Below are 72,089 nucleotides of genomic sequence, written 5' to 3' on the forward strand. Positions count from 1 at the left end.
CCCTAGAGAAGAAGGAGTGGACCAAGGAACAAGTCCACCAATCCCTAGTCAACGATGAGGTATTGAAAATTTTTGAATTTTCTTTACCTAATGATGTTTTGTGTAGGATAGGTGGATATAACGATGCCAAGGAGTTGTGGAACAACTTGGCAAAGTTCCATGAGGAGAACTCCACTTCAAGTCATGAAGAGGAGTCAAGTGAGCCAAGTAGCTCACTTCATGGAGGAATGGATTTAGAAGTTGAGGGCCACTCAACATCTAAAGAAGAAGAGGAGGAGAGTTCTTCTTCAAGTTCGGAGCAAGAAGAAGAAGCTTCTACCTCCGGAAGGGATGAAGGAGAGAGCGTTCATCCATCCTCAACTCTAGGTAACTCAAGCCATTTAGTTTCTAGCAAATTACACATAATGTGCTTTGAGTGTAGGGAATTTGGACATTACAAGAGTAAATGTCCAAAGAGGGTTAGAAAGACTCCACCGGCGCCAAAGGTCAAGGAAGCCGGAGTCCCAACACGCAAGGGCAAGGAGCACGTGGTGTGCTTCCAATGCAAGCGAAGGGGGCACTATAGGAGTCAATGTCCGAGGGGGAGGCAACCTCACAAGGACAAGAGACCGAGCACGTCAATAGGGGGAGCGAAGGCAAACCCTAAGGTAACATTTAAGTCTCACTTCTGCAATAAGACACATGCTAGTAGTTTTGTTGCAATTGTTAATAATGATAAGCATGTTAACTTTAGGAACCAATATATGTGCTTAGGTGCTAAACATGTTAGCCTAGGTAAGGACAACACTAGAAATGTCAATCCTAGGATTAACTCATCTAAGGTTAGGGAGAACCTAGGTAGAAATCCCAAATCAACTAGACACATGCCTAGGAATACATCAAAGAAAAATGATAAATTAAAGCTTGAGGTATTAGAGAAAGAAAATCTAGTCTTGAGGTCAAGACTTGACTCTCTAGAAAAGACTCTTAAGGATTTGACTCTAGGGTCTAGGGGTCAAAAACCCAAGTCCAAGGACAAGAAAGGTTTGGGTCACAAACCTAAGTCCCAAGTAGTCAAGCCCAATTATCATAATGTTCCATTCGATTATGGAACAAGACCTAGGGCTAGAAAGACCATCACCAAGGTCACAAGGGGAGTCACCCCTAGAATTGATCTTGATGAGTCCTAAATGACCAAGGCTTTAAAGCCTAGGAGGGTCATTAGGAGGGTTGCTAGGGAAGTCATCCCTAGTGAATATTTAGTGAACCCAATGAGCTCCAATAGGTATTGGGTTCCTAAGAGCGTGATTCCATCACGCTAGATTAGTTAGGGTGTGCCAACCTTACTTGAATAGGTAGTTAACCTAATCATGGCAAAAGGTGACACTTTAGGATTTTTCAAGGTATAATCAAGCCTTGAAAATGAAATTAAGAATTATTCCTAAGGTGATTAGAATGTGCCAATCAAATTTGAGGAGTTGTCTAGAGTCAATCTAATTGGCACATAGTGATCTAAAAATCTTTGGTATAAGATGCTAGGTCTATTACACTTAGGAATATAGAATTTATGGCAAAATGATCGAAATTATCAAAAATGGCAACTAAGGCTAGAATTAGGTATTTTCTATACCTTTACATGTTATTTGCCATACATTGTTTGCCATATGCCATGTCATGACATCATATTTATTTTATGATCATTTAAAATGTCATGATAATGCTTAGGTTAGTTTAAATGTCATGCTTTATTTAAGTTTCACATTTTATGCCATGACATCATGACATTGGCACATGTTTCATTTATGATATCATTATATGCCATGTCATCATCTCTTCTCTTGCATTTAGGATCAATTAAATTGACTTAAGGATAAACCACACAATTTGATATGGAGATCAAGTTGTTGTTTTAGAAAATGCATGAGAACTTAGTCTAAGATGACCTAAACCCATATCTCACATCAAAATTGACTTGAATGTGTTTGATACACCTTAGATGTGTGTGAGATATTAGGATGATGAGTTAGGATCAAGGTGCATGGTTCTTGTACCTAGATGAACCTAATTCTAAATGGGGATCATAGGGAAAGCTTATGTACAAGTCATGTACATTTAGCCCAGAGATTGTGGTCCTAAATTAAATGGTTTAAAATCATTTCAAAATTGATTTGAAAAACCTTGATGAAGCTTTTCTAGTGATAGCATTCATCATTGAGCAAAGTGATACAAAGATGAGTTAACTTTGAGCTATTTCAAAGACTTTTGAACTTTGTATCAAGATTTGAAAATGGAACTTATTTTCATAGAAAACTATTTTTCCATGATAGTATATGTTATGAGGAGTGTATCCTCAAAATTTTACAATTTTTAGAATTTTATGTGATTTTCTAGAGGTTTCTGAATTTCGGGAGAAGAAATCAGAAATCAGAGGTCATGGACCGATCAGGAGGTTCCCTGATCGGTCCAGGTCTGTGTGGATCGGTCACTGGACCAATCCAGAGGGAGCCTGATCGGTCTGGTGACCGATCAGGGCGTGCCAAATTTCTGAAATTCGACTGGTTGTCTGAAATTTCAGCTCGGGAGTTGGTATTTTGAAGGTTTGAAACTCTCCAAGACATTGTTGGTGCAATGGTCAAGGGGGAGTTGACCTTTAGGGGGAATTTTACCTATTAGTCAAGGGGAGTTGATTTTTAGGGGGAGTTTTTACTCCTAAAGACTTGAGTGATATGGGATTATCACTAAGTTAATTGTTGGACCTTAGTATCAAGGGGGAAATTAAGAGTTTCAATGAAAGGTATGTGACTTTCATTAGGAAGAAACTCTTGACCCTGATTCACTCTTTTTGATGTGTGTCAAAAAGGGGGAGTGTCACGCCCCAGGTAGTCCCTGTCCGAAGAAATTTCGGCAGCATCTCCCCTGTACGGCGGACAATATGAATCTCAGTATACATATATCTATACCTCGGCCACACTCGGCCGGAACAATACAATACAAATAAGAAACAACCACGCAGTTTATATCAATATTCCACACAGCTCAACATATAATCAGTCCACGCAGTTTAATAAGGAAGAACGATATAAAACCAACGAAGATATACGTACACATCCTACTCCACTACAACGAAGAAAACAAATCCACGAAGTAGTGTGAAAATCTGCAGCGGAAAACAAAAGCAGCAAAACCGAAGACATAAAGTCCACAATACAAACCCACAATACAAGTATACGTATAAAAGCGAATACAAAACGATATCTAGAAATCCTCGCGACCGGGGCTGGAATCTCTCGGCCTCGACACGAAAAATAGTAACACGGGTGAGTCAAGAACTCGGCAGTAAACCAATAGTATACAAGATATATATCCACGAATAGCCTAAGGTACAGTCTCTAAACCATGGGATCAAGAGTGGGTTCTCAACCATACTGACCTACGGTGTAGTCTCTAAAATGAGATGTCATAGCTGAAATAAACGTAGTAACCGAATAGGCGTAAAGTCTATAGCAAGAATAACAAGAAAATGCATAACTGTAATAAATCTGACTCATGAGGCTTGTCGTAAACATACAGATAAAGATAGTCGAGCAAAAGACGTATAACTGTATGCGTATCGATCGTATGCGATCACCAAATGCATCAATCATAAATAATGCAATGCGTATGATGCAATGATACGTGTCACCCCTCTTGCCGTACTCTCACACACAGATGGTGAGACCGGTGGGTGTGACAACTGCCGTCACTACCCACGATGAGTGGAGTGGACGGGATCTTTGTCGAGTACACCTATCCTCCCGCCTCAAACATAGTGAGGGCGAACGCCTCGTCTCGATGCCTGATGACGGGAGGGACCTCGGTGTGCTACCACGCTCCTGTCACGCTACCCACGAGCGTCCCAACGGAGCACCGATCTACCCTACACACCCCGGTGTTGTGCCACTACCCACGCAGTGGTCAGCGGTCCATGTAGTTGGCCGACGAGCTCAACAATAATGGAGTCGTTAATCGCCGATGCAATCATGCGATATGGTGCGTGCGGCTATGATATACCTGAACATAGCCTCCTCCATATATGTGGGTGCCCACAAGGTAAACGCATATATATAACCATGATATAAACAGCATAAATCCAAAGACATCCCATATAACAATGATGTAAGTATCATGAATCCAAGAGCATGTATCACACATGTAAAGCAACTAATCCAGTAGAGTAGAGCACTATAGATATGTATCTCTATGAACATATTTACACATGGCAAGAGATAAAATATCCAATCCTGAAGTAAAGCAACTAGCAGATGAAGCATGTGATAGGTATCAACTAGCTAAGACCAAGGGGGAGAATAATCTACTATCTACCACTAGTAAATATATATAAGCTACACATATCATAAGACATTATCAAAAGATAAGTCAGAGGGTACCCGCCTCAAATAGATGGTACAATCCAAATCCGAAGTCGAGACGCCCGTCTCGAATCAGAGTCCTGTGTCAAACAACATATATATTTTATTTAGCTAAATTCAAATGAAATAGCTAAATAAAATTCCTAAAAACTAAATTAGGGCAAAACCCTAATCACCACAATCACAACTTACCAATTTAAATCTAATAGTCGATTAGGGTTAGTTACCTAATCCCTAATCACCAATTAGATTAGAAATCCAAAGGTTGATTAGGGTTAATTACCCTAACCCTAACCATTTCATTGGATTTATTCTACACAATTACATCTACGCAATTTAACAACTAATTACAACATGTATCAAAATCCCTCCACATAAATAACTAAGTAAAACCCTAATTCCAATCTAGAACAAGATCATCTAGAATTCAAATCACACCATGATCTACAACTAAGATCGAAAATCCTTACACCATACCTCAAGCTCACAGCCCCTGTTGATGTTGGATCAAGAACACCACAGCACCCAATTCTAAATCCACAGAAACAGGACAGCTCACAGCCTACTGATCCTCTCTGCTGGGTTCACTTCACAATCCAGAACTTCACCTCACTGGTAGATTCATTTGGATCAAATAGTAGATCAAACCATGGAAATCAAAGATCGCACACCCTAATCTTACCTTAATCGTGACCTTAATCAGCAGCAAGGAAGATAAGGTCCAAGATCCCTATCGCTCACCTCCAGAACACAACCTCCCTGCTGGATTTCTCCCCTACCATTCGGATCAAGGTGAGATCAAGATTGGAATCAATCAGATCAATAAAAATCGGTGATGCCTTACCTTCAAGATTACGGCTAGGGCACACCTTTGCCTTCGCGATGACTGATCGGAGCTGACAGAGGAGCTCTAGGGCACAATTATGCAAGGGATATGACTCAGGTGAAGCTAGCCCCTATCTTGAACCTTCGGTAGAAGCCCCTCGCCGACGATCGGGTTGGCACCGAGTCGATCCAGTGGCGTCGATCGGGGAAGAAAAGGATCGGCAGACTCGGCTGAGAAGAAAGAAATCGGAGATTGAAGGAAACCAGAGGAGGAGAGGATCGGAACCCTTATGCTCCGAGCTCCGATCTGCGCCGACGATGCCGAGAGAAGATCAGCGCTCTCACCTAGGGCTGGAGGATATCACCCATGTCCGGATCTGTACTGGCGACTGCTCCCCTGGGTCGAGATCGACGATCGCCGGAAGTCCATCTGGCGACTGCTCCACTGGGTCGAGGTCGACGATCGCCGGAAGTCCATCGGATTTGCTTCATCCGCGAGAGATGGAGAGAACAGAGAAAGGGAACGGGGAAGAAGGGAAGCTCGGGTTCGGCGATAGGTTTAGGGAAAAGAAATAAGAAAAGAAAAGTATTTATAATAAAACTTTTCCTCACTTAAACGGGTATTCCAAACAGGTTTTATCCGTACCCGTAATTGATCCCCTCAAAACCCATCGTACGAGCTCCGAAAAATTCCCAGAAAATTCCTAAAATTCCGGAAAAATTTTATAAGGCTATTTCCCAAATAACCCTATTATTTAAATTTTCCGAGATCTCACAGGGAGAGTAGAAAGGAGAATGGAGAATGTCTAGAGAATGTTCAGGGAAGAACATTGGAAAACCTAAGTTAGGTTATCGGGTTAACCTAACTTGATTATGGGTTTGATTATGGGTTTTGTCAAACATCAAAAAGGGAGAGATTGTTGGTGCAACCTTAGGTCAAGGTTGACCTGGTTGACCAGACTCGAGTTGACTTGACTCGAGTTGTGTTTTGATGTTTGACGAGTTATGTTTGACAATGTTTGACGTGAACAGAAAAGTTGTATCTTGATGTTTGACAAGGATACAAGCTTGGGAGATTGTGGGTGCAACCCGAGGTCAAGGTTGACCTGGTTGACCCGAGGTGAGTTGACCAGACATCTGGTGAAAAGTCCAAGCAGGGAGCTTGGCACGGGAGAAGTCCAAGTATGGAAGCTTGGCATGGGAAGTCAGAGAGGGCTCGGTAGCTCGGTAGCTCTGACTAGGTCAAAGAGGACTCGGTAGCTCGTTCTCTGGACCATATGAAGTCGGAGAGGGCTCGGCAGCTCGTTCTCCAGACTAGGTCAGAGAGGCTCGGTAGCTCGTTCTCTGGACCGGACGAAGTCGGAGAGGGCTCGGTAGCTCGTTCTCCGGACTAGGTCAGAGAGGGCTCGGTAGCTCGTTCTCTGGACCGGATGTGGAAAGTCCTGGTGAGTGAAGCCAGGCAGTTGTGAAAACCCTAGTAAGTGAAGCTAGGTGAAAGTCCTGGTGAGTGAAGCCAGGCAGTGGGAAAGTCCTGGTGAGTGAAGCCAGGCAGTGGGAAAGTCCTGGTGAGTGAAGTCAGGCAGTTGGAAAGTCCTGGTGAGTGAAGCCGGGCAGATTGGAAATCCTGGTGAGTGAAGCCAGGTGAAAACCCTAGTGAGTGAAGCTAGGTGAAAGTCCTGGTGAGTGAAACCGGGCAAGGGAAAATCCAGATGGATCAAGGGTGATCGGACATCTGGTGTTGAGAAGGTCAAGTAGGTCAAGGGAGTGACCGGATACTTGACACGAAGAGAAAAGTCCAAGTGGGTCAAAGGGATTGACCGGACACTTGGTGGGGAGTCTTAGTAGGTCAAGGGAGTGACCGGATGCTAAGCATGATGTACCAAGAGGTCAAGGTTGACCGGATATTGGTTTGGACTTGGTTTGGGCAAAAACCAAGACCTGGATCGATCCAGACCGATAAAGCGATCGATGTGCCTCAGAGCTTCGATCGGCGGGACCGATCAGAAGCGATCGGTCCCGGGATCGATCGAGTGCCAGAGTTGGGCAACTCTGCGGAAGCATTCGATCGGTGGGGACCGATCGGATAACTGATCGGTCCCCACGACCGATCAGATCAGCCCCAGACCGATCAGGGTGATGCCTGATCGGTCTGGCCCTAGCCGTTGAGAGACAACGGCTAGATTCTTCTGCTGTCTTTGGCCACTGTTCTTCTCGCAGGTGGATGCAGGCTATAAAAGGGCTGAGGGCTTCTACGGTGGAGTTTCTCTATTATTCTTCTTCTCTGACGCTTCTTCTTCTTCTCTGTTCCTTCTTGCTGCTACTAGTTCTCTAGAGCTTTGCTGAGCTCTCGTCTAAGCTTCGCGTGAGCTTCCTTTCGGCTGGGTTCCTGCTGTTGTAGGCGTCGCTTGAAGCTGCTGCTTCATCCAGTCGAAGAGAAGGCAAGTAAGCGAAGGTTTTACAGTTGTATTGTATTTTGCTTCTTGCTGTACTTGTACTCCTTCTTACTGTTGTAAGTTTTTGTGGCGAGGTTTCTCCACCCATAAGGAGTTTATATTAGCCGGTTTTTCGGGGTCTCATCCACCGACGGATTGATAGGCTTCGTCCACCTTACGGACACGCCGAGGAGTAGGAGTATATCTCCGAACCTCGTTACATCGACGCGTGTTGAGGTTTGATCTTCTTGTCTTTGTTTCTTTGTTTTATTTTCCGCTGCGCTAACGTCAACTTGTAGAAAGAAACGAAGATTTGGGGTCGGCTATTCACACACCCCCTCTCTAGCCGCGACCATCGATCCTAACACACACAACTTAATTTCATCAATAATAATTCATTCCACTAAAGAACTATTATTGAACTACCGCACCAATCCCAAATTACATTTTGGGCTCCTTCTTATTATGAGTGTGTTAGTCTCCCTGTGTTTAAGATGTCAAATGACCACTAATTAAATGAGTTACTTACAACTCACTTAATTAATATCTTAGTTCAAGAGTAGTAGCACTCAACCTTATCGTCATGTCGGACTAAGTCCACCTGCAGGGTTTAACATGACAATCCTTATGAGCTCCTCTTGGGGTCATTCTCAACCTAGATTAGTAGGACACAGTTTCCTTCTATAATCAACAACACGCACTATAAGTAATATTATTTCCCAAATTATCGGGCTTATTGATTTATCGAACTAAATATCACCCATTGATAAATTAAAGAAATAAATATCAAATATATGTGCTTGTTATTATATTAGGATTAAGAGCACACACTTCCATAATAACTTAGGTCTTTGTTCCTTTATAAATTCAGTATAAAAGGAAACGACCTCTAATGGTCCTACTCAATACACTCTAAGTGTACTAGTGTAATTATATAGTTAAGATAAACTAATACCTAATTACACTATGACCTTCCAATGGTTTGTTCCTTTCCATCTTGGTCGTGAGCTACTGTTTATAATTTATAAGGTACTGATAACATGATCCTCTGTGTGTGACTCTACACACCATGTTATCTACAATATAAATTAATTGAACAACTACATTTATCATAAATGTAGACATTTGACCAATGTGATTCTTATTTCTAGATAAATGTTTATACCAAAAGCTAGGCTTTTAGTATACACTCCAACACTTCTCAGGTACTTTAATATATGCTTTACCGCAGTTCAATGTTCTTGTCCAGGGTTACTCTGATATCTGCTAACTATGCCCACGGCAAAACAGATATCAGGTCTCGTACACAGCATTGCATACATAAAGCTTCCTACAGCCGAAGCATAAGGAACTGCCTTCATGTCCTCTATCTCCTTTGATGTATTCGGAGACATCTCTTTAGATAAGGTTACTCCATGCCTAAAAGGTAAGAAACATTTCTTGGAGTTTTGCATGCTAAAACGAGCAAGGATTATGTCTATATATAAAGCTTGGGATAGGCACAACATTCTTTTCTTGTGATCCCTTATAACTTTGATCCCAAGAATGTGTGCACATTCTCCTAAGTCCTTCATATCAAATTTTTTGGACAATTATACCCTTACGTCTGATAATACCTTGACATTGTTGCAAATTAACAAAATATCATCTATGTATAGTACAAGAAATACCACCACGTTTCTATTACACTTCTTGTATACACAAGACTCATTCGGACACTGAATAAATCCATATGATTGGATTACTTCATTAAACTAGATGTTCCAAGATCTTGAAGCTTGTTTCAGTCCATAAATGGACCGATTGAGCTTGCACACTAGATGCTCTTTGTCTTTTTCAATAAATCCCTCTGGTTGCTTCATATGGATATTTTCTTCAAGACTTCCATTAAGGAATGTTATCTTGACATCCATTTGCCAAATCTCATAATCCATATGAGCGGCAATGGATAAGAGTATCCGAATAGACTTAAGCATGGCTACCGGCGAAAAAGTCTCCTCATAGTCGATTCCTTCTTTCTGAGTATACCCTTTCGTAACAAGTCTTGCTTTGAAGGTTTCTTCCTTCCCATCTGTCCCTCTTTTCCTTTTGTAGATTGGTGTTGACCTTTTTGCATGTCACGAGGCGCTCCAAATTAATAAAGATTGAAACTCATTAAAATTAAACAACACGTGTAGTAAGGAGTCCCAAGTCGTATTTTTTTCCAAGGTTAACTAGTAAGTGTGTACACTCTAGATTCGATTCAAATTCTACTCTTATATCATCAAGGAGAATTCAATATCAATTTTACTGCAATTAAATTCGAATTCAATGCATCATTAAATCAAGAAAATCGTTCATCAACTCTTCAAATCACAACACAAATTTACTTAACAATTGAACTTATAGGCTCATACAAAATCATATTGAACAGAGATAACAATCAATATATCAAAATAAACATTCCAAATGTAAGCATGATCACAATCATAACATGTCAATGAACCGAACAAAAGCTTTGCAAACTAAATATCCTAAACTAGCAAACTTGTGTCAATCCTAACTTCTGATCCAAAACAAAAACTAAATTACAAACTAATCTAACCATTAAAAATGAGGATCTAATGGCAGAAGTTCTCAGAATCCAAGTAGTTAAACTAACTATTCTAATCAGAATTGCAAACTTCTTAAGTAACTAATCATGGGTTTTAATTGGTGAAATTTAACAAAATAAAAACTGCAAGTAAGAAATCAGAAACGGAATTACAAAACAAAGACATCAGATCATAGGATCTGAGCATGTTTGAATACAATTCAAAGACAAAATTAAAGAAAACAAAACCCTAACATTCCACAAACCCAAATCCGGAAATAAACTCCTCCAATCTGCTGTCAACAGATATGCCTTTGGAAACCTCCCCTCAAACATCCAACAGACAATCGACTAAGCTCTCAACTATCACTAGAAGATGCTCACAGCTGTTGGAAACCTCCCCTCAAGCTCACATCCATCTGATAATTCCACCAGCCGAAGAATAGAGCTCAAGTTTTGGAAATCGCAAACCAGATCGAACGGCCATATCGACCCAAGTTAGCTGCAGAATGGAGATCGGAAATGGATCAGAAACTCTCGGAAACCTCCCCTCAAGCTCTAGTGGATGCGAATTCACTGATCGGAAACCTCCCCTCACAGGAATGTGGCGATGGAACAGAATTGAAATCGCGGCTGAGAAACCTCCCTCGGCTGCTCTCTGTTCACCGGAAGATGGACGCCAGAAACTTAAGATCGCCGTCGTTGAAGAAATTTTAGTCTCAGATCTGGAATTTGGGAATGGATTCTCGGTGTCATGGAGAAGAAGAGAAGAAGACACTGTAGTCGCGAAACGCCGAGCCCAAGCACTGTAGCTTCTCACGCGGGTTTTAAATCCTCCCCTCTCTAATCGAACGGCTGAGATTTCTTGGAGCTTGATCAACGGTGGAAAATAGTCTAAAATCCGATCCAACAATACTGATCTTCATCTATGGTCCAGATCTACTCCTTATTAGGTTGGATGGGCCAGATCTTCAACGGATGGCCTAGATCTTCTTAATCTTCAATGGACGGTCCAAAACACTCCAAGGCTTGATCGAATTGATTAGCCCTTGATTTGAGCCCAAATGTGGCTTGATCTGATCGGGTCCACGACCCTTTTGATGCCTACAAAATAAGAATCAAATATTGGCACCAAATACCATGATAATAAGCTAATTTGCAATTAAGTTGAAAATCAAATGCAATTATGAAATATGATGTAAATGTGAGATTAAGTTATGAATGGACCATCAAAAATATACATTATGAATCAAAATAATATAGCAAAATCATGGTTATCAAATCCCCCACACTTAGTCTTGGACGTCCCGTTCAAGTCAAGAAAACTAAAAATCAATTCCACACAAATTCCCTAGCAATACCTAGAAGATAGTAAAAAGAATTTAACTAAGGTCATCTTAAAGATCACCAACAATCATGAAAACAATTCAAACAATAATCAGTAGGTATGGTGGTTTCAATTCAATTGAAAAATTAAGAAAGATACAATCTCACAAAGGGTTTACCTATTCTAGCTCTCACACTCAAAACATATATTAGTGGAGCTCACTCAATGTCACTCACAACATTTCACTACCATAAGCTTGCTTATTTTCTAATTCTCCACCACTATAAATATAGCATACATGAATCAAAAGGATTTAATCAACAAGAATTGAAATGGAAGCAAAAAGAACAATGAAAGTGAATGAAATGACAAAAGAAAAAGTATCAATGAAGAAAATGAGAGAATTAGAGTATTGGACGAATATACTTGCTGAGTTGACCAATTCGATGTGAAAAGAGATAAATATCATTTGTCTTTATTAATTCAAAATACCAAGCTAACCTCCCCTTCAATTTGATGGCTAACATAAAATCTTGATACTCTATCTCCACACTTGATACTCTTTTGTTTTGCCACTGTTTTTTCCTTTCTTCTTCCATCCTTTGAAACTAAAATAATCTCAATTCAACTTATGAGGAAGAATTCCCTCCCCCACACTTAAAATTTGGCCGTCTCGGACAATAGAAACACCATGCTTTCCAATGTATTAACACTCTAGATGACACTGATTTTCCTTTCTGCAGAATTCCTTTTTCTTCATTTCTCTGTTTAATGTGCTTAATTTCATGTTCCGAAATCTGTACAGAGAAATGACACTCCATAGGTTTAAATTTGGAGAAACAATTTCCTAAACCAATTCACAATAAAGTTGACACAAAGGTTCATAATTTCAATTCATTTCTACTGCTGTACATCAGTTTTCGAGATCAGCTCTTTTCTGAAAATTCTAGCCTTTCCCATTTTAGAATTCATCACATAGATATTTGAATCTTGAAATTTACATTCCCTTTGTATTGGTGAAGAAACATATCAATTTTCAAAGAATTTAGGCTGTACAGAATCTGATTTCATTAGTGTTCTGCATTCACAAATTTTAGAGCTCAAATTCAACATTTCCAGCAACAGATTTAACTAATCAAATTCCCTGCAGAACAGTTCCAAATACCAGCACTTCAATTCTGCAATTCTGAATTTCTGCACTCTGCTCTCACAATTATATCCATGCATTCTGTACAATTCAAGCTATTTCCAGTTTAATCTCACTTATCCCATTCTATTTCCTTAACACTTAATCTTCATGTAAAAAGGAATACATTTCAAGTATATTGTCCAGCTCTCAGCTTTTACAGATTTGCATAATTCCTGCATATCCTTTAACCAGACAATTCCAAATTGGCACATCTGAATCAAAAGCACTTCTGTCAAATGAGTTTCAGAAATTCTGAATTTTATACCAAGCAAAACAACACCTGATTATGCATTTCAGAAATGCCTTCTCTGATTCCAATTCTAGAACTGAATTCTGATTCATAAGTTCACAGTTTCAGACTTCTTCACAACAGCAAAGACAATTCAAATACTGCATTTTTAGAAATTAGTGCTCTTCAACATTCCCTTAGGTTGTTGAATTTTAATAACTTCATCTTATTTTAGCTTAATAACAACAATCAAAAGGATAAGTGCAATTTCATAATTCTAGATTTGTAGGAATTCATGGTTTGAACTCATTCCTCAAGCCCTTCATGAATAAAGTTTCAGAATCCTTAAATCCAGTAACATTTCTTAAAACTTCTAGTTTGATTTGAATTCTACTCATGACTTGTGATACAACTTTGATACAATGTAATCAGCTTCAGCATTCCATTTGTAATATCAACTTAGATTAGAGGCTCAAATATCTACAGCTTCAAGAGCAACAATTTGGAGTTCTGCACACATTGCATATTTTTCAGATTATTACTGCTTCTTCTGTGTTGATCTCCTCTATTCCTTCTGTGTTGCAACAAAACTCTAATGTCGCAGCAAGAACTGCAGCAGATCTTCAGCCTCCTGGAAATCCATTTTCAGGAACTCGAATCTGAGATTAGCCTTTTGAAAATTGCTGTTTCAGATTCCAATTTCAGAAATTATCAGATAACAACATTTCAACATCCATTTCCAAACTTATCACTAAAGAGCCCATTATTCCTTCATCTATTCAAATAGCTTCACCATTGACTTCAAATTCCATTTTGATTCCTGCATTTCAACAGTTTTTGTAACTTCCTTCTGAAACTAACTTCCAGTAATAACTTTTAAAATGTGTTTCTTCATCTTTGTATAATCGAAGAAGCAAAACAAAATTTGTGTCACAACTCAGCTCCAACTCAAGTATTTAACTACACAATTTCAGAATTACAGCAACAAGAATTGATGTACCTTCCTAGATTCAAGTTTCAGGTTTCGATAGTTAAGATAGTTTCAGCTTGTATCATGGAGATTCAGTTTAGCTATGGAACAACTACAATGTTGATCAAGAATAGCATCATAACAATCAAAGCCGACAGAGTAGATGGCTGGATTCAAAATTTCAGCAATCAGCAAGTCAAGTCTTCAGCAACAACATCTTTTGTACAAAATTTTTCCCACTGTTGCACACTTCAAATTCCAGCCATTTTGCAACACAGCAGTAAGCTTTTGCACATAAACTGATTAGCATTATAAACCAGGGAATTTTAGATTTAACATCTTGATATAATAGAAAATATTATCACACTCTCACTTAACCTCTACATTACAGATATGCAGAATTCACACTGGCACAACTTTTAGCAACAGATTCTTGTACCTTTCAATACTTGGCTGGCAAACCAGATTATCCTTAGTATCCAAGTGTAAACCAGAGTTGTCATGAGCTAAAGTGTATTCTAGTTATATGCAGGAACTGAAACTGTAACACTATTGACAGGTTGTGGGAATTAAACTGCACAATGCTACTGCATGGAAGTTGTAAGCACAGCATTGGCATTCTGCTTTCCAAATTCAGAATACATGGCTAGATTCTGGAAAGTCTCCAGATTTAAGAATTTGAATCAATTCAAGTTTAAATAATGATTCTAACTCAAGAAATAAATAAGCTTCCTGTGGTTTTGAAATTGCCAAAAGACTCCAGCAACAACTTATAACAATTGATTCATCACAACACAAACTTGCTATTGTTGACACCTCATTTTACAACTTCATTAGTCTTCTATTCAGAACAAGCAGGCTTCACTTCTGGATGCCCATCCCTTCTCTTTCCAGCAGCTACTAATTCTTGTTTCTCAGCATTATGTATTTATTGATTCTGCTTCTGCAGATTATACCACATTCTAGCAATTCCATCCTACATAATAGAATTCTGCAACTGCATTTTTTTTGGATTAATTTCAGCAGGATTGGTTTTAATATGGAGTTTCTTCATGTTCATGACTATCATAAATTGAATACTCTTCAAGACTTAATGATAGTAGAAAAGAAAATTCAACTTGAAATTGAATTCCTGCTAACTGTAATTTCAGTAATCAGAAAACAGCTTCAGAACAGCTCTGCAGTTCCCAATGTTCAGCTTGTGTTCTGTTTTCATATCCATTTCACAGTATATAAATCATGCAAGTTATACAGAAACAAGATCATCATTTAACCGTACTCAAACAACAGCTGGATTAAAATTTTTCAGTGATCCAATGGCTCTAAACACCATGTACCACAGAATTTGCAGGTTTCCAGACTTCTTATACAGCTTCCTGACTTTGTGCCAACTAGTCATCATTTAGCCACCAAAAATTCCAATTTCTTTTCACTTACCCTCTTCAGATCCTTATCAATTCATCCTCTAAAATTTCCAGGTTTTAGAAACTCTAGCTTGTTATAACTCATTTCTGAAGTGGGCACATCAAGTTACATCTTTCAAAAATTTCAGTGATTTACAATAGTTTCACAAGCAATTGCTACTAATCCAGTTAGTTTCTATTCAAGATCAGAATTCTTCTCTTCAAACTTACTAATTCTGGACCGTAAGGAATTATGGACTTATTTCAGAATTTAGATTATTGAACTTGTAGTTTTTACTTCTCTATTGCACAAACAATCTGAGATTGATACATTTAGTTTTAGAACTTCATAATCCATTCATTTCAAGTAAGTTCTGAAATCATTACATAATAGCAATAACCAGGCTCACCACAGTAGCTTTTTAGATCCTATTCTAATCCAATCTATAGTATCCAGACTTAGCAACCACTTCCAAATTCAGCATTACAATTCAAAGATTCGAATGGCATTTCTTAAATCCGTTGCTTGAGATTTCTTCACTGCAATTCAAACAGACAGTAGTAATCAACAGTAATTTAGGTATGTTACATGAAGAATTCTCTTCTCAAAATAGAGTACAACAATAACCCAACGAACCACCAATTGTTATAGATGATTAGACTTCAGTCCAGACTAGACTTCAGAATTTAATTCCAGAAACTGCAGGATCTAAATTCTGGTTTCTAGAACTATGTATTACTGATTTGGCTCTACAAAATAACTCCCTGGATTAAGTTCCAACACTTGAGAGATGAGGTTATTCTATCTTGAGTTATATAGATCTCCATTCATCATTGTTTCCCATTTAACACGGAATCAATAAGGAATTAAGACTCAAGGTATAGTTAAAAGCTTGGCACTTTGTTATTCGGTTTCCTGCAGAATCAGATTTCAGACCATAACCTATCGAAATGTTTCACTGAAATTCAAGGTTTTTCATTGATCACGAAGTTGCATAAAAAAACTTGGCACACAACTTATAACAACTGATACATCAATTGTAGATTCCACAAAACTGCAGATTTCACAAAGCTTGGTTAGTATTCCAGCACTCTAGCTTTTTTCTGTTCTACTTTTTTTTTCTCTGCCTTCTTGAAATTCCATTCATACAATTCAAGTTTATGTAACCTGGGAATTTGTAACTAAGTTTGGCACAAACATCTTCACATCACTAGCAATTTCTCTGCATCTTAGTTGACAATTGTAGAAATCAGAAATAGGCATGAACTTTCTGGATTACACAACCACTGAATTCCACTGATTCATTCTGCATTCTATTCATTTCTGTTTCTGAAATTCTTCTACTGCTTCTAAATTCCAGCTCCAACATTTCAATTCAGTTGTAGTTTTCAGATTTTCAGGATTTTGATTGATTCAAGTATTGATCCCTTTCAACTCATTTGCTGGTTAGAAAAGGAAAATTGAAATTCTATAAATTCCAAGCTACTGAAACCATTGAACAACACTTTGTGCAAATCTATGAACTGAATTTCTGAGTTAAGTATCAAACTTAAATGATATTTGTCAAAATTTTTGTGCTCAAAACAAGTTCAAATCTCAGTGAAAACCAACAGCAAAATGCACTGCTCTTAGTACAGGATTGAATTATCCTTGCTTCAACTCTCCTATTTCAGTTGAAGATTACTAATGACCCCATTCTTCAAAGGCAATAGCAAAACTCCTAATCAACAACTCCCACAGAAAGTTAAAATTTCATCATCTTCAAAACCTTCTTCTCACATACATCTCTTACAATTTTGAATGTATCAACATAGTATCAACTTTTACACTTTAAAACAATTGGAGCTTACTCTTGATATGATAAAACTCAAGATATGGATACATTTAACATAAAATCTTAAGAGCACTTCATTCATAAAAGCATTTTCAGAATTTTTTTTTCAGAACAGTAGCACTCCAACCATAAAACCCTTAAACATTTAACTCCATTGCATCTTTCCAAAACTCCATCATTAGCTTGAATTTGAATCCCGAGCATTAACAAATGAATCCAAATATTCAAAATCACTATATCCCTCCCCCACACTTAATTCTTTGTCATCTTGCAAAATCTAACTCATCAAGTATTCAACCAAACTCTCAAAAGAATGGCAAGTAAAGGTAATCAAGAATTAGAATGCTAGATGAGAATGTATAAAGAAAATTGTGAGGAAAGGAATTGGAAAGTATGAAAGGGAACAAAATTGACAAAATCCTCAATTTCCATGCACACAAATGCTATTATGATTTTGAAAAGAAACTAAGCAAGTTCTAGAGTTCAATTGCTATGAGTGCATGTCACACAAAAATAAAATAGTGTTTAGGCTTAAAGTGGTCCTCTCTAGGTATTTTTTATATGCAATAAATCTCAATTGATCAAATTGGGATCCACCACCATTTTAACCAATATCATGCAAGAAAAGCATCCAATCATGTTAAATGACCTAAAATTAATGATCAAATTTAAGAAGCTTTTACCATCTTAAAAATATTACTAGAAAATTCCATGGAGGATTTATTCATAATAAAATGCTATGTACTAAACAAAAATGCAAAGTATGGAAGCAAAATGCAAGTGTAACATATGAAACTAAGGAAAGTAGCACAAAAAGAATTTATTAACAAAGCATGAATTAAAATTCAAAAGAAAATTAAGTTGGAACAAACTCCCCTTTTTTTCCCGGTGGTTGAAGAAGATTTAGAAGGAGAATCCATGCCGGAAGTGGAGGAATTGTGGTTCCAATCAAATCCTTTTTATTCTTCCTTTTTCCATTGCAAATTCTTTCTGGAGGGCGGAGACGGTTCAGTTCAAGCATCCACTCTAGAAGCTTGTATTCCCCTACAACATCAATAAAGGAAAACAACTCCCACACGCATGTGGGGTAAAAAGAAGATAGGAGAATATTAGTTTTGATAAACGATATGTCAAGAAATGAATCACAACTAATAAAATCAACAAATGATACCTCTATTGAATTTTCTGATAAATCACAAGAAATACTCACCTTGTCATCTTGAGAGGTACCTGGAGTGGTGATTGTTACCTCCTCTTCATCAAGATATGGCTCTAGATCTGGTTCTAGTGAATGTTCATCCTCATGTAGTGATTCTTGGGTGCTTGGCTCCATAGCACAAGTCCCTGCACTTACATCTTCAATTCTTTGTGATTCTTGAGGTAATGCTTCCAGTAAGCATTCCCCTACACATAAATTATCTTCTGCATCAAAACCTGCATCCTTTCCAACATCTAGAGCAACATCATTAGTAGAATCAAAATTATATTCAACTACATCATCACAACAATAAAAAGTACTTAAAGAATCTAGTGAAGAAGTAGATGTAGTGTCAGGCCTGATAAGAGCTCCACAATTCATCTCTTCACTGGCACTTCGTGTTTGTAACCGATGAATGGATGATGCAATCTGATTTAACTGATTCTGTATATTCTATATCCTTGAGAATTGCTGCTCTTGATGCTCACTCATTTGTTGCATAATCTCCCTGAGTTTCCATGTTGACTCATCCATCTGAGGGTCATTCTGTTGATAAGGATGTGACATAAAATTTGTTGAAACTTCTTGAAACCCATATGAACTCTAGTAGGTTGGATATGGCTCCACAAATTGTCCTTGAGCACTTTTATACCTGAAACATGAATTATCCCCCCAATTAACATTCAAACCATTTGAAAATGACTCATACCTATTTTGTTGATCCATGTTTGGGTAAAATTGATAATTAGGCTGAAAATACTGATTCTCCATTCCTCCTCCAAAATTCTGAAAATATGGATCCATGCTAAAGAAATCTCCTGTTCTTCACTACAACACTAAAAATCAATGTTAGAAGACTCAAAAGCATAAAGTTTAATACACATGAAAACATGAACAGTAAAAGCACTTAACAATTCAAGAACAAGCCAACATAAAAATATAAAAAGAAATAAGCAATCAAACCAATCAAGATGCTAACAAATAAAATCAATCAATGTTTAATCTAAAATAAACACACACTACTAGTTATTCCCAGGCAACGGCGCCAAAATTTGGTGTTGACCTTTTTGCATGTCACGAGGCACTCCAAATTAATAAAGATTGAAACTCATTAAAATTAAACAACACGTGTAGTAAGGAGTCCCAAGTCGTATTTTTTTCCAAGGTTAACTAGTAAGTGTGTACACTCTAGAATCGATTCAAATTATACTCTTATATCATCAAGGAGAATTCAATATCAATTTTACTACAATTAAATTCGAATTCAATGCATCATTGAATCAAGAAAATCATTCATCAACTCTTCAAATCACAACACAAATTTACTTAACAATTGAACTTATAGGTTCATACAAAATCATATTGAACAGAGATAACAATCAATATATCAAAATAAACATTCCAAATGTAAGCATGATCACAATCATAACATGTCAATGAACCGAACAAAAGCTTTGCAAACTAAATATCCTAAACTATCAAACTTGTGTCAATCCTAACTTCTGATCCAAAACAAAAACTAAATTACAAACTAATCTAACCAATAAAAATGAGGATCTAATGACAGAAGTTCTCAGAATCCAAGTAGTTAAACTAACTATTCTAATCAAAATTGTAAACTTCTTAAGTAACTAATCATGGGTTTTAATTGCCGAAATTTAACAAAATAAAAACTGCAAGTAAGAAATCAGAAACGGAATTACAAAACAAAGACATCAAATCATAGGATCTGAGCATGTTTGAATACAATTCAAAGACAAAATTAAAGAAAACAAAACCCTAACATTCCACAAACCCAAATCCGGAACTAAACTCCTCCAATCTGCTGTCAACAGATATGCCTTTGGAAACCTCCCCTCAAACATCCAACAGACAATCGACTAAGCTCTCAACTATCACTAGAAGATGCTCACAGCTGTTGGAAACCTCCCCTCAAGCTCACATCCATCTGATAATTCCACCAGCCGAAGAACAGAGCTCAAGTTTTGGAAATCGCAAACCAGATCGAACGGCCAAATCGACCTAAGTTAGCTGCAAAATGGAGATCGGAAATGGATCAAAAACTCTCGGAAACCTCCCCTCAAGCTCTAGTGGATGCGAATTCGCTGATCGGAAACCTCCCCTCACAGGAATGTGGCGATGGAACAGAATTGAAATCGCGGCTGAGAAACCTCCCTCGGCTGCTCTCTGTTCACCGGAAGATGGACGCCAGAAGCTTAAGATCGCCGTCGTTGAAGAAATTTTAGTCTCAGATTTGGAATTCGGGAATGGAGTCTCGGCGTCAAAGAGAAGAAGAGAAGAAGACACTATAGTCGCGAAAACACCGAGCCCAAGCACTGTAGCTTCTCACGCGGGTTTTAAATCCTCCCCTCTCTGATCGAACGGCTGAGATTTCTCGGAGCTTGATCAACGGTGGAAAATAGTCTAAAATCCAATCCAACAGTACTGATCTTCATCTACGGTCCAGATCTGCTCCTTATTAGGTTGGATGGGTCAGATCTTCAACGGATGGCCTAGATCTGCTTAATCTTCAATGGATGGTCCAAAACACTCCAAGGCTTGATCGAATTGATTAGCCCTTGATCTGAGCCCAAATGTGGCTTGATCTGATCGGGTCCATGACCCTTTTGATGCCTACAAAATAAGAATCAAATATTAGCACCAAATACCATGATAATAAGCTAATTTGCAATTAAGTTCAAAATCAAATGCAATTATGAAATATGATGTAAATGTGAGATTAAGTTATGAATGGACCATCAAAAATATGCATTATGAATCAAAATAATACAGCAAAATCATGGTTATCATAGATCCACTTGCATCTAACGGCTTTTACACCATCAGGTGGTTCTATAAGCTCCTAGACCTTATTAGATTACATAAACTCTATTTCAGAATTCATTGCCTTTTGCCAAGATACTGCATCTATATCTTGGAGTGCTTCATCATATGTCCCGGGATCAGGTTCATGTTTACCCAGGATCAAGTCTGAAGACTCTCCCAAAAACATGAATCTCTCAGGCTGTCTTACAATCCTCCCACTATGACGAGGCACCGTCTGTGGTTATGTATCATGTGTGACACGTGTTGTAGTCTCTTGTGGTACTTCATCTTATACTGTTGGTATTAAAGTAGACGTGTCCTCTCTTATTTCTTCTAGAACTATTTCACTCATGGGCTTATGGTTCATTACATAATCTTCTTCTAAAAATCGAGCATTGGTGCTAACAATGATCTTCTGATTTTTAGGATTATAAAATAAACCACCTTTCGTTCCTTTAGGATATCCCACAAACAGACAAACTTCTGTACGTGATTCCAACTTGTTAGTATCTCCCTTCAGCACATGTGCTGGACTACCCCATATCCGGATATGATTCAGACTAGGCTTACGCCCATTCTATAATTCCATGGGAGTAGAAGGAACTATTTTAGAAGGTACCATATTCAGAATGTACACTGCTATTTCCAGAGCATATCCCTAAAACGAATTTGGTAATTTTGAATAACTCATCATCGATCAAACCATTTCCGTAAGAGTCATATTCCTTCGTTCTGCCACACCATTCTGCTAGGGTGTACCAGGTGCAGTCAATTGGGATTGAATCCCGACTTCTGATAAGTAATTCCTAAACTCTCCAAAGAGGTATTCGCCACCACGGTTAGACCGTAGTGTATTGATACTTTTACCAAGACGTTTCTCCACATCAGCCCTATATTCTTTGAACTTGTCAAAGCATTCAGACTTGCGGCGCATCAGGTAAATGTATCCGTATCTTGAATAATTGTCTATAAAAGAGACGAAGTATTCATAACCACCTCTTGCCTGGATAGACATAGGACCACACAAATCAAAATGAACCAGTTCTAACGCATCTTTGGCTCTATACCCTTTGGCCTTAAAAGGTCTCTTAGTCATTTTACCTTCCAAGCAAGATTCACATGTTGGAAAGTTTTCCAACTCTAATGAACCTAAGAGTCCATCGGCTATAAGCCTTTGAATCCTACTTAAGTTAATATGACCAAGCCTTAAATGCCAAAGATACGTTTGGTTCATTTCTGAAAGTTCTTTTCTCTTATTAGATTTAGAAGATGTGTTATTAATTTCCATATTTTGCTTTGTGGGAGAAATTGGATTTAAAGTATATAAATTGCCTACCAATGCACCAGAACATATAATCACCTTATTTCTCTTTATAACCACATTGTTACTAAAGGAAACTGAATGTCCATCCAAATACAGTTTAGAAACTGAAATTAAATTCTTTCTAAAACTGGGTACATAAAAATAATTTCTTAAAATCAAATTTCTATTCCTATCAAATGATAAGTAGACGTCTCTCACTGCAACAGCCGCCACCTTAGTAGCATTGCCCATGTAGACAGTTATCTCTTCATCAAATAGTCGTCGGGTTTCTTGGAACCCCTGTAAAGAATTGCAGACATGATCAGTGGCTCCCGTATCTACACACCAGGTACTGGTAGATAACACCGCTAAACATGTTTCAACTACTATATTATGAGATATACCTTTATTATTCTGATTCCTACGAGGACAGTCCACTTTCCAATGTCCAGACTGCTTGCAGATTTCTGTCCTGTACCCTGAGGTTTATTCACCTTCTTTGCTGAAAAGACCTGTTTCTTCTTCTTCTTGCCTTTCGACTTAGAAGTAAAACCATTTTCAGCATAATGAATCTGAGAACTGTGACGAAATATTCCTTCTGCTGCCTGTAGTTCTGTCAGAAGTTCCGCCAACGTATACTCTCTTTTGTTCATGTTATAGTTCAGGCGGAACTACTCAAAACTTCTAGTTAGCGTTTGGAGAATTATATCGACCTGGGTTTCCCCATCGATTTCTCCTCCAAGGACTTGTATTTCATTCAGATAAGCCATCATTTTGAGGATATGGTGCCTTACAGGTGTCCCCTCAGACATGGTGGCTGTCATTAGCTTTCTCATTGCCTCTTGCCTAGCAGTCCGACTCTGGTGCCCAAAGAGTTCTTTGAGATTGTTCATTATATCATAAGTTGTTGGTAAATCTTAATGCTGATGTTGCAATACATTTGACATTGATGCCAAAATATAACACCGCGCAATCTCATCAGCTTTTACCCATTTATTATGATACTCAATCTCCTCTGGGGTAGAGTCATCGTCAGGTGTATCAAGGCAATTCTTAGTCAATACAAACTTATAACTTTCAGCAGTAAGAACAATATCCAGGTTTCTTTTCCAATCAATATAATTGGGACCAGTAAGTTTGTTCTCTTTCAGTATAATGGCCAGTGGGTTAAAAGTCATCCTAAGAATCACAAAAATAAACTTTGGTCAAGACTCTAAATTTAGAATAATATTGATTCCTCAAACAATACTATTTTAAATTAACCAACACCTCAAATCACTGTGAATATTGCATGCCACGTTAGTGTGGACGTATACAAATTCAACATTTGTAAGAGGAGGGTGTGACCCATTAATTTTATTATCTTGTCATCCTAACTTTATGACAAATAACATTAATAGTTGGTTTCACTTTGGTCACACAAGACAATAGCAGTGACTCCATTGGGGAGGATACTATTGAATGCGTCTAAGTGTATACCATTACTTGATACTAAGTCCAATAAATAGGATTATGCCCCTTCAGTTGAAGAAGATCACACGCTCCTAAATAATTTCCTATAACCATCCATAAAAGGAAGTTTGATCTAGTGATCAGCAACAAACTCATCCGTTGTGGAGGGAGGCACTCAGATCCAACACGCTAGCTTGTTACATCACTTACAAACCAGTAATGGAGACAATGAGATTTATTAAAATCCCTCTCCCACTTAGTTATTTAAAAATGAGTATTTTAACCTATGCTAGCATACATCACATGCACATAGACATTACAGTAAATAAAAGCAATAAATTTGAAAATTAATTTTCCAACTATTATGGTCTTTTCTTTTCACTGTCTTCAGTATGCTCTAACCCTAGCTGCTGTCATTTTTAGCCACCGCCATCGGGTCGAGTTGTCGCATCTATCTTGCCTCTTATTTCGCTGCGTCTCTGATGCTCCATAAGTACCATGCCTCGCAAGAATCCGATCCGGGACAAAAATAGAATTTTACATATATCGATCCTATATTCCACGAGGGAATGTACATGTAATCTAAATCGAAAATAAAATTCTAAAATCCTAGGGCTAATACAGCTCCTGCTGTATTAGTTACATACAATCATGCACACACAAAATATTGCCCTTGACATGTCCAAGGGTCCAATCACACACAACATCAATAAGCCATAATAGTTGGAGCCTGCAACCAAAAAGTTAGCACATCCTACTATTATCCTGCCTAAATTATGTATGACATGCACATAACCTATTTGAATTCTAAACATACAGAGGCAAACCCTAGCTCTGATACCAATTGTTGGTTAGTCCTAGGAAAACGTACCAGTTCCACTGTACAAAAATTTTTATACAAGTGTCGAACCTTTCCTTAAATAACTTATTGTGTTTTTAGAAGTTAAATTAGGAATCGCAGACGGAACTTAACATCATTGATTCCAAATTTAACTTATCTATTCTTAATGGTTTAGATTTGAATCGCAAGCGGAACTTAACACTATTGATTCAAATCCACCTATGTTATTAATTCCATTAAATATTAATTTCCAAAATTGGCTTCCAGGACTGCATAGTGAGGCACATGACCTTCTTGGATATGGTAGCAACCACCACCGCCTAGTCAAAGCCTTTTAAGGAAAGCTAATATTTAATTTCCTTAAATAATTCTAGGTTAACCAAAAAGAACAATCGAATCACAAATTCGAAAAAGAAGAAAACACAAACTCAAAAAATAAATTCGATAAACTAGATCTAATTTCCTCTTGTATTTAGAATTCTTACAAAGAAAAATAACTAGTATGATGCGAAAGAAAATTACTAGTTATACCTTCTCTTTGTAAGCTAATAACCTCGAGATCTTCTGCCGTATTCCTCGCCTCGCCTTGGACGTCGTGTGGGCGACGATCCTCCAAGATGAACACCACCCAAAAGTTTCTTCCTCTTCTTCTAAAATCCGGCCACTACCACCACCAAGGAGAAGAGAGCAAAAGGGAAAAGAGAAGGGAGAGAGGGGTCGGCCACTTGAGATCCTCCAAGCAAAATAATAAGAGTTGTATCTCATGAAGCCCCCTCACCCCTTCTTTTATATTACTTGCCCAAAGCAAAAAAGGAAAACTTTTTACAAAAAATAAAATCATCCAAGAGTTTTTACTTTTCCCTTTTTATTTTTCCTTTTCTTTCCTCTTGATTGAATCAATCACCAATTTTAATTTTGTGATGATTTTAAATAATTTAATATGGCTGGCCACTTGCTTGGGCACCAAGCAAGGTGGCCGGCCACCTCATCAAGGGGTAAAAGAAAATATATTTTTTTATAAAATTTTACAAGAAAACTCTTATAAAATTTTACAAGCTCTCTTTCCTAAAGTAGAAGTTTAAAAAAAAGTTCTAAAAATTAAAACCATGTTTTAAAATTTAAAACTTCTCTTACAAAATTTTCTTTTTTAACATGATGATAGAAAATTTTAATTTTAAAATTTTTCTCCCTTTTTTTCTAAACCATGAGGATGGTTAAAAAAGGAAAGTTTTAAAACTTTTAAAACTCTCTATTAAAACATGTGGCCAAATTCAAATAAGGAAAGTTTTTAAAATTAAAATCTCTCTTTTAAAACTTATAGTTTTCTATAAAGAGAAGATTTTAAAAATTCAAAAACAACCCTCCTTGTTTGAATATTGTGGTCGACCCCTTCATGCTTGGTCACCAAGCAAAGGGCCGGCCCCTATAGAAGAGGATATGGCCGGCCCTTGCTTGGTCACCAAGCATTGGACCGGCCTACTTCTTGGACACCAAGAAAATCCTTACATTTGAATGGACTTGAGGCTATAATGAGGCTACGACAGGGACCTAGAGGAGAAATTGGTTTTGGCCTTCCGATGAGCTTGAGTATCCCGTGCTCGCCTCGAACACACAACTCAAGTTCATCGATAATAACTCATTCCACTAGAGAGTTATTATCGCACTACCGCACCAATCCCAAATTACATTATGGGCTCATTCTTATCATGAGTGTGTTAGTCTCCCTATGTTTAAGATTACGAATGTCCACTAATTAAATAAGTTACTGACAACTCACTTAATTAATATCTAGCTCCAAGAGTAGTACCACTCAACGTCATTGTCATGTCGGACTAAGTCCACCTGCAGGGTTTAACATGGCAATCCTTATGAGCTCCTCTTGGGGGCATTCTCAACCTAGATAACTAGGACACAGATTCCTTCTATAATCAACAGCATACACTATAAGTAATATCATTTCCCAACTTATCGGACATATTGATTTATCGAGCTAAACCTCACCCTTTGACAAGTTAAATAAATAAATATTAAATATATGTGCTTGTTATTATATTAGGATTAAGAGCACACACTTCCATAATAACTAAGGTCTAGTTCTTTTACTAAGTTAGTACAAAAAGAACTTACCTAAATGGTCCTACTCAATACATTTAAAGTGTATCAGTGTAATTTATTAGTCAAGATAAACTAATGCTTAATTACACTACGACTATTCTGATGGTTTGTTCCTTTCCATCTTAGTCGTGAGCAACTGTTTATAACTTATAGAGAACCGACAACATGATCTTCTGAGTGTGACACCACACTCCATGTTATCTACTATATAAATTAATTGAACAATTACATTTAACAAATAAATACAGATATTAACCAATGTGATTCTTTTATTTCAAAAATAAATGTTTACAAAAGCTAGGCTTTTAGTATACACTCCAACAGGAATCGCTTCCACAGTAGCGAGGTCAGCTGGAGGAGGGGCGTTCGTCCGCTCGGACGCTTGTACAACTGAGGTGGCCGAGCGGGTCGCCGTGCCCGTCCGACGACGTTTGCGTTTGGATAGCGGGACTTCATCTCCAGCGGACTCAGTTTCCTTGTCCCCAATAACCGGTTGAACGCCAGAGGGCACAGTCCCCTCTTCCACCTCGGGGGTGGCGGTCCGAGCGGTGGACGCATCACCGGTTGTTTGCACCTCTTTGCTCTCACCTTCATGAGAGCCGACCAGAGCGATGCCGAGTTTCTCCGCCTCCTTCACTGCAGCTGCCTCTATCTCGGCAGCCTTGAGTCTTAACATGCCGAGCACCATCGACTTCATCATGGTGGCAGCTGCAAGAGAGAAAAAGGAAATCAGTTAGACCTAAAGAAAAAAGGGGAAAGACTTTTCTTACCAGGGTCATTCGGAAGCCGTGTTCTGAGCGGACTTAAGCTGAACATATACATCATGCCTTCAGGCAGCAACTTATGGATGTCCAGCTTCAGCCCGACCAGCAGGTTGGTTGCGTGGAGATAAGCGGGCTCGGTCCTATACCTCTTCAGGTCTGGCGGAGGTGGCAGGGCAGTCTGCCACTTGGTCCCGAAGGGGGGCAACTTGGGGAGACGCAAGAAGAAAAAGTACTCCTTCCAATGCTTATTGAAGGACGACATCTTGTCAAAGAAAACAATGCCGATCCGAGACTGAAACAAAAAGGTACCCATCTCGGACTGCTTCAGGTAGTAAAAGTAATGGAAAATTTGGGGCTTTAAGGGAATGTTGTGCGCTCGGAAGAGCACAACTACGCCACAGAGCAGCCGAAAGGAGTTAGGGACGAGTTGGGCGAGCGAGATACGAAAGTAGTTGCAGACTTCTACTATGAAGGGATGGATGGGAAACCTAAGGCCAGCTACGAACTGGTCTCGGAAGAAAGTAATAGTGCCGGCCGGCGGATCATGGGGCCGGTCGGACGACTTGGCCAGAGTTATCTCGTGGTTGACGGGGAGGCCAAAGGCATTTTCTAGATGAGCGGCATCGCCTGAGTCAAACCGACTCTCCATCGTATGGTACCTAAGGCCGAGAGAGGGATCGGAGGAACTGGCCATGGTCGGAAAACGAAAAGCACAAGGGGGTCGCTGGGAAGATCGACAGAGAAATACCGACAAGAGTAAAGAAGACGCGAAAGAAAGAATGCCAGAACAAATGCGGCAAAGAGGAACGATGGAGGAGCTTATAGGAAAAGAAATCGCCGAGGGAGAAGGGGGTCGAGGTTCGCCGGAACGCTGAAGTAGTATGGTCGCCGGAGCGATGATCACGAAGGAAGTCGCCAAAGCACAAAGGCAGCAACGATGGAACAGAAGTCGGCATCGGGGCTTTATAGAGATCGAGCTCGGCACCCAGAGCTGTCAGATCTAGGTCTCGGGGATCAAAGCGGACATCTGGCCGTGGAATTCAAACCGCCGTCTGTCCCATCGGAGTTGACACCTCCGCCGTACGATAACGGCGGCAGCGCCACGTGGCGCCAGGTTACAAGGCAGCATTTAATGAATGTCATTACGACGGCGTGGTCGCGTGCTCGACCTTAATGGTCAGGATTTGTAGGAATTCCAAGGAGATTTAGGGGACGTTAGCGTTGACTGCCCCGGACCGGCCGACCCGCTAACAAATTTCACAACTACCAGAATAAACAACGTCGTCCGGCGTTCGAGAGTTGCATGGGTGACGATCCTCGGAGAGGCGGGGCGAAAGATCACCCGTATCATGATCGAGCGACCGGTAAGCCACCAGACTTGTAGTCCAGTCAGTCGGATTTACAGGCTCCTTCGACTAGACTTGAGGGGAAGGCACGTGATCCGGTAGTAAAAGGGGAGCTCGGTCGTACAGTGGTCAACGACACTGTGGAGGTCAAAGTCAACGACAGGAGTTCAACCGATCAACACCTATAACTGGCCGATCGGCACGGACAGCGCTCGAACCGGCGCTATGACAGCTCGGCAATGGTCGAGCTTCCGACGCTCACAAGTTCCCAAGCGTGGGAAAAAGGATGACCGAGTGGAGCGTCCGCTCGGCCCGGCTACTATATCGCCCGAGCAGCTGGTTGGCCGAGCGGCTCTCCCGCTCGGCCCGCAACCGACAAAAGGAGTAGCTGGCGATATCTTCCTCGAGACAAGCGTCGTCGACAAGCAGCATGGTCGGCGACAGGATCAAACAGAAAATCGTACGGTGGAAGCTTCCACTGTCATGTCAGATATATGTTCGGACGATTAAGGTATGACGTCATACATGCTTTTCTGACACGTCCATACCGAGGTATGCTTTGAGGAGCGTTCACGTCTCGAGAAGCGTGCACGCACCTCTCGGGGATCCTATATAAGGACTCCCAGATTTCGACGGAGGTATGCAACATCATTTACTGTAGCTACAGTCTCATTACTCTGCTTCGATTTCTTCTCGCCGGTGCCTGACTTAAGCGTCGGAGGACCATCGCCGGAAACCCCTTCCCGGCTCGGCTTTATTACAGGTTCTCATCGGAGGTCTACGTCATCCCGGAGCTTACGTGAAGCCAGCAAAGAGCGTCACGTCCCCAACGTCTGTCGACTCGACTCTCGGATAGGATCAACAAGCAATTAAAAAATAAATTATATTTAAGGCATAATAGAATTTTATATAAAATATAAAATTATGAAAAGAAATTAATAATGAAATTAATGAGAAAATAAGGATAGGGGTAAAGTATAAATAGCAGTAGAATGATAATGAATTAATTGATGATGTCATTAATAAATTAGTAAGATATTTATAATTAATTAATATTAATATACTAATTTAATTTCTTCAATGTCTTAATTAATTAATCAATAGCACAATAAAATTAGGCCCTAGGCTAAGCCTTACCCGGGCCTGGTTGCAGTTCTAATGGGACATCTGCTGCCGATCTGCTTCCTCCTCATCCCTCCTCCTCCTCCTCTACTTAAATCTACCACCCATCGCTTCTGAATCTCCCTATTTCAATCTCCCCAGATCCCCCATTTTCCTATTCTGCCTCACTTTATTGTTTCTGTCGGCTAAAGTTTTGATTTTCACCGGCAGTTTTCGATAAAGGGTCGAACTTTTGAATTCAGCGACGATGAGGAGGAGGAAGAAGAAGAAAAGAAGAAGAAGAGTAGATTGGTTGTACTGGTCGAAATCCTTCATCCAGAACTCCCTTCCTCATTCCGAAGAAGAGAAAGTCGGCCAAGCGTAAGAAGACGGCCGTCGCCACTGCCGATCTTCTTGCTAAAGGTTAATTCTTCTTCTTTCTCCTCCGTTCTAACAGTTGTTTTCTTATGTGAACCTCTTTTATGTCCGTGCATCTTCAGATAATGGTAATCACGACGGCAGGGCGCCGCCTCTACCTTAGAAGATCAAGGGGCATGATGGCGGATCTACCGCGTCTTCTTCCTCCGCGTCTTCTTCCCCTCGGGAAGACCATTGTTCTCGACCTGCCAAAGAGTTCTCAGGTTCTGAACTCGTTGCCTTTGATGGCTCAACGGAAGGAGCGGTCTTGGCCCAGAACGACGAAGAAAAGGAGTTTTCTATCGTTGTGAAGGAAGCGACATTCAGCTCTACCACAGAGTCATTTCCTAAATCCAAGGATTCCATTGTCGAAGATACTAAATATCAGGAGGAACATGAGGAAGCTGTTGATGAATCTGCTATGCCTGTTGAAAAGATTGTTGTTTTGGCTGAAGAGGAGAGGCAAGTTGATGAGATTGCTTTGGCTGAAGTCCAAGTGAAAGTAGTGCTGCTTCCGGATGCAGATGAGATGGCTAAACAACTCAATGAGAGTCATGGAGACCGCTGCTCTGGTGGCAGAGATGAGACTCTGCCTACAGCTGAGGTGCTGAAGTTCTAACTTTTATTGCGCTAATTCATCTAAGTCAATTAGTGTGCTGCTTAGTGAATGACTTGATACATGTATCTTACTCTGCCTCCTCCGGTCATCATCATTAGTCGTACATCATGGTGGAGTTGTTGTGGCTTGCTTGATGTCTTTGCAGGTTCTTGGTGATTAAATGAGGTAAATGCTTAGTTCGAAGATCTTCTACCTTCTCAGTAGAATGTCAACTTTTCAGGTAGATCTCTGTTTGTTGTGTTGGGGTAAGAAAGTTGTTCAGCTACGGCCATTTGCTCTTGTCTAGGATGAACTTAATATTGACAAGTGTCCACAATTATCAGCTTCTGGTCTGATTCAAGCCATTCTCCATCAGTAGTATATGCATTACATTTTTGTAGCAAATAAGTTAGCTGATGAGTGAGGGCGAAGATGAAAGCTTAGGATGTCTGGATACTAGAACCTATGACTAAGTTTTAGCACATTTGTTCCAATTGAGAGCAAATAGATATGATAGTTATGATGTGGCTTAAGGTTATTTTGTTCTCGTACTAGTTGGGTAGACAACCAAATATAGCAAAAGAAATAGTTAATCAACATATGTATGACTTAGGTATCTTGTAGGATGGTTGATTAAAATGTTTCATTTAAAGTTCACCGGCTGAATGAAGCTTGCTGAAAAAACTAACAAATCTATTCTGTGTTGACACCCATTTTGAAGCTACTTCTTGTTTAATTTATGTATCAGTTATAATATGATTTATCTTCCTTTTCTGGTTAAAATTAAGCAAATTTTCTGTACAGTAATTGAAGTTAGCTTCAGAATATTATTCTTGCTACTAAACAAGGTATCCTAGTTTGTGAAAATATTATACATTAGCATGTTTGCAATTGTCAAAATTCTTATTCTTTTCAGATAAGCTGAGATGCCATATTAGCCTAAGAGATAGTTCAAGGCGAGATACTAATAATGATTAACAATTTTTTTATGAACCATATAGATACTGTATGAAGGAAAATACAGGATAAGTGCTTCAGATATAAGACACTGATTGTACTTAACAAATTGTATGGTGCTAACTTTGGAAAAAATAGTTGTCTGCAAGGGACGATCCTTCAAAGACAAACTCAAGAATGAATCATAAAGGATCATTAGCTTAATGGTTTTGCCCTTGGTGGACTCTTCATCTACTCTTTCACACTCTGGGTTGACAATCAAAATCTCTAAATATCAGTCAAGCATAACTATTCCTTTTAAGATTATTCTAGAGAATCTAGTTGTCTTTTAGCAGCTTGGCTGCATAGTTGTAGCTAATACATTGCATTCTTGGTGATGCAGAACTTGATTGCTGGGTTTGAGATGAGTATTTGCTATCAGTCCCTGGGGCTTTATGCAACTCTTGTTGTATTTCTTGTTTGGACGGTTTCATACTCTTATATCTCTGCGTTTGTTGTAATCAAATTTATGGTGTAACTTGTTCTAATTAACCTATTAGGATGTGTATAATCTTCGAGTTCATTAATCTCTCCTTCCATAACCATGTTTTGGACTCTGAAAACAAGGCTTAAGAGAGATTTTGTTAACCATGTCATACACAGCTAACAGAACTAGCAGTCAATTTCAGAATCAGATTCTGAAAAGCAAATGCAGTGATTTCAAGCGTTTGAATCCTACGTTATTGCATGCATCGGTGATGATCCAAGGCTTCACTGCCAATAAAGATTTGCACAATTATTCTAGGAAAAGAAACTGGTAATTTGTAAAAACACACGACACACCAAAGTCCATACAATTTTTTTTGACACTGTTTTTCTTCACTTCCTAGCAGCAGTTTCCCAAGCATCATTTTATTCTAACAAGCAGCAATTCACACTTAGCTAAAGTAACGCAGTCGTGCTCAGAAACAAGCAAGATCATCATATTAGGAACCATAAACATAGGATTGAAGCTTCAAATATGTACCTCACAAGGAGCGTCTCATCTCATTTGCCACGGCCTGTGAGCTCCTTGTCCATGGCCTCGTTAGCTGCTTCCTGGTCCTCATCAAGGAAGATATCCCAATCCCCGTCCCACTGGGGATTTGAAGCTAAGACAAGGATTGACAATGTTCGTGACAGCTTTATAAATCTATATAACGAGTATGTAGACCACTGCTAATTCTTCAAAACTTCAAGCCTTTTATGCTGGGAACACTAATGGCTACAATGGGAGTGAATATGTACATGGTGGAGACTGCAAGACTTCTCGCATCACATTGTCTGATACACAGCGTGGATTGGATCGGTATCTTAAAGAGACATCCTCCGGTCATCCAGCAAGATCAGATCTGGATATGTACTTGGAAGAGGCTGTGCGTCCCTCAAAAGGTTCCGAAGACAATTTTGATATCCTAGCATGGTGGAAATATAATGCTGCTAAATATCCTGTGCTTTCTATGATTGGCCGTGATATTATGGGCATTCCTATTTCAGTCGTTCCATTAGATAGTGAAGCAAGAACTCTAAATCAATATTGAAGTTCAACAGATGCAACGATTATAGAATGCTTGATATGTTCACGAGATTGGATAGGAAATGAAACAGAAGGTAGGACACATTTTACTAATTTACTTCTCTTCTAGTTAATTATTTCTTACACTTCCATCTTTGTTCTGTTAGTGTCTCCCGTGGATGCTCTTGCAATTATTCCTTCCACAGCATGCTTGGAGATCAATGGTGATGAGTGCATGCTACCTGCTGGTTGTGACTAGACTTCATTGTGAATCTGGTACTTTGCTTTCACCTTTTTCCCCTTCGACATATTGTATCATTTGCGAATCTCATATTTGGTGATTATTGTCTAATTTGTTAAAATATGAGATTTTTGTATGATGTTTTAACTCTCTGTCTTTTGATATCTGTCTATTATTACTCTTAGGCAATTTAGCTAACTTTTTGCTCCATCTTATGTTGCCTCACTCAAAATGAATCTCTTGGATATGGTCTGAACAAATGTGCTGGTTAGTTTACATTTTAGTGTAGTCAATGTAAACTCTCATTTTATGCGTTGGGATTAATTTTGACGAATTATACTTTCCCTGGTCTTTGTATTGTAAGTTACTGGTGATATAAAATGTTGACTTACAATCGCTTCAAGTGTTCAAATACCCATAGATTTAAGCACCAATGAGAGGATTCAATCAACCGACAATAAAATTAGCATAACACATGCCATGAAGTAGAGATTTAAGAGAAAACTTAAGTAGAAACAATCATCATTGTCACAAGGTAAAGAAAAAACTTAATTAGTAACATCTTTGTGCACTTGCACCAGATGGCTCTCACTTAAATAGAGGACGCTTACACTTAATCAGCACTTAAGTAACATATATAATTTTTAACATCTACTTAACACACGACTCAAAATAAAAATATTGATAGGTACTTCATAGGCCATCTAAATGAAAACTTTCAAGTAAATTGAAGATCGTTCTCCATTTCATTCCTATAATAAAATTTTTAAAAATTAATTAATTAAATAATCAATAAATAACTATTAATTGAAACTTAGAAAAACTAATATAGAATGTACCTTTTAGTGTTCTTCTGCTAGGTGTATGTCTCGTTCGGCTTCGGTTTCAAAGACATTGCCGCATTTTCCACACTTAAAAGGTGTTTTTGCCTTTCATGACGATCTCCATTATGCAATTTGAGATTTTTTTTTGAAAAATATATTTTCGTTGGAGGATCCTCTTTCAAACAAGGCAGGCATAGAATTCCTCCATAATCATTATAGAGGGGTGGAGGATTTTTTGTCTTCATTCTTGAATTTGTATAATCATTTCAATACGAGAATGTATTTATAAGAGTGATTCAAATACTTTTGGAATGAAGAAGGACAACTTTCATGACCGGCACACAATAAAAATGAGAGGAACACAATTATCATTCTTTTGAATTTAACGGATAATTATTAATTGATTAATTATTTATTGAACTTTGATTTTGTCCTTTTGGGCCTGTGGCCCATTAGCGATTAATTGAATTGCCAAACAGACGGATTTTGTCGAGATACAACAAAGTATATATAGTAATATTATGTAAGATTTGAATTGCGTGAGGTTTTTGAAGAAATTCAAATGTTCTAGTATTTAAAGATTTTGTTAAAATTATAAAAGCTAATTCCATCCAAGTACACGAATCTGAAATATTATAAAAGTTAAGTCACTCGTTTCGTAGTATGGAATTTGAAGTCCAAATCCTCTAGTCCATAATTTCTAGTCTCTTTCTGATCCTTTCGTAATTTGTATGTTAGATTATGATTGAAATTTGGCCAAAAGTGACTACAATATCTTTTGGGTTCACCTTTTCATCTAGCTTATAGTTTTGAGTCGAGTCAGACGGCTAGAGGCCGCTGACAGTGGACGGACTGTATGGTGTCAAGCAAGGACTGCCCGTCTACTACCGGCAGTCTCTGACTGCCTGGCTCGACCTAAAGAAAAAATAGTATTCATATAATTGTAATAGGTAAGACATGTCCTTATAAAAAAATAAACTAAACTTTAAATTATGATGTTTTTTTTTGATAAAAAAAAACGAAAGCAAGATTACACTAAATAATATGAATAATTAATCCATTTATCTCGATCATCATTCATAACGTTACATCGATGGAATGAACCAGATTGGCGGAGGTAACGTAATTTCATATGGCAAGCAATAACGCTGAAACTTTTTTTGTTCCAAATTGAAGACGCCAATATCTAAATTTGATCTTCCTTTATCTGCATTGCATCTTGATCCCTCCCAAGTGTCAGTGAAGTAGATACAATTTGCTTCGAGTCCAGCAAAATCTTCGATCGATAATAAATAAGCATTATTCATGCCTACAAAAATAGACTTGTTTCCCAAACATCTAACTTCATCCCAATAGGAACTACTCTCACAATTATACTTGAAAACCATCAATCCTATGGTCTCATGCTTTATTGGATCATCATCATCATCATCATCATCATCATCATCATCATCATCAGGATCTAGATAAACATATTCTGCACGTCTCAGAATTAGGAATAGTTCGCCAGTACTTGAGAATGCCAAGTAATGATAATGATATTTACAGATTGGTAAGGAGTCGAAGAATTCAATGTCATCATCAATGATAACTCTTTTGATCGGATCATCTCCACTTAGGTCAATCGCAATAATATATGAAGGACCCATTAGAGCATAAAATAATCTATTATAATAAATAATGTCACGCATAGAAAAGTCTAGATTTATCCACTTGGATATGCCTGCTTTAGTGTAGGCACATGGAAATCCATTACAAATAACCATGGCCATATAATTATTGGGAGTAGGATTTGAGGAGAAGACGACTTTCATTATGCGGTAGTCACGACAAGTTTCGAATTCATGGAAGTAAGAATTTCCATCTGTCTTATAGAATCTGTAACCGCCACAATTAGGTAGAGATTCACAAGGGAAAAGGTGAAGCAAAGAAGGGAGATCGATTTGAGCGCAGGTAAGGGGATTCAAAAGGCTAACGTGAAAAGCTAAATCAACAATGGCAACCCAACTGCCATTAGATCCAGCATAACACATGCCATGGAGCGGAGGCACCGGAGAAAACTTGAAGTAGGAATGATGCTCATTATCTGAAGGTAAAGGTAAAAAGGTACACGAGTCATCAATTTGTTGTGCGGGAAGAAGAAGCCAAGGGTATGGAACACTAACAGAAGGGAGAGCCGAGCACCAAGACTTACACACGGTACGAAATACAATACGGTGTGGGAGTTGTAACTTCTCTCCGAGAAGTCTGAGAAGATCAAGAGGAAGCAACGACCAATCATGAGCATCATCATCCATATTGGAGAGAGAAGAGGCAATGATTTTTGCTTTGCCAAAACTCTAAATTGGGGATTGTTGGCTAAAGGCTATATTATTTATAGTTATGGTATGTTGCCTCGTCAATAAAAAATAATTTTAATTAACAGGATCCTAATTAACAGAATTTTACTTATTTAATAATTTATTGGAACAAATAATTTATATTCTCTTTTACCCGGCAAAGCAAATCTTATTGGGGTTTTAGGTGTTAAATCTGTTCGTTAGTCTATTGAAATATTTTATGGATAACACATTTATCTATTTAAAAATTCAAAATACTTTAAGAAAAGAAATCTGAATAAAATTAGAAAGATTTTATTTATTATATTTGTTTGGAAACAAACTAATCTTGAAATTCTAAATAAAATAATCTTGAAAATCTAAATGGCAAAATATATATATATATATATATATATATATATATATATATATATAATTGATATCCTACTTACCTTTTCCTACAGAATGGACAAACTCACGTGGTTATTTTTTATCGCTGCCTTCCTATTTTTAATTATTTTTTAAAACCGCTTTCTATTTTTCATTAATGAAAAATTTTCTCTTTCCTTCGTTCTCGCCGAACTCACCGCGCGTCACCCTCGCGCCTCCTCGCGCCCCGCCGTCGACCGACCGCCCCCGTCGATGGCCCGGCAGCCCTGCAGACGCGATCGCGCCGGAATCCGACCGCGAACTCGTCGGAAGCTGATGCGATCGAGTTCGGTCGTGAAGCATCTGGAATCCGGCCGCGATCGCAGCCGGATTCCAGCGCGATCGCAGCCGGATTTCGGTCTCGAACGCGGCCAGGCTGGAATCCGGCCTCGATCCCACTGGATTCCAGTCGCGATCGCGTCCGGAATCTGGCGTGATCGCGGTCGGAATCATGTCGTGATCCCCGACGGGTTCACCTCTGTGCTATAGTGTGGGTGGGTCCAGGCGGCCGGAGGCCGCCGGCGGTGGGCAGGCCGGTCGGCGGCGGGCGCAAGGGTGGCTGGCGCGAGGAGGCGAAGCTGTGCGGTGAGTGCGAGAACGAAGGAAAAGAGAAAAGACTGTATTTAAAAAATTTTAAAAAAAATGATATGGCAAGGTTCGTAGCAATCCGTAGGCAATAGTCCGTAGCATAACAAATCTCTCTCTCTCTCTCTCTATATATATATATATACAGGTTTGATATTGTGCGCGTCGCGCACAATATCAACGTGTTTTTGTTTTTTTAAGTTTTTTTTGAAAATTTGTAAATTAAAAAATAATTAAAAAATTTCTTTACGATTTTATTTATAGGGTTCAGGCTTTGGGTATAGTGTTAAAGCTATTTTTTTTTAAAAATTTTACCTATAGAGTTTAGGCTTTCCAATTAGGTTATAGTGTTTGGTTTAAAAAAAAAAAAAAATAAAATTAATTTAAGTATTTATTGAGTATTGTAATATGTTTAGGGGATATATTTATATATTAAATTTTAAATAAGGAAATGTTGAATTTTTTAAATTAAAATAAAAAAGAAAAAAAAAACAAAAAATGCTGATATTGTGCGCGACGTGCACAGTCGCACACTGTGCGCGTCGCCCACAATATCAAATCTATATATATATATATATATATATATATATATATATATATATATATATAAGTGTTTGCATGGTGTAGAATAAATTGAAAGTTTTTTGTCCAAATATTTTATTTCAATAGCACGAGACCAACTATTGCAGTTATGAAACGATATCGAAATCTTCTGAGAAGGTCTTTAATCAGTTTTTTTTTATTTCCTGCTCTCATCCGTATATAATTCTTTTTTATTTTTACATGTAAGCCTTTCTCCTATGTATAAGGGGTGCCAGCACCAACGCTATTTTCAAATTAGCATCAGCCAACACTATATTAGTAGTGATCTTTGAAGAATAGCACTAACTTTGATTTAAAACCAGCACTCGTTGTGCTAGTCTTTAAAGTAACACTGATTTTAAATTAGTATCAGTCAACATCACATTGGTATTAATTTTTAAAGATCAATGCCAACATTAATTTGAATCCAACACCAACAAGTAGACTTACACCAACTGGTATTGGTTTCAAACCAGTGTCGGCGCTGATCTTGAAGACCAGTTGGTGCTGGTCTTGAAGACTAGCACCAAGGTGTTGGTGTTGATATTTCAAGACCAGTATCAACATGGTGCGGATCTTGAAAGACAGTATCAACATGATGTTGGTTTGAAATTAGCTTTGGTGCTGGTCTTTAAAGATCAACATCAATGTAATGTTGGTCTTTAAATATCAGTACTAACGTGGTGCTGGCTGCACTACCAAAAACCAGTCATTTAGGGATGAAGATTTGCGACAAAAAAAATTTTGTCCCAAATTTACGATGAATTTTGCGACAAAAATAAATATTTTTGTTAATTAGCAACGAAATATTTCAACGCAAATCAGAAACAAAAAATTTTTGTTTCTAAATTTTGTTTCAATTTAGCGACAAAAACAAATATTTGTTGCAAAATCAGCGATGAAAAAAAAATCATTCGTCACAAATTTTAGAACAAAAAACTATTCGTTGAAGATTTAGCAACGAAAACAATATTCGTTGCAGATTTTGAAACGAATTCGAAATTCGTTCCAAATATTGTTTATATAAATTTTCACTAAGAATTTGTGACGAATAGGAGTTTCGTTGCAAATTTGCAACAAATTTTTAATTCGTTGTAAACTTTAGTACTTAAAAAAAAAACTCCAAATCCGATTAATGGACCTAGGGAGCTCGAAATGAGATGAAATAAGTTACTATATATTCGTGTCATTCTCATGATAAGTAAATATCCTCAAATAATTTTTTAACCGAATATATATTTTTTCATAGCTAGAACGTATTAGAGTTAGCAAGCAAATTGAATTAGTTGTTCTTATTAGAGATACAAATTAATGTCGCAGAGCTTAGAATGACACAAAATTAGTTTCTATGTATTCGTATTATTCTCCAGATTATATCAATGTCTTCAAAAATTCATTGCAAACCTTGGTACTTAGAAAAAAAAAATACTTCGAAGCCGATTAATAGACCTAGAGAGTTTGGAATGAGATGAAACAAGTTCCTATGAATTCATGTCATTTTCAAGATTTTGAAAATGTCCTCCAATAATTTGATGACTGAATATAAATTTTTTTCATATAGCTATGTGAAATAGATGAATTTCAAATGAAGTTGGGCGTGTTATAATTAGCAAGCAAATTGAATTAGTTGTATTTGTTAGAGTTACAAATTAATGTCAGATAATTTAGAATGATACAAATTAGTTTCTATGTATCCGTATTGTTTTCTTGATTATATCCATGTATTCAAAAATCAATTTGACCCAATAGATTTGGACGTGAGAATTTTTTAAAATGAATTATATTTTTCGTACACATAGGTGATCAAAAAATCACTGAAAAAATATATTAAGTAAAAAAAATATTTGAGAATATTTATATAATTAGGACAAATAGACGAACACATAGGAATTGATTTCATCTAAATTTGAGCTCTCTAGATCCATCAACTGACTTGAGACATATATAATCCAAGTTTGCAACGAATTTCTGGATTCGTTGCAAATTTGTAACAAATTCTGAAATTCGTTGCAAACCTTGGTACTTAGAAAAAAAAAATACTCCGAAGTTGATTAATAGACCTAGGGAGCTTGGAATGAGATGAAACAAGTTCTTATGATTCATGTTATTCTCAAGATTATATAAATATCCTCAAATAATTTGAACACTGAATATATATTATTTCATATAGCTAAGTGAAATAGACGGATTTCAAATGAAGTTGAATGTGTTATAATTAGCAAGCAAATTGAATTAGTTGTACTTATTAGAGTTACACATTAATGTCATAGAATTCAGAATGATACAAAATTAGTTTCTGTGTATCCGTATTGTTCTTCTGATTATATTCATGTCTTCAAAAATCAATTTAACCCAATAGATTTGGATATGTGATTTTTTAAAACTGAACTATATTTTTCATACACATAGGAGATCAAAAAATCATTGAAAAAATATATTAGGTAAAAAAATATTTGAGGACATTTACATAATTAGGACAAATAGATGAACACACAGGAACTGGTTACATCCAAATCCAAGCTCTGTAGGTTCAGCAACCGGCTTGAGACGTATATATTCCAAGTTTGCAATGAATTTAGAATTTGTTGCAAATTTGCAACGAATTTTTGGATTCGTTGCAAATTTACAAAGAATTCTGAAATTCGTTGCAAACATTGGTACTTAGAAAAAAAAATACTCCGAAGCTGATTACTGGACATAGGGAGCTTGGAACGAGATAAAACAAGTTCATTTGGATTCGTGTCATTTTAAAGATTATATAAATGTACTCAAATAATTTTTTAACTGAATATATATTTTTTCATATAACTAAGTGAAATAGATGGATTTCAAATGAAGTTTAATGGGTTCCAATTAGCAAGCAAATTAAATTAGTTGTACTTGTTAGAGTTACAAATTAATATCAGAGAGCTCAGAATGACACAAAATTAGTTTCTATATATCCGTATTGTTCTCCTGATTATATCCATCTCTTCAAAAATCAATTTGACCCAATAGATTTGGGTGTATGATTTTTTTTAACCGAATTATATTTTTCATATACATAGGTGATAAAAAATCACTTAAAAAAATATATTAGGTAAAAATAATATTTGAGGATATTTATATAATTAGGACAAATAGACGAACACATATGAACTGATTTCATCTAAATCCGAGCTCCCTAGGCCTATCAACTGGTTTGAGACATATGTAATCCAAGTTTGCAACGAATTATGAAATTCGTTGCAAACCTTGGTACTTGGAAAAAAAATACTCCGAAGCCGATTAATGGACCTAGGGAGCTCGGAATGATATGAAATAAATTCCTATGAATTCGTGTCATTCTCAAGATTATGTAAATATTTTCAAATAATTTGATGACCGAATGTATATTTTCTCATATAGCTAAGTGAAATAGATGGATTTCAAATGAAGTTGAACGTGTTATAATTAGCAAACAAATTGAATTAGTTGTATTTATTAGAGTTACAAATTAATGTCATAGAATTTGGAATGATACAAAATTAGTTTCTGTGTATCCGTATTATTCTTCTGATTATATTCATGTTTTCAAAAATCAATTTGACCCAATAGATTTGGGCGTGTGACTTTTTAAAATTGAATTATATTTTTCATACACATAGGTGATCAAAAAATCATTGAATAAAATATATTAGGTAAAAAAATATTTGAGGATATCTATATAATTAGGACAAATAGACGAACACACAGGAACTGATTTCATCCAAATTTGAGCTCTCTACGTCCATCAACCGGCATAAGACCTATGTAATCCAAGTTTACAACAAATTTCAGAATTTGTTGCAAACATTTGCAATTAATTTCTAGATTTGTTGCAAATTTGCAACGAATTTCAGAGTTCATTGCAAACATTTGCAACGAATTTCAGAATTTGTTGCAAAGATTTGCAAGATTATGTAAATACTCTCAAACCAATTAATGTACCTAGGGAGCTCGGAATGATATGAAATAAGTTCTTATGAATTCATGTCATTCTCAAGATTATGTAAATATCCTCAAATAATTTGATGACTGAATATATATTTTTTCATATAGCTAAGTGAAATAGATGGATTTCAAATGAAGCAAGTAAATTGAATTAGTTGTACTTGTTAGAGTTACAAATTAATGTCAGAGAACTCGGAATGACACAAAATTAGTTTCTATTTATCCGTATTATTCTTCTGATTATATTCATATCTTCAAAAATCAATTTGACCCAACAGATTTGGACGTGTTATTTTTTTAAACTGAATTATATTTTTCGTACACATAGGTGATCAAAAAATCATTGAAAAAAATATATTAGGTAAAAAAAATATTTGAGGACATTTATATAATTAGGACAAATAGACGAACACATAAGAACTGATTTCATCCAAATCCAAGCTCTCTAGGTCCATCAACCAGCTTAAGAAATATACAATCCAAGTTTGCTATGAATTTTGAATTCGTTGCAAATTTGCAACAAATTTCAGAATTCGTTGCACACATTTGCAATGAATTTTTGGATTCATTGCAAATTTGCAACAAATTTCAGAATTCGTTGCAAACATTTGCAACGAATTTCAGAATTCGTTGCAAACATTTGCAATGAATTTTTGGATTCGTGGCAAATTTGCAACAAATTCTGAAATTCATTGAAAACCTTGGTATGATTTTTTTTAAAACTGAATTATATTTTTCATACACATAGGTGATCAAAAAATCACTAAAAAAATATATTGGGTAAATAAATATTAGAAAATATTAATATAATTAGGACAAAAAGACGAACACACAAGAACTGATTTCATCTAAATCCGAGCTCTTTAGGTCTATCAACCGTCTTGAGACATATATAATCCAAGTTTGCAACGAATTTTGAAATTCGTTGCAAACCTTGGTACTTGGAAAAAAATACTCTCAAGCTGATTAATGGACCTAGGGAAATTGGAATGATATGAAATAAGTTCCTAATTCGTGTCATTGTCAAGATTATGTAAATATCCTCAAATAATTTGATGACTGAATATATATTTTTTCATATAGCTAAGTGAAATAGATGAATTTCAAATGAAGTTGAACGTGTTATAATTAGCAAGCAAATTGAATTAGTTGTACTTGTTAGAGTTACAAATTAATGTCAGAGAACTCGGAAGGACACAAAATTAGTTTCTATTTATGTGTATTGTTCTTCTGATTATATTCATATCTTCAAAAATCAATTTGACCCAATAAATTTGGACGTGTGATTTTTTTTAAATAGAATTATATTTTCATATAGATAGGTGATCAAAAAATCATTGAAAAAATGTTTTAGGTAAAAAAAATATTTGATGACATTTATATAATTAGGACAAATAGACGAACACACAGAAACTGATTTCATCTAAATCTGAGCTCTCTAGGTCCATCAACTGGCTTGAGACATATATAATCCAAGTTTGCAACGAATTTAGAATTCGTTGCAAAATTGCAACGAATTTCAGAATTCGTTGCAGACATTTGCAATGAATTTTTGGATTCATTGCAAATTTGCAACAAATTTCAGAATTCGTTGCAAACATTTTTGACGAATTTCATAATTCGTTGCAAACATTTTCAACGAATTTTTGGATTCATGGCAAATTTGCAATGAATTTTGAAATTCGTTGCAAACCTTGGTACTTAGAAAAAAAAATACTTTGAAGCCGATTAATGGACCTAGGGAGCTTAGAAGATAAAATTAGTTCCTATAGATTCATGTCATTTTTAATATTATGTAAATGTACTAAATAATTTTTTGACTGAATATATATTTTTTCATATAGCTAAGGCTACGTTTGATTAGGCGTAATGTAATTTAGCTTGTAATGTAATCTTGATGTTGGTTGCTACTCGGAAAACCTAGAGGTTCCACTGTACAAAAATTTTGTACAAAGGTCTGAACCTTTTCCTAGCTACCATGTGTTCTTTTAAATTAAATTTTGGATCGCCTGCGGAACTTAACACGTTTGATCCAAAACTTAATCTATTTGTTCTTTTAGGTTTTGACTTGGATCTCCTGCGGAACTTAACACGTTCGATCCAAATAACCTTAAGTTATTAATTCCATTAAATATTAATTTCCATAATCGGTTTCCAGTACTGACGTGGCGAGGCACATGACCTTCTTGGATATGGGAGCAACCACCACCGACTAGACAAAACCTTTTATAGAAAGCTAATATTTAATTTCCTAAAATAACTTTAGGTTAACCGAAAAGAACAATCAAATCACAAGGAAAAGAAAAATAAAAGAACACTATATCGAAAACAAATTCGAAACACTAAAATCGTATGCCTCTTGCATTTGGTATTATTTCCATAAATAACTAGTATGATGCGGAAAAGGAAAAACTACTAGTTATACCTTCTAGAAAGACCTCTTGATCTTCTATCGTATTCCTCTTCTAACCTCGGACGTTGTGTGGACAACGATCTTCTGAGATGAGAAACCACCAACCACCTTCTTCTCCTCCTAGCTAGGTTCGGCCACAATCAAGAAGCTTCACCAAGGAAGAAGATCAAAACACCAACCAAGCTCCAAGAGATGCTAGCTTCCTCTCCTTCTTCTTCTTCTTCTTCTCCAAGTAGTATCCGACCACCACAAGAGCTCCAAGGAAAGAGAGGGGTTCGGCCACCACAAGAGGAAGAGAGGGAAAGGATGGCCGGCCACACCAAGGAACAAAAGAGGGAGAGAAAATAATAGAGGTTGTGTCTCATGAAGGCGCCCCTACCCCTTCTTTTATATTCCTTGGCCTAGGCAAATTAGGAAATTTAATTACAATAAAATTTCCTTAATTTCCTTGACATGATTTGAGATGAATTGGTTGTTGGATGGATTCATCACTGCTGGAGAAGGTGCCAAGTGTTGTGCCAGTGAGGTAACAGAGTTTGTGGGATACAAGTTTGGAATTGTTGGTATTCAGCTTTGATTTCAATTGATGTGGAATGAGGATTTCAAGGAATGACTTGTTTTGGAATCTTTGTAGGTGTTGTTAGCCATTGCAGCTCTAGCTATGCTGTTCGTGGACGATCCATGGCTTCGGCCAACCTTCCGATCTAAAGTCATCCTTTGATGGTGAGCTATCAACAACCCATTTGAATTCGGGTAAGTTTTTAGGTTGATTCATGATGCTTAGTATTGGATGGTAGTGAACTTGATTGGATAAGTGGATCATTAGTTTATGTGTTCTTGGAATTTAATTTGATGTGAAGGAAAGGGTTGGATCAGATTAGAGGGATTTATAGTTGATATGTTGATTATAAATCCTTAGTTTGTTGAATACCCTGTATTTGTAGGATTTGAGTTGGATGCGATCTCTTGGATTTGTTGAGGACGGTTGATACGACCTGCGTATGAAGGCGGGTACCTCTTGACTTATCTTTTATGATATTGTCATTGGATATGCATAGTAATACCCCGGTTCTAAAGATTCTGGTTAAGTATGGCTTAAAGGTTAGATGGTACTATCCATATCACCAAGGTGCACCTTCCTTTTCGGAAGCCCAAACTCAAAGAACTCCAAAGTTAAGCGTGCTTGACTTGGAGAAATCTGAGGATGGGTGACCTCCTGGGAAGTTTTCCAGGGTGCGTGCGAGTGAGGACAAAGCACGCTGAAAGGACCTCCGGTGGTCTGTGGAGCTAGTCATCAAACCGATAGGTAATTCTGGTGTCGTTCCTGGTTCGGCCCGGGCCGGGGCGTTACAGATGGTATCAGAGCGGCCTTGCGACCGTGAGTGCGCCTGTGGTAGGAGCACCCAGGGCACCACCTAGCGAGGGAGATTCTGGGATTTGTTTGTGATGTGATTTGTGGTTACACAACGAGGACGTTGTGTCTTTAAGTGGGGGTGATTGTAATACCCCGATTCTGAGATTCTGGTTAAATATGACTTAAAAGGTTAGATGGTACTATCCATATCACCAAGGTGCACCTTCCTTTTCGGAAGCCCAAACTTAAGAACTCCAAAGTTAAGCGTGCTTGGCTTGGAGAAATCTGAGGATGGGTGACCTCCTGGGAAGTTTTCCAGGGTGCGTGCGAGTGAGAACAAAGCACGCTGAAAGGGCCTCTGGTGGTCTGTGGAGCTAGTCATCAAACCGATAAGTAATTCTGGTGTCGTTCCTGGTTCGGTCCGGGTGGGGCCGCCCGGGTCGGGTCATTACAGATGGTATCAGAGCAACCTTGCGACCGTGAGTGCGCCTGTGGCAGGAGCACCCAGGGCACCACCTAGCAAGGGAGATTCTGGGATTTGTCTGTGGTGTGATTCGTGGTTACACAACGAGGACGTTGTGTCTTTAAGTGGGGGTGATTGTAATACCCCGGTTCTAAAGATTCTGGTTAAGTATGGCTTAAAGGTTAGATGGTACTATCCATATCACCAAGGTGCACCTTCCTTTTCGGAAGCCCAAACTCAAAGAACTCCAAAGTTAAGCGTGCTTGACTTGGAGAAATCTGAGGATGGGTGACCTCCTGGGAAGTTTTCCAGGGTGCGTGCGAGTGAGGACAAAGCACGCTGAAAGGACCTCCGGTGGTCTGTGGAGCTAGTCATCAAACCGATAGGTAATTCTGGTGTCGTTCCTGGTTCGGCCCGGGCCGGGGCGTTACATGATTTAATTGAGAAAAATAAAATAAAATTTCCCCAATTAAACTCTAATGGCCGGCCACATCAAGAGGGAATAAATTAGACAAGTTTTAATCAACAAATTAAAACTTCCTAATTTGTTTCCGGAAATTTTAAAAAAATAAAATTTCTCTTCAAAAATCTCTTCATGGTTGATAAAAGGAAATTTCTATAATTTTAATTTTATCAACATGTGGATAATTTTAAAGAGAAAATAAAATATCTCACCAATCTACAAATAAGGAAAGAGATCTAATCTCTTTCTTTAATCTTTTGTAGATCTTTTATAAGAGAGATATTTTAATTTTAATTCTCTTTAATAAATTATTTCTTCCACATAATAAAAATTAAAATTAAAATTCCTTTTTAATTTAATTTGGCTGGCCCCCACTAGCTTGGGTTCAAGCTAGGGCCGGCCACGCCGGCCCTAGCTTGGTTCCCAAGCTAGCTTGGCCGGCCCCCTATTGTTGGGTATAGAAGGTGGGTATAGGTGGGTATAGTACTATATAAATAAGAGGCTACGATAGGGACCGAGAGGAGGAATTGGTTTTGGTCTCCCGATAAAATTAAGCATCCCGTGTTCGCCCCGAACACACAACTTAATTTTATCAATAATAATTCATTCCACTAGAGAACTATTATTGAACTACCGCACCAATCCCAAATTACATTTTTGGGCTCCTTCTTATTATGAGTGTGTTAGTCTCCCTGTGTTTAAGATGTCGAATGCCCACTAATTAAGTGAGTTACTGACAACTCATTTAATTAATATCTTAATCCAAGAGTAGTACCACTCAACCTTATCATCATGTCGGACTAAGTCCACCTGCAGGGTTTAACATGACAATCCTTATGAGCTCCTCTTGGGGACATTATCAACCTAGTATCTCTAGGACACAGTTTCCTTCTATAATCAACAACACACACTATAAGTGATATCATTTCCCAACTTATCGGGCTTATTGATTCATCGAACTAAATCTCACCCATTGATAAATTAAAGAAATAAATATCAAATATATGTGCTTGTTATTATATTAGGATTAAGAGCACACACTTCCATAATAACTGAGGTCTTTGTTTCTTTATAAAGTCAGTATAAAAGAAACAACCTCTAATGGTCCTACTCAATACACTCTAAGTGTACTAGTATAATTATATAGTTAAGATAAACTAATTCCTAATTACACTACGACCTTACAATGGTTTGTTCCTTTCCATTTTGGTCGTGAGCTTCTGTTTATAATTTATAAGGTACTGATAACATGATCCTCTGTGTGTGACACCACACACCATGTTATCTACAATATAAATTATTTGAACAACTACATTTATCATAAATGTAGACATTTGACCAATGTGATTCTTATTTCTAGATAAATGTTTATACCAAAAGCTAGGCTTTTAGTATGCATCCTAACAATCTCCCACTTATACTAAAAGACTAAGCTGTCATATCTGCTACCATACATCTGATTCCCAACCCTTCATCATGCCCATCAAAAGCTCTTGCCTTAAGGACCTTAGTGAAAGGATCTATAGATCATCACCTGATGCAATCTAGGCGGCAACAACTTCTCCTCGTTATACAATTTCTCGTATTGGGTAGTACTTGCGCTCTATTGTGTTTACTTGCCTTATAGACTCATGGTTTTTTCAAGTTTGTTACTGCACCATTATTACAATAAATTGTAATAATCTTTGGACAAACTAGAAATTATATCTAAGTCTATCTTGAGGTAATTAAGTCATTCAGCTTTTATGGCTACCTCCAGAGGCTTACCATATACTCAGCTTCTATGGTGGAGTCCAGAAAAACATCTATGCTTATCACTCTTCCATAGTTATGACTTTTCCTCCTAAAGTAAACACAAAACCCCGAGGTCGACTTATTATTGTCCCTATCCGATTGGAAGTCAAAATCTGTGTAACCAACAGGGACCAAATTAACTGCCTTGTAAGCTAGCATATAATCTCTAGTGCCTCTAAGGTACTTTAATATATGCTTTACTGCAGTCCAATGTCCTTGTCTAGGGTTACTTTGATATCTGCTAACTATGCCCTTGGCAAAATAGATTTCTGATCTCGTGCATAGCATACATTAGGTTGTCTAACTGCCGAAGCATAAAGAACTGCCTACATGTCCTCAATCTCCTTTGATGTCATCGGAGACATCTCTTTAGATAAAGACACTCCATGCTTAAAAGGTAAGAAACCTTTCGAGGAGTTTTGCATGCTTAAAACGAGCAAGGATTTTCCGATGTATAAAGCTTGGGATAAGTAAAATATATTTTTTCTTTCGATCCCTTATCACTTTGATCTAAAAAATATAAACATTCTCTCAAGTCCTTTATATCAAATTATTTGGACAACCATACCCTTACTTCTGACAACATTTTGATATTGTTTCTAACTACCAAAAATGTTATCTACGTATAGTACAAGAAATACCACCACGTTTCCATCACACCTTTTGTATACACAAGACTTATCCGTTTACTCAATAAATCCATAGGTCTGGATTACTTTGATAAACCGGATGTTCCAAGATCTTGAAGCTTTGCCTCAATCCATAGACTGATTGAGTTTGCACACAAGATGCTCTTAGCCCTTTGCAATGAACCCTTCTGGTTGCTTTATATGGATGCTTTCATCAAGACTTCCATTAAGGAATGCTGTCTTGACATCCACTTGCCAAATAGATAAAAGAATCCGGATAGACTTAAGCATGGCTACCAGTGAAAAAGTTTCCTTTTTCATCAAGCCTTGCTTTGAAAGTTACTACCTTCCTTTCTATCCCTCTTTTCCTATTATAGACCTTTTTACACCCAAAGGCTTTTACACCATTTGGTGGTTCTACAAGCTTCCAGATTTTATTAGAATACATGTATTCTAATTCTGTTATTCATTACTCTTTGCCAAGATGTTGCATCTTTATCTTGGAGTGTTTTGTCATATGTCCGGAGATCAGGTTCATGTCCTCCAGGGATCGAGTCCAAAAAACTCTCCCAAAACTTGAATCTTTTTAGGTTGCCTAACAACCCTCCCACTACGACAAGACACTTTCTGCAATTGTGTATCATTTGTGATATGTGTTGCAGTTTCCTTGTGGTATCTCATCTTGTACAGTTGGTACTAGATTAGACATGCCTTTTTATTATTTCCTTAAGAACAAATTTTCTTATGGGCACATGGTTTATTACATAGTCTTTTTCTAAAAATCGGTCATTGATGCTAACAATGACCTTCTGATTTTTAAGACTATAAACCTACTTTCATTTTACTAGGATAACCCACACACAAGTGAATTCCTGTCCAACTTATCATTGTCTCTCTTCTGCATATGTGCTGGACTACCCGAATCCGAATATGCTTCGAAATAGGCTTACGCCTATTCAACAATTCTATATGAGTAGAGAGTTCTGACTTTAGAAGGTACTATATTCACTCCCGTTTCCAGAGTATATCCTTAAAATGATTTTGATAATATTCTTAATAACTCATCAATCTACTTATTTCCATAAGAGTCCTATACCTTCCTTTTTCTACACCATTTTGTTGGAGTGTACCAGGTGCAGTTAGTTTGGATTGAATCCCTACTTCTGATAAATGACTCCTAAATTCTCCCAAGAGGTACTTGCCACTACGATCTTACCGTAGTGTCTTGATACTTTTACTTTGTCGTTTCTCCACATCAGTCTCGTACTCTTTGAACTAATCAAAGCACTTAGACTTGCGGCATATCAAGTAAATATATCCGTATCTCAAATAGTTGTCTATAAAATAGATGAAATATTTGAAACAACCTCTTGCCTGGATGCTCATAGGATCACACAAATCAGAATGAACCAATTCCAATATATCTTTGACTCCATACCCCTTAGACTTAAAAGCTTCTTGGTTATTTTTCCTTCCAAGTAAGACTCGTAGGTTGGAAAGATTTCCACTACTAATGAACCCAAAAGTTCATCAGCTACCAATGAATCCTACTCAAGTTAATATAACCTAGCCTTAGAAGCCAAAGATATAATTGGTTTATTTTCGAAGGCTACTTTCTCTTAAAGTTAGAAGATGTGTTACTAATTTCCATTTGTTGCATCGTGAGAGTTATTGGATTTATAAATTGCCAACCAACGTACCAGAACTACACTCTTTCCCTCTTTTTCTTAATAACAACTTTGTTATTAAAAGAGGCAGAATATCAAGTTCTTTGAATAGTTTAGAAACTAAAAACTAGTTCTTTCTAAACTTGGTGCGTAAAGACAATTACTCAAAAATCCATGTTTTATTCTTATCAAAATATAAACATCTCCCACTGCAACAGCTACCATTTTTACAATAGTGCCCATGTAGACAGTGTTTTAATTTTCATTTAGTTGCCGGGTTTCCTGGAACCCTGCAATGAATTGCGAACATGATTAATGGCATCTGTATCTACACTCCAGGTTCTGGTAGATAACACCACTAAACATGTTTCAACTAATGAATTAAATACACCTAAATTGTTCTTAGTTCTAAGAGGACAGTCTACCTTAATGTCCAAATCCTATTTCTAATCAATTATTATTGGGACCACTAAGTCTATCCTAAAGTATATCAGCTAGGGATTGACCATCATCCTAAGAATCACAAAAATATTTGGTTAAGACCAACTCCTTAAAAATCCCCATGAATTTTGTATGCCACGTTAGTGTGGACGTATACAAATTCAAAGAGAAAATTTTATCATTTAATTTTATTATCTCGTCAACCTTACTTTATGACGAATAAAATTAATAGTTGGTCTATCTTTAATCAAATATTTGGTCAAGACTCTAAATTTAAAATAATATTGATTCCTCTAACAATACTATTTAAATTTACCAACACCTCAAAACACCGTGAATTTTGCATGCCACGTTATTGTGGACGTATACAAAATCAACATTTGTAAGAGGAGGGTTTTACCCATTAACTATCTTGTCAACGTAACTTTATGACAAATAAAATTATCTCAAACACCGTTAATTTTGTATGCCACGTTAGTGCAGACGTATACAAAATCAATCATTTGTAAGAGGGGTTTTAACCCTTTAAATTTATTATCTTGTCAACCTAGTTTTATAACAAATTAATAGTTGGTTTCATTTGGTCACACAAATAATAGCAGTGACTCCGATGGGGAGGATACTATTAGATGTGTCTAAGTGTATACCATTACTTGACACTAAGTCCATTAATAAGATTATGCCCCTTCCGTTGGGGAAGATCACACGCTCTTAATTAACTTCCTATAGTCATCCAAAAATGGAAGTCTGTTCTAGTGATCTGCAAACAAGCTCATCCGTTATGGAGGAAGGCACTCAGAGCCAACGCGCAAGCTTGTTTGCATCACTTACAAACCAGTAATGGAGACCATGGGATTTACTTAAAAATCCCTCTCCCACTTAGTTATTTATTAATGAGGAATTTTAACTATGCTAGCCTACTAAACTTGTAAACTAACATGCACACACAACACAATATAAAAGCAATAAATAGAAAAATCTAATTTTCAACTATTATGGCTTTTATCTCTAGTTGTCCTCCGTGTGTTGTCATCCCAAGTTGCTGCCATATTTGGCCACCGCCACCGGGTCTAGCTGTCGCCTCTATCTTGCTCCTAGTTCCGCTGCGCCTCTGGTCCTTAGAACATTCCACGCTTTGCAAGATTCGATCCGCGACATAAATAGAATTTTACAATTTTGATCCTATATTCCATAAAAGGAATGTACATATATCTAGATCAAAAATAAAATCCTAATAAAACTAAATACAGCTCCTGCTGTATTTTAATACAATCATGCACACACATATAAATGCCCTTGACATGTCCAAGGGTCCAATCACACACATAATAATTAAAAGCCATAATAGTTGGATCCTGCATCCACAAAGTTAGCACATCCTAGTATTATCCTGCCTAAATTATGTATGACATGTGCATAATTAAACTAAATACCAAATACACAGAGGCAAAACCCTAGCTCTGATACCAATTGTTGGTTGCTACTCGGAAAACCTAGAGGTTCCACTGTACAAAAATTTTGTACAAAGGTCTGAACATTTTCCTAGCTACCATGTGTTCTTTTAAATTAAATTTTGGATCGCCTGTGGAACTTAACACGTTTGATCCAAAACTTAATCTATTTGTTCTTTTAGGTTTTGACTTGGATCTCCTGCGGAACTTAACACGTTCGACCCAAATCACCTTAAGTTATTAATTCTATTAAATATTAATTTCCATAATCGGTTCCCAGTACTGACGTGGCGAGGCACATGGCCTTCTTGGATATGGGAGCAACCACCACCGACTAGACAAAACCTTTTATAGAAAGCTAATATTTAATTTCCTAAAATAACTTTAGGTTAACCGAAAAGAACAATCAAATCACAAGGAAAAGAAAAATAAAAGAACACTATATCGAAAACAAATTCGAAACACTAAAATCGTATGCCTCTTGTATTTGGTATTATTTCCATAAATAACTAGTATGATGCGGAAAAGGAAAAACTACTAGTTATACCTTCCAGAAAGACCTCTTGATCTTCTATCGTATTCCTCTTCTAACCTCGGACGTTGTGTGGACAACGATCTTCTGAGATGAGAAACCACCAACCACCTTCTTCTCCTCCTAGCTAGGTTCGGCCACAATCAAGAAGCTTCACCAAGGAAGAAGATCAAAACACCAACCAAGCTCCAAGAGATGCTAGCTTCCTCTCCTTCTTCTTCTTCTTCTTCTCCAAGTAGTATCCGACCACCACAAGAGCTCCAAGGAAAGAGAGGGGTTCGACCACCACAAGAGGAAGAGAGGGAAAGGATGGCTGGCCACACCAAGGAACAAAAGAGGGAGAGAAAATAATAGAGGTTGTGTCTCATGAAGGCACCCCTACCCCTTCTTTTATATTCCTTGGCCTAGGCAAATTAGGAAATTTAATTACAATAAAATTTCCTTAATTTCCTTGACATGATTTAATTGAGAAAAATAAAATAAAATTTCCCCAATTAAACTCTAATGGCCGGCCACATCAAGAGGGAATAAATTAGACAAGTTTTAATCAACAAATTAAAACTTCCTAATTTGTTTCCGGAAATTTTAAAAAAATAAAATTTCTCTTCAAAAATCTCTTCATGGTTGATAAAAGGAAATTTCTATAATTTTAATTTTATCAACATGTGGATAATTTTAAAGAGAAAATAAAATATCTCACCAATCTACAAATAAGGAAAGAGATCTAATCTCTTTCTTTAATCTTTTGTAGATCTTTTATAAGAGAGATATTTTAATTTTAATTCTCTTTAATAAATTATTTCTTCCACATAATAAAAATTAAAATTAAAATTCCTTTTTAATTTAATTTGGCTGGCCCCCACTAGCTTGGGTTCAAGCTAGGGCCGGCCACCCAAATTTATACCTAGGCCGGCCCTAGCTTGGTTCCCAAGCTAGCTTGGCCGGCCCCCTATTGTTGGGTATAGAAGGTGGGTATAGGTGGGTATAGTACTCTATAAATAAGATGCTACAATAGGGACCGAGAGGAGGAATTGGTTTTGGTCTCCCGATAAAATTAAGCATCCCGTGTTCGCCCCGAACACACAACTTAATTTTATCAATAATAATTCATTCCACTAGAGAACTATTATTGAACTACCGCACCAATCCCAAATTACATTTTTGGGCTCCTTCTTATTATGAGTGTGTTAGTCTCCCTGTGTTTAAGATGTCGAATGCCCACTAATTAAGTGAGTTACTGACAACTCATTTAATTAATATCTTAATCCAAGAGTAGTACCACTCAACCTTATCATCATGTCGGACTAAGTCCACCTGCAGGGTTTAACATGACAATCCTTATGAGCTCCTCTTGGGGACATTATCAACCTAGGTTCTCTAGGACACAGTTTCCTTCTATAATCAACAACACACACTATAAGTGGTATCATTTCCCAACTTATCGGGCTTATTGATTCATCGAACTAAATCTCACCCATTGATAAATTAAAGAAATAAATATCAAATATATGTGCTTGTTATTATATTAGGATTAAGAGCACACACTTCCATAATAACTGAGGTCTTTGTTTTTTTATAAAGTCAGTATAAAAGAAACAACCTCTAATGGTCCTACTCAATACACTCTAAGTGTACTAGTATAATTATATAGTTAAGATAAACTAATTCCTAATTACACTACGACCTTACAATGGTTTGTTCCTTTCCATTTTGGTCGTGAGCTTCTGTTTATAATTTATAAGGTACTGATAACATGATCCTCTGTGTGTGACACCACACACCATGTTATCTACAATATAAATTATTTGAACAACTACATTTATCATAAATGTAGACATTTGACCAATGTGATTCTTATTTCTAGATAAATGTTTATACCAAAAGCTAGGCTTTTAGTATACATCCTAACACTTGATTATATTACTACGTTTGGTAATGTAATGTATGAAATCTTTGATTACAAAGGTGATTTAATTCTTTTGTTTGGTGTTCATTATCTTTATAAGGAATGTAATTCATATTATTATAAAATGACAAAAATATACTACGACCTCTACCAGCGGGCGCTACATCGCCGATCGCCGACCGTCGGTCGCCGTCGCCGGCAGCCGCCGCCGATCGCTGGCGGGCGACGGCCGACGACGATGGGTGGCGACAGACTAGGGATATATTTTACATTCAAATTTTTGTTAAATGGTGACCTCGTAATGTAATCGGATTACAAATATATAATTAAGACAAATAGATGAACACACAAGAACTAATTTCATCTAAATCCGAGATCTTTAGGTCCATCAACCGGCTTGAGACATATATAATCCAAGTTTCCAACGAATTCTGAAATTCGTTGCAAACCTTGGTACTTGGAAAAAAAAAATACTCCGAAGCCGATTAATAGACCTAGAGAGCTCGGAATGAGATGAAATAAGTTCCTATGAATTCGTGTCATTTTCAAGATTATGTAAATATCCTCAAATAATTTGATGACTGAATATATATTTTTCCGTATGGCTAAGTGAAATAGATGGATTTCAAATGAAGTTGAACGTGTTATAATTAGCAAGCAAATTGAATTAGTTATACTTGTTAGAGTTACAAATTAATGTCAGAGAAATCGGAATGGCATAAAATTAGTTTTATTGTATCCGTAATGTTCTTCTGATTATATATTCATGTCTTCAAAAATCAATTCGACCCAATAGATTTGGACGTGTGATTTTTTTTAAAACTGAATTATATTTTTCATACACATTGGTGATCAAAAAATTAATGAAAAAATATATTAGGTAAAAAAATATTTGAGGATATTTATATAATTAGGACAAATAGATGAATACACAGGAACTGATTTTATCTAAATCCGAGGTCTCTAGGTCTATCAACCGTCTTAAGACATATATAATCCAAGTTTGCAACGAATTCTGAAATTCGTTGCAAACTTTGGTACTTGGATAAAAAATACTCTGAAGCTGATTAATGCACCTAGGGAGCTCGGAATAATATAGATTAAGTTTCTATGAATTCGTGTCATTCTCAAGATTATTTAAATATCCTCAAATAACTTGATGATTGAATATATATTTTTTCATATAGCTAAGTGAAATAGATGAATTTCAAATGAAGTTGAATGTGTTATAATTAGCATGCAAATTGAATTAGTTGTACTTGTTAGAGTTACAAATTAATGTCAGAGAACTCAGAATGACACAAAATTAGTTTCTATGTATTTGTATTGTTCTTTTGATTATATTCATATCTTCAAAAATCAATTTGACCCAATAGATTTGGATGTGTGATTTTTTTAAAACTGAATTATATTTTTCATACACATAGGTGATAAAAAAATCATTGAAAAAAATATATTAATTAAAAAAATATTTGAGGACATTTATATAATTAGGATAAATAGACGAACACACAGGAACTGATTTCATCCAAATCTAAGCTCTCTAGGTCCATCAACCGGCTTAAGACATATATAATCCAAGTTTGCAACGAATTTCAGAATTCATTGCAAACATTTGCAATGGATTTCTGGATTCATTGCAAATTTGCAACGAATTTTTAGATTCATAGCAAATTTTCAATGAATTCTGAAATTCGTTGCAAACTCAGGTATTTAGAAAAAAAAAATACTTCGAAGCTGATTAATGGACGTAGGGAGCTCGGAATGAAATAAAATAAGTTAGTATAGATCCGTGTCATTTTTAAGATTATGTAAATGTACTCAAATAATTTTTTGACTGAATATATTTTTTTTCATATAGCTATGTGAAATAGATGGATTTCAAATGAAGTTGAATGTGTTCTAATTAGTAAGAAAATTGAATTAGTTGTACTTGTTAAAATTACAAATTAATGTCAGAGAGGAGCTGACACAAAATTAGTTTCTATCTATCCGTATTATTCTCCTGATGTAATATACCAAAAATATAATAAAGATTTAATATATAATTCAAATGTGACATAATTAAATTATTTTAAGGGAAATAAATATATTTTAATGGATAATATATCAGAAAATAGGTTAATATGAATTTATAGAATTTTATGAATTTTATTTTCAGAATTTAAATAAGTTATTTTAGATTTTATGGGATTAAATATATAAGATAAAAAGTTTGTTTAAAATATTCTATTTAGTTGGGAGTTGATTAAATCAATCTACTAAGTTAATTTCCCAAACACTAAGTTTATTTTCCTTGTTTACAACTGTCGCTTCTCCGCGAACGCGCGACAACGCTCGCTCCGTCGGCGCTATGCGCCGTTGCCGCCCCGACATCCCTCCCTCTCCTCCTCTCCATCGATGCACTCGTCAGCGCGTCCGCCGCCGTGAACGACAGTGAGTCTGCTGCCGCGATCGATAGAGAGTCTGCCGCCGTGCCCTCCTTCGCACTCGCGTAACCCCAGTGCGCCGATAGAATGTCGTGGCTGCCTCACTGGGAAAACTACCGGTGTCCAGGCAGAGATCCGATCATGTCTGATAGAGGCCCCGCCGGCGTTCCGTCATGACCTGACGGCCACAACGTGACGCTACTTTCCTCCAGCAGAGCGTGCATGGCATCGCCTTGTCCGATCATCTACGGATTCCCGACGACCTCGCAACCAGAGTTTTCGGCGTCTGATCCATCCAACCGATCATAACAACCTCTGATTCTCCCTATTCGCTCATCCTCATTAGCAGTGGCGTTGTCCAACCAGAGCGCAACTCCGTTCGACCCCACGCCGCGAGAACTAATGCCGCACCATCGCACGATCCTGCGCAGCCGTGTTAAGATGCCGCTGCAGCGCACCTCTCGCCATTGCTGACTTCCCGTGGGATGCAGGTTGTTATGCTGTCGGAGAAGAAGAAGCGAAACGAAAGGTAACAACGATGAGTAATTAAGGCAAGGATGTAATTAATGCAATTATACATTTGGTTAAAGTTTGTGGATTATCTAGCGTATTAAGGAATTTTCAAAACAGTGGTTTTAACTAAAATTCGAATTTATGTTTTGATTAATTAGATTAATTAAATATTTATGTAGGGTTAATTGAAGGTTTGGTTTAAATGAATTATTTATAATTTAGTTATGAGTTACGTACTTACATGATGAACTAATTGAATTGATTAGAAGGATTAAACTGTTGATTAAGTGAGATTAATAGATGGATTAGATATTTAATACTTAATTGACTAATTGAGGTTACTTGATTAAATTAACATAGTAATGCTTAACCAATTAAGGAATAGATTGATGGATTAACTAATTAATAGATTGCTTAATTAATTAGTAAATAGGTTGATGAGTAAACCGGTAAAATACAGAATGAAAGAAGTTAGATATATAATAAAAATTTAAATGATGCGGTTTAACTAATGAGTTTATTACTAGGTTGAGATAATTTTTAAATTTTGTATATAGTAATGTTGAGTTTATGGATAGTAATCAAAGATAGTGTCTGTGTAGAAAGTGTCATAATAGTAATTTTTTATCATCTAGCAAAGTTTCAAAGTATCTTTGTAGATTTGGTTTTACTCCGAATTACTATAATTTGACATGTCATGGTGAATCATTCATATCTGATGAGGATTATTATGGACACAACATACAAGTCTCTAGGGATCAAAGTTATTATAATCAATTAAATCCATATCAGAGAATGATATTTAATGTAGCGGGTCTGAATTTAATTCCTAAACCACATGTCCTAGTTCTAGTTGTCCTCCAACAGTTGAACAAATGTTTATTACATATGCATCATCGTTAGAAGAGGTACAACTAACCTAGATAAAACTTGGAGCGGAGACAGAGCTAGAACCATTAAGGTTTGAGTTAATTTTTAATATTAATTTCTAACCTAGATTTTATTAATTTTGTACATGCTATAACTAAAATTTTAATTTTTCATTGGACAGATATGATCAACTATCGCTATCACAGAGAAGTTCAGGTGATGGCGATGGCAATGCCCTATTCGAGACATCTGTTATTAAGAATTTGGAGTTATGGCTAGAGGCGTTTGGGGGAGTCAAGGGGGAAGGATATTAGGTATGGGTTCTATGTGTTGGTGCAACGGGGCCGGCAAGAGGGGGGTGAATTGCCTGAAAATAAAAGAGTATACCCTTCTCTAGACTTTCAACTTAAAATAATAGCAACTATAAAAATAATGAAATAACATAAAAGAAAAGGGAGACAGAAATTTAACTTGGTTACAACCAAGACGATTGTTAATCTAAGGTGGTTGAACAACTCCACTAAAATGTCTCCTTCACTATAGGCGGAGACGCCTTTTTACACACTAAGAGAGCTCACAAGTTGCTAGGAATTTGTAATTGAGTTGAATCATTATTTCCTAGCTCCAAGGGCCTTTATATAGCTCCTGGAAATTCTATCTCGAGGGTCCAAGGTGCCTCTAATAGGGGTTCAAGGCGCCTCCAATAGTTTGACCGGATAAAGCTTTATTCGAATACAAGTGTTCATTATTACTGGGTCTCAGGCGCCTCAAATGGCCTTAGAGGCGCCTTAGACTGGGTCTGAGGCGCCTCCAAGCTGTCTGAGGCGCCTCAGACAGTGCAGGCAGTGGAGGCGAATTCAGCCCAGTGTTGAAGGCGCCTCCAGCTAACTTTCCAGCTCCTTTTGACTTCACTTACCCTCTGTTTGGATGGAGTGAGGGAAGGTTCATTAACGGAAGGGGAAGGGAGGGGAAGGGAAGGGAAGGGAGGGGAAGGGAAGTATTTAACTTCTCCTTGTTTAGGAGGGATGGAAGGTTCATTAACGTAACATGTGTTACTTTATTTGGGAGGAAAGGAAGGGAAATGAAGGTTAAATAGATAAAGTTACAAAAATATCCTTATTTTTTAAATTAGAAAATTTTCATAATATTAATATTTATTTTATAAATATGAATTAGATATTTTTAATAATAAAATTAATTTTTTATATTATCATTTAAATTAGCTATTTTTTAATAAAAAATTAATTTTTTATATTATTCATAACAAAACAATGAATTATCGATAATCAAGTAATTAAATGAGAAATAATGAAAATAATGATTTTAAAAATCTTAAATAAAAAAAATTGAAAGATAACGCTGATAACGTGAATTCCCTATTCTTTAAAAACTTATTAAATTTTGATGGAAAAATTAAAAAATAGTAGATATCCTCTTAAATTTTGACGACAAAAATAGTTTCTCCCTTCAATTCAGTTAGAAGATGTGTCGAATCCCCTCCTCTAATAATCTGGTAGCAAGCGAGCTGTGAAAAAGGCGAGGAAATTGAACTCCGACGACATAGTAAAATTAGAAATTGAAATATTTCTTAAACTATTAAGAACAGGGATAGAATTGGAATAAAAAATATTTTATTTTCCCTTCCCCTTCCTTACACCCCAATTCGGGGTGTAAGAAAATCTCTCTTTCCATGGATAACGAAGGTTAAAGCTTACCCTTCCTTACCTTTCCTTCCCCTTCCTCACTCCTTCCCAAACGAGGTTCAAGGTTTCCCTTCTCCTTACTTTCCCTTCCTTCCCCTTCCCTCACCTCCTCCCAAACAGACCATTAGACTTCCGATGCTCCGATAGATTGGGTGATTGTGGCCAAACGGAATAGGGCTCACTCGAACCCAATTCTCGGCCTTTTCCTCGAGCAGGCTTCCGTCCCGGCTTTACATCTCTCGAACGCCGCGCACGTTCTTCTCGCCCACCGGTGTACTCTTCCGCAGCTCTCTCATCCTTCGGACGCATCGATCCTGTCGGCTCCCTTCCCGTGTCGTCCTTATCGCTAGCTACGTCTTCCGCTCAACTTCCTGTGATCCTAAGTTCCTGCACACTTAGACACAGGGATCAGATAACAAGCAGGACCTAACCCAACTTGGTTGATCACATCAAAACAATCACGGGGTTCAACAATCTCCACTTTTTTGATGTGCATCAACCCAAGTTCAAGTTAGGGGTAAAAATAGACATGTAGTAATTTAAAGAAATTACTAAACTCAGATTTTAAGTATACATTTGCAATTAAAATAAATTGCAACATAAAATTTAGTTCTATTTGATACCAATTGATGAAAAGAATATCATTTTACAAAAAATTCAAACATAATTTGAAAATATTTCTAACTCCCCCTTAACTTGTGTCTATCTCTCGCCCTTTGATCACAGCAAAAACGGGTTATAAAACATGTTCAAAAAGAATTTGAAAAGATTTTCTAAGTCTTTCAAAATTCTAAGTCTTTCAAAAAAATTTCAAAGTTTTTTTGTAGGAATTTTTAAGTTAAACCAAGATTTAAAAAAAAACTAACTTTAAAAGACTTTTTAACTTAGGCAAGAATAGGTTTAAAGATTTCCCAAGGAAAGAAAAAAAAATCAAGTAATTTTTTTTTTATTTAGACATTCCAATTTTTTTTTTAAAAAATAGTCTAAGTAAAAAAAATTTTTAAGAAAAAAATTTGTTTGAGAAAAATTTCTAAGTTAAAAAAAATTTCTAAGTTAAAAAAAAATTCTAAGTTAAAAAAAATTTCTAAGTTAAAACTTAGTTACAAAAAAATTGAGAATTTTCTAAGTCAAAATTTTATGCAAGAAACATTTTTCTAGGTCTAAAAATATTTTTGAAGAATTTCAAGAAAATGTTTAAAAACTTTTCAAAACATTATTTATTTTTAATTTTAATACTTTTAACAGAAAGTTAATTAAATATTCTATTTTCAATATTTTAGCTTCTAGGTCGTGACGAGACACTAGACGTTCTTGGTTATTGGAGCAACAACCACTTCTTTAGACAAAGCCTCAAAAAGAAATTTTAATGTTTAAGTCTCTTCTGAAAGCCTTAACTTAAAGAGATTTTAATCTAGTAAAGATTTTGGAATCCAGTATAGATTCCTTGCTACAGGCTTGGTTAAAAACTTAGGGGGTACATATCCTTTAGGTATTCTTTTAAGTTGATCCTGATATTTTCTTATGTATCAATTTAATTTTTCATAAACCTTAATTTTTGATTTTTGAAAAACATTAGTTTTTAAACATGCATCAGATTTTAACTTTTCGATTTGGAGTTTTAATTCATCATTTTTAGATTTCATATTAACTAACATTTTATTTAAGTTAGCAATTTCTTTTTCTGATTCAGCTAAGTCTTTAGAAAGAGCTTTAATAAATTGAAATGACTGTTTAAGGTTTAGAACACGTACCTTACTTACCTTACTTTGTGATGCTCCACCTTTATCGTAGCTTTTATCTTCTGATGTTCCTCCCCCTTCATCTATGCTCATTTCTGAGTCCTGGTCATCTTCAAAAAGATGATTGGCCTATCTAAAATTTTGGATAGAGTAGTTCAAAAACCTTTGCATCAGCTAGCCTATCTATTTTCTAAATTTAGATTTGATGAATAATGATTCTCTAAATTTATGAAATGAAACCTCTACTCTAAAAGTAAAATAATATTTATTTTCAAATCTCTTCTTCTCATCATTCTTTTCAATCTCTTTCCTTCCACTCATTCTATAATTATAATAATACAAAAATAGAAGAAAGAGAATAAAAATAATAAAAAATTAAAGATAATAGAAATTTTAAAATAGTTAATACAGTGTGTAGTGAAAAATAATTATTTAAATTTAATAAAATAAATTATTTATCTAAAATTTTAGATGCGTAAATTAACGTTGGATGCTCTCGGTTCCGAGCATTTGAGGGCACGATTGCAACTGTTGCAGTCAGGGTAGTCTCAAGATACCTGGAGGCCCTAGGCAAAAAAAATTAAAAAACAAAGTTCTATAATATCTTTTTAAATTTTTCCTAATATTTTTTATTTGAATTTTGGGACCAAAAATGATAGGTTTAATTTTTTTTTGATTTTTTAAAATCAAATATTATTTTTTAAAATATATATATATAATTTAGTTTTTTAGATGATATTTTGATAATAATTTTATTTTCCATTAATAAAATTACTAAATTATTTAATTACTTTTTAAGAAAAATGTTTCAAAATCTCTAATTATATTATTATCGAGGAAGAAAAAGAAAGAACGAGGAAAAAATATTATCAGCTAGGGAGGAGAAGAGCGTTCTTTGATAGTATCATCCGTAAGAAAGGAGAAACATACATAATCGTTGATGAGAAAAGAAAAAGGGAATCACAGATGAGAGAACAACTAGGATTTTCAAGAAATATTGTGAAGCAAAGAGTTTATTAGGTTTAATAAAACATATAATTAAATAGAATAGTGTTAATAATAATAATAATAATAATAATAATAATAATAATAATAATAATAATAATACAAGTGATCCGGTGGTAAAAGGGGAGCCCGACCGTACAGTGGTCAACGACACTGTGGAGGTCAAAGTCAACGACAGGAGTTCAGTTGATCGACACCTATAACTGGCCGATCGGCACGAACAGCGCCCGAACCAGCGCTATGACAGCTCGCCAAGGGTCGAGCTTCCGACGCTCACAAGTTCCCAAGCATGGGAAAAAGGACGGTTGAGCGGAGCGTCCGCTCGGCCTGGCTATAATATCGCCCGAGCCGCTGGTTGGTCGAGCAACTCTCCTGCTCGGCCTGCAACCGACAAAAGTAGCTGGCGATATCTTCCTCGAGACAAGCGCCGTCGACAGGCAGCATGGTCGGCGACCGGATCAGACAGAGAATCGTACGGTGGAAGCTTCCACTGTCATGTCAGAGATATGTTCGGACGATTAAGGTATGGTGTCAGGCACGATTTCTGACACGTCCATGCCGAGGTATGCTTTGAGGTGTGTGCACGCCTCGGGAAGCATGCACGCGTCCCGGGGATCCTATATAAGGACTCCAATACTTCGACGGAGGTATGCAACAGCATTTACTGTAGCTACAGTCTCATTACTCTGCTTCAATTTCTTCTCACCGGTGTCTAACTTGAGCGTCGGAGGGCCGTCGCCGGAAACCCCTTCCAGGCTCGGCTTTATTGCAGGTTCCCGTTGGAGGCCCATGTCATCTCGGAGCTTACGTGAAGCCAGCAGGGAGCACCACGCCCCCAGCGTCTGTCAACTCGACTCTTGGACAGGATCAATTTAGCACCGTTTGTGGGAACACACTTAAATACGAGCCGAGAAGATGGAGGAAGATGGACACCCACACACTGTGACACTCTCTCAAGAAGAACTCAACGCGCTCATCCAAGTGCGAGAGCGAAGATAGTGGAGCAACAGCAGAAGGCTCAAGCCGAGCGGCTGGCGCAACAGGCCACCTCAGCATTAGGTGGTCGAGCAGCACCGGAAGATCGACCAGATCAATTTTCTACCTGGGCACAGAATAAAGGGCAAACTGGCACGCTAGGAAATGTACCGCCCGCCCCAATTCCATTTCATCGGGCCCTGTTCCAGACACCCTCCGATCTCGCCCCAATACCAAGGATCCTTCGATGAAGCTCCCGTGCGGGACGCCAAGAAGGGTAAAGCGCCTCGGATCGAGTCATCCCCCGAGCGGATCAATCGCAAGTTCTCTAAGTCTATTCTGTAGGATCCGCTCCCAAGGCATTACACTCCTCTAGCTATCGTAGAGTATAGCGGCACAACTGACCCGGACGACCACTTAGGTAAGTTCGACAACGCTACAACTCTCCATCAATATACTGACGGAGTTAAGTGCCGAGTCTTCCTTACCACCTTGTCTGGCTCGACACAATGATGGTTTCGGAGGTTGCCGGACGGGTCAATTCGGAGCTTCAAAGATTTCTGAACTATTGGTCCCCTTGGAGGCCGGCAAGAGGGGAGGGGTGAATTGCCTTGAAAAAATAAAACTAACCTTTCTCGGATTTTCAACTACTAATAGAACTTGTAATAAAAAAAGACAGAGACTAATTAAAAGCAGACACAAAAGAGTTTACTTGGTTGGAAATCAGATGATTGCTAATCCAATGAAAGGATGACACACTATCTGATGATCTCCTCTGGGCGGAGTAGCCTCTTACAGCGTTGACAGCACAAAAGAATAGTAAAGCACAGATAAAATGGATTACAAGTTGATTGATTAAACTGTGTAGATCAATGTTATATTTATAGCACTGGTCGGGGCGCCCCAAAGGGGTTCCAGGCGCCCTGGGGGGATAAAACTTTATCTCCCAACGTTCAGATCGCGTTTACTCGATCTTGTCAAAAACTTCGGTCCGAGCGCCCAAAGCCCTAAAGTCAACAGGAGTTGACCTTTTCCGTCCGGGACCTTTGCTCCGGTTCAGCTCGTCTCGGTCCGGGTCTTCCGCTTCAGTTCTGCTAGCTTGGGTGATCTCGACCATCCGAAATAGGGCTCACCCGAACCCAAGTTCCGGCCTTCTCCTCAAGCAGCCTTCCTTCCCAGTTTCTTGTCCATCGAACGTCGTGTACGTTCTTCTCGTCCACCGGTGTACTCTTCCACGGTCACCTCGTCCCTCGGACACACCGAGCCCGTCGGCTCTCTCCCCGTTCCGTCCTTCTAGCTAGCCGCGTCTTCCACTCGACTTCATGTGTTCCTAAGCTCCTGCACACTTAGACACAAGGGTTAAACTAAACAGGATCTAACTAAACTTGTTTGATCACATCAAAAACCTTGGGGTTCCAACAATCTCCCCATTTTTGATGTGAGCAACCCAAGTTAAGATAGGAAAAACAAATGCAATAAAAATAATTAATTTGTAATTTAGTCCAAAGATTTTTCAATGAAAAAATTATATACCTCCCCTTAGACTTAACATACTTCTCTCCCTTTGATCATATAAAAAATTGGGGTTTTGAGACAAGTCTAAGGTTAATCTTAAAAAAATATCTAAGAAACATTTAAGTGAAATAATTGTCTTAAAAATTTTCTAAGTAGGCAAAGATTTTTAAGTAAAATAATAATTTTCAAAATTTTAGGTTTGAAACAATATATTTTAAGTTGGAAACATATTTCAAAATTTTCTTTTAGAAGGAATTTTCATAAGTGTTAAAAAAAATTCCTAAGGTAAAATTTTAAAATTTTTTTTAAGTAAAACAATAATTTTTTTTATTTAAAATTTCAAGGAAAAATTTTCTAATTTCCAAAAATAATTTTCTAAGTTTTTGCAAACATGAATATTTTTTGAAAATATTTTATAAAACAAATTGAATAACCCTTTAAAGCATTATTTAATTTTGAATTAATGCTTTTTTAGTTAATCAATTAAACTTTTCATTTCAATACTTGGCTTCTAGTTAGTGGCGATGCACTATGCCTTCTTGGTTATTGGAGCAACAACGATTTTCTAGACAAAGCTTATAAAGAAATTAAATGTTTAATTTTCTTACTGAAAATGCTAAGTCTAATTTTAGTTTTTAAATTAAACAAGTTTTTGGAACCCAATAGAGGTTCCTTCCTACAAGGTTAATTAAATATTTTCTAGGCATGTAGGTTTTTGATATTTTTCTAATTTGACTTTAGCGAAACCTATAGTACAAATTTAGTCCTCTATAATTTCTAAAAGTAGAAATATTTGAACAAGTAGAGTTTTTCAATCTCTTTATTTCTTCTTTTAATTTTTCATTTTCAAGTTTAATTTTATCAAAATCCTCTATTAGACATGATTTTGCTAAAGTTCTTTTTATTTCTAAGTTTTCATTTTTTTAATTTAGTATTTTTACTTTTTAATTTGTACATAGACTTTGCCATAGCCTTAATACCGAAATAAAGCTTATCGGGAGGTAAGAGGCATACCTCACTTACCATATCAGACTTGAAGCCTGACTCTCCCACTGCTTCGCTGTTTTCATCTAAAGACGCTCTCCTTTCATCGATGCTGGGTTTTGATGTACTTTGCCCTTCATATCTTGCCATCAGTACTATCCCGTCATATTCTTGAATCTCGGACTCAGATGATGAAGTGTCGTCCCAAGTGGCTTTTAGAATCTTGTGCTTCTTGGGCATTTTGACTTTGTCCTCTTGAGTTCTGGGCAATCCTCCTTTAAGTGTCCTTCCTTTTGACACTGGTAGCAACAAACCCTTCTTCTGTTTCTTGGATTCTTCTTATTCTTCATTTCTTTAAATTAACTAGATCTAAAAAACTTTCTAAAATTTCTTACCATATATGCTTCTTGGTCTTCTTCTGTGTCTGACTCGGGTTCATCCTTTTTGGTTGCTTTCAGTGCCATAATCTGGCTTGATTCCGTTATTTTCCCTACACACCTGGTTTCATGTAATTCAAGAGTAGAAAATAACTCTTCTAGGATACTTACCTCCAGGTCCTTTGAAATGTAATAGGTGTTAGAACTTTCGAGCCGCAAAAACCGCTTTTTTGCGTTACGGAAAACCTCGAAATTCTTGCCACGGATCCGTGCGAAGATAAAATTTATATATACATAGTTTTCTCCTAGATCTACATGGTAGAGATTATACCTTTGTAGCGAAGCCCTTCGCTTATCCCGCTCATCCAAAAGTTGCTGGATCTCGTAGAGTGTCAAGTGAACACTCCTCTACAAGTATCCACATGGACAAAAGGTGAAGAAAAACCACTTAGAGTGTACTAGCACTCTCAAGGGGTTTCGGCAATGGAGGAGAGGGAGAGAAGAGAAGAAGAGAGGAAGAAGAAGCCTTGAATGAACACTTGAATTCTTAATTGTAACACCCACACAAAGTGGCCGGCCACTTCATGAGAGGTTTTATACCTCCATGTAATACCAAGAGTCATGGCTCTTGGTCTTCCTCATGAGGTGGCACATAATGATGTAGCCATGATGATGTGGAACAGCATCATTGGCTGTTGCTTGCCAAGTCACAATGAAGTGGCATTTGGTCAAGTCAAACTTGACCCTTCATCTTCCCTCTCAAGTCAAGTCAAACTTGACCTCTTAATTATCTCCCATGGTTGATCAAATCTAACCTTTGATTCAAGTCAATTTAATTTAATGAATCTTTATTCATTGAATTAAATTGACTCATTGAATCATAGTCTAAATTAGACTCATTCAACACATGAATCAAATTGAGTCCAACTCAATTAGTCTAATTTGGATTACTCTTAATCTAATTTGGTTCATCATATGAACCTAATCCTCTTGGTCCATCATATGAACCTAATCTCCATCTAATTGCCCTTTGTGTGTGACCCTATAGGTTCTTGTAACGTTGGCAATGCTCTTAAACCCATTTAGAAACATAAGTAATGAGCGGTATCTAGAAACACATCATTACTACCCAAGTTACAAGAATGTTGAGATCCAACATCACCTTTGTGACTACTAATTGTGACTCTCATAATATTTGACAATGTCCTTCTACTTTGATATCCAGATTGATCAATTGAGGCATAGACCGTGTCATCCTCTAATCAATCTATATCTTGAACTTCAAGTAGACTCACTCTAAACAAATGAGCTCAATATCTCATATTGACTCATTTGGGCATGACTATGCACTTAGTGGTCTCACTCTATCAAGAATCATGATGTCACTCCCGTCATATAGGAGGGATAGATCCCATCTACATCACTCACATCCCTCTGCATAATTTGTTACATACCCAGTAATCACCTTTATAATCCACCCAGTTACGGGTGACGTTTAACGAAGTCAAAGTATGCAACTCCTTATGTAGGGAACCATGGTGACTTCAGGTCCAAGGATTGATAGTCATACTAATAGTCACATGAGAAAGTATATGACACTCATATAACGATCCATGATACTTTCTCATGGCGGATCATTCAGTATACATTCTCCAATGCATACCCATGTGTCAACTTGATATCTCTATATCCATGACTTGTGAGATCAAGTCATCGAGTTGACATACATGCTAGTTTCATCGCATTAACATTGTCCCTGAATGTTAATACTTGACTAGGAATGATTAAGAGTAGTGTTCTCTATATCATCTCACTATCAATTCAACCAATCGATTGATATAGATAAGAACCTTCTACTCAAGGACGTTATTATACTTAGTTTTTTAACACCAATACAAGTAAGTATAATAACCATAAAGAAATGCCTTTATAAATATATAGGAATATGATACATCGAGTCCATACAATAATCATCACATGATTGGCTCTAGGGCTCTCACTAACAATCTCCCACTAGCACTAGTGCCAATTAGTGTAGGGTCTAATACCCAATGACCTAGTGTGACCATCATGCTTTCTCTGTGCCAAAGCCTTCGTCAAGGGATCAGCGACGTTAGCCTCTGTGGGTACTCTGTAAATTTTCACATCTCCTCTATCGATGATCTCTCGACTGAGATGGAAGCGCCGTAGTATGTGTTTGGTCCACTGGTGTGAGCGAGGTTCCTTAGCCTACGTAATTGCTCCATTGTTGTCACAATAGAGCTCTATAGGATCGGCTATACTAGGAACCACCCCAAGCTCAGTAATGAACTTGCGGATCCAAACTGCCTCCTTTGCTACTTCTAATGCAGTAATATACTCGGCCTCTGTTGTAGAATTAGCAACTGTGCCCTGCTTTGAACTCTTCCAGCTCACAACACCACCATTCAAGCAAAACATGAACCCAGACTGCGATCTATAATCATCCTGGTCAATTTGGAAGCTGGCATCACTGTAACCCTTTACAGCTAGCTCGCCATCACCTCCAAATATCAAGAAATATTCCTTAGTTATTCTCAAGTACTTAAGAATATTCTTGAACGCTATCCAGTGATACTCACCTGGATCTGCCTGGTATCTGCTCGTCATGCTCAAAGCATACGAAACATCAGGACGAGTACATAGCATGGTGTACATGATAGATCCTATGGCCGAAGCATAAGGGATCTTATCTATGCGGTCTCTCTCCTCTCTAGAAGAGGGACTTTGAGTCTTCGAAAGACTCACACCATGTGACATCGGCAGAAATCCTTTCTTAGAATTCTGCATGGCAAACTGTAGTAATACCGTGTCAATATATGTACTTTGACTTAGGTCAAGCAATCTCTTAGATCTATCTCTATAGATCTTTATGCTTAGAATACAGGCTGCTTCACCTAAGTCCTTCATTGAGAAACAATTCCCCAGCCAAGTCTTTATAGACTGCAGCAAAGGGATGTCATTTGCAATGAGTAGTATGCCATCCATATACAATACAAGGAAGACAACTGTGTTCCCAACAACCTTCTTGTAGACACAAGGTTCATCTTCATTCTTGATGAAACCAAACTGTTTGATCGCATCATCGAATCGAAGATTCCAGCTCCGAGAAGCTTGCTTTAGTCCATAAATGGACTTATGCAGCTTGCATACTCTACCAGTATGCAATGGATCTACAAAACCCTCAGGTTATATCATGTACACATCCTTGAGCAAGTTTCCATTCAGAAATATGGTTTTGACATCCATCTGCCAGATCTCATAATCGTGGTATGCTGCAATAGCAAGCATGATCCGAATGGACTTAAACATCGCTACTGGAGAAAAAGTTTCATCATAGTCAATACCATGAATTTGCTTGAAACCTTTAGCTACCAAACGACCCTTATAGATAATAAGTCCATCCATGTCAGTCTTTCTCCTAAAGACCCACTTACACCCAATGGGTTTGACGCCTTCAGGTGGATCAACCAAAGTCCATACTTAGTTGGTATACATAGATTCCATCTCGGATCTCATGGCCTCTAGCCATTTCTCAGAATCTGGTCTCATCACAGCTTCCTGATAGGAGGTAGGCTCATTCTCAATGAGCATAACGTCATCATGGTCAGACAAGAGAAATGAGTATATCTCAGGCTGACGACGTACCCTATCAGACCTGTGAAGAGGTAGGTCTACTTGAACTGGTTGTTGTTCCTCAACTCCTTGTGGAACAATCTCATCATCCACAACATTTTGTGGTTCCAGTTCAACTTCCATCAAGGCTTCAGTGCTATGGTCCATATCTTGAACTTCTTCAAGATCGAACGTACTCCCACTAGTTTTTCTAGAAACAAAGTTCTTTTCTAGAAATACCCCAGTCTTAGCCACAAACACTTTGTGCTGACTGGAAATGTAGAAGTAATATCCCTTCGTTTCCTTGGGATGTCCAATAAAATAGCACTTATCGGATTTGGGTCCCAGTTTGTCCGAGACTTGATGTCGAACGTAAGACTCATAACCCCAAATCCTCATAAAAGACACCTGGACATCTCTCCCAGTCCATATCCTATATGGTGTCTTTATCACAGCCTTGGATGGAACATGGTTAAGTGTGAAGGCTGCTGTGTCTAGAGCATATCCCCAAAAAGACATAAGAAGATCTGTGTGACTCATCATAGATCGTACCATATCTAATAGGGTACGATTCCTCCTTTCGGATACACCATTCCATTATGGTGTTCCAGGAGGAGTGAGTTGAGATAGAATCCCACACTCAGCTAGATAGTCACAAAACTCATGGCTAAGGTATTCACC

The 72,089-nt window shown here is 37.2% G+C and overlaps 1 protein-coding gene and 2 long non-coding RNA genes across 4 annotated transcripts; 1 reads left to right on the plus strand and 2 right to left on the minus strand.

Annotated features, from left to right (window-relative positions):
* Positions 1-4,408: 4,408 nt before the first annotated feature.
* Positions 4,409-5,777, minus strand: LOC122000409. Its single transcript, XR_006117117.1, has 5 exons — positions 5,559-5,777; positions 5,233-5,444; positions 5,071-5,163; positions 4,866-5,000; positions 4,409-4,468 (listed from the first exon to the last, which is right to left on the minus strand). It is a non-coding gene; the product is annotated as an uncharacterized LOC122000409 (long non-coding RNA).
* Positions 5,778-30,152: 24,375 nt separating this feature from the next.
* LOC122002185 lies at positions 30,153-34,062 on the plus strand. Of its 2 annotated transcripts, XR_006117598.1 has the most exons (5): positions 30,153-30,539; positions 30,617-31,317; positions 32,471-32,884; positions 32,961-33,717; positions 33,790-34,062. It is a non-coding gene; the product is annotated as an uncharacterized LOC122002185 (long non-coding RNA). The 2 variants fall into 2 exon arrangements; XR_006117597.1 differs by having other exon boundaries at positions 30,617-32,884.
* A 1,710-nt stretch (positions 34,063-35,772) lies between these two features.
* LOC121999650 (putative F-box protein At5g38270) lies at positions 35,773-37,887 on the minus strand. The gene is made up of 2 exons (XM_042554301.1): positions 37,593-37,887; positions 35,773-36,773 (listed from the first exon to the last, which is right to left on the minus strand). The coding sequence occupies exons 1-2, from the start codon at positions 37,885-37,887 to the stop codon at positions 35,773-35,775; spliced, it is 1,296 nt and encodes a 431-aa protein (XP_042410235.1).
* Positions 37,888-72,089: the final 34,202 nt, after the last annotated feature.

Source organism: Zingiber officinale, chromosome 7A, assembly GCF_018446385.1.
Source record: "Zingiber officinale cultivar Zhangliang chromosome 7A, Zo_v1.1, whole genome shotgun sequence".
In the NCBI taxonomy this organism is placed as follows: Eukaryota; Viridiplantae; Streptophyta; class Magnoliopsida; order Zingiberales; family Zingiberaceae; genus Zingiber; species Zingiber officinale.

Excerpts from the sequence above, each read along its gene's own strand:
- LOC121999650 (XM_042554301.1), bottom strand. The coding sequence starts at position 37,887 with ATGATTCCGACCGCGATCACGCCAGATTCCGGACGCGATCGCGACTGG. Across the intron at positions 36,774-37,592 it reads AGGCGCGAGGGTGACGCGCG|ATAATGAGCATCATTCCTAC; the intron begins GTGAGTTCGGCG and ends CTTTACCTTCAG.